Source organism: Cibotium barometz, chromosome 62 (assembly GCF_041138505.1).
Source record: "Cibotium barometz isolate CiBa-2024 chromosome 62, ASM4113850v1, whole genome shotgun sequence".
In the NCBI taxonomy this organism is placed as follows: domain Eukaryota; kingdom Viridiplantae; phylum Streptophyta; class Polypodiopsida; order Cyatheales; family Cibotiaceae; genus Cibotium; species Cibotium barometz.
Genome location: NC_141107.1, coordinates 36,817,624 through 36,889,712, shown reverse-complemented (window position 1 = coordinate 36,889,712; position 72,089 = coordinate 36,817,624). Strand labels below are relative to the sequence as shown.

Genomic DNA, 72,089 nt, shown 5'->3' with positions numbered 1-72,089 from the left:
CCAGGGCCGCCAACACCTCTGTGACTATAGATGGGATTCACATACCTCAAGATCGCTGGGTATATGACCGAGTGATGCACATCTTACCTGCTGACAGAGTAGCTGTGTTGGGACCTACCCCAATCCAGAGCCTACCACCCTTACCATCAGTTTTTCGAGTCTTAGAAACTACAACGGAACCCCCATACTTCACCTATGTGGACCGCTCTACCCTTATGTCATAGTCAAGCTTTGATGACAAATAAGACTAATTATATTAGTCTCAGATCTTTGTAATAAAACTCGTCCTTGTAAATATTTGGAAATAAAATGATTTCAATGTTTTACTCTCCAAAATAAGCGTTGTGCAAGTATGAATCTTGTAATCTTAAAATTGTTTTTATAATGATGGCCAGGACGATCAGCCTCCACTTTCCAATGCGCTTTACACTGATATCTAGGAGAAGAAGCTCCTACTCAAGCAAATGCAACCTCCCTCCTTTAAAGGAGAAAATTCAAAGATTGAGAAGGATGCTGAAGTCTGGATTGAAGCGATGGACGATTATTTCTCTGCTGTCGGTACTAGAGTAGCAAAACAATCTATGCTTGCACAGTTTCAGGGTTAGCAAGTTTTCTTAGTCAAGCTCAATAAAGCCATTGAGCCTAAAAAGGAGACAGAACCCTCTTGGCTCCAAGAATTCTCTGACATCTTCCCTGACGAGCTTACAAGGCTATCGCCTCCTTGAGAAGTCGATCATGAAATCGAGGTGATCCCTGGAGCTCAACCCGTCTCAAAAACGCCCTATAAAATGTCCTTTTGTGAAGCCATTGAACTTAAAGAGCAACTTTCCCAACTCATTGAGCAAGGATTCGTGCACCCTAGTAGCTCTCCTTTGGGAGGCACCTGTTCTTTTCCAAAAAAAGAAGGATGGAACTCTCCACCTCTGCATAGATTATCGAGGGCTAAATCTAGTCACTGTCAAGAATAAGTATCCTATCCCTCGCATATCAGCAAACTTCTTGATAGGCTTCATGGGGCCAAAGTTTTCTCAAAAATAGATTTGAGGATTGGTTACTATCAAATCAGAGTCAAGGAAGCAGATATACCCAAGACAGCCTTCAATATGGCCACTATGAGTTTACTATAATGTCATTCGGGTTAACCAATGCTCCTGCAACCTTAAACCACCTAACTAATGCAAGATATATTCCGTCCTTACTTGGATGAATTTGTGCTTGTTTTTTTTAATGACATCTTAATCTACTCTAAATCAATGGAAGAGCATGAGGAGCAGGTGCGTAGAGTTCTGCAATTGCTGCGTAGACACGAACTCTATGCCAAGAAGAGCAAACGTACTTTCTTTACTCATCAAATTGAGTATCTTGGGTTCATTGTCTCCAAAGATGGCATCTCAGTAGACCTCGCTAAGGTCAAAGATATTCTGGAGGAGTGGCCACCCCCTAAATCAGTTCGTGAAGTTCGTGGGTTTTCGAGAATCACGGGATGGTATAGGATTTTTATCAAAGATTATGCCTTGGTAGCTGCACCTTTGACGGATCTTCTTAAGAAGGATTACAAAATAGTGTGGCTGCCAATCCATCAAAATAGTTTTGATCAGCTCAAGGTCATTATTACTTCTGCCCTAGTCCTGAAACTTCTTGATTTCACCAAGGAATTTGAAGTGGTTACTGATGCTAGTAGTCTAGCACTTGGTGGTGTCTTAGGCTAAGAAGAAAGACCAGTCGCTTATACCTCCTGCAAGCTAAAGTAATATGAAGCAAATTATGCCACCTATGATTTGGAGCTCTTAGCAATTGTACATTGCCTCAAATTATGGAGACATTATCTCTTGGGGGCCAAATTCCAGCTTGTAACTAACCACAAAAGTCTGAAGTGGATCTTCACCCAGCCTAACCTCAACATGCGGCAAAGGAGATGGATTGAAATTCTACAAGAATATGACTTCAACATCAAATTTTGCCCTGGGAAAGATAATGTGGTAGCAGATGCACTTAGCCCCACAAATCTTTCTTAAGTATAATTTCAATGCCAAATAATCCCATACTGGTCAAGGTGGACGAAATCTCATCTCATGATCCAGATTATCAAAGGATGATGAAGTCAGTAGAAGAAGGGAAAAATTTAGAGAAAGAGAAGAATCTAATCAAGGGATACTCCACTCATGAAAAGAAGCCTCTACTTCAATCACAGGCTATGTATGGATACTCCACTCATGAAAAGAAGCCTCTACTTCAATCATCACAGGCTATGTATCCCTAAGGATCCTGCTTTAAAGAAACTAATCCTCCATGAAGCTCACGATAGTCCTGCTCTGCAGGACACCCAAGCTATGCAAAAATATTAAATGCAGTAAGAAGGAGCTTTCATTGAGTAGGCTTGAAAAATGATGTCCTTCGGTACTTGAAGAAATGTCTCTCATGCCAAAGGATCAAAGCTGAAAGGGTCAAGATGCCTAGGAAACTTCAACCCTTGGATATTCCCCAAATGAAGTGGGAGTGCATTAGTATGGATTTTGTCACAAGTCTCCCCACTGTACAAGGAGGATATGACCTCCTTCTGGTGGTAGTGGACTTACTTACCAAAGTAGCTCACCTTATACCAGTAAAGAAGACCTTCAAGCTTCTCATGTTGCTCGAATATTCATCAAGGAAGTCTTCAAACTTCATGGTCTCCCAAAAAGGATAGTAAGTGACCGGGATTCTGACTTCACTTCAAAGTTATGGCAGTCCTTATTTTAAGCCCTGGGCACTCAACTTTGCTTTAGCACAGCTTATCATCCAGAGACCGATGGCTAGACTGCGAGAGTCAATCAGGTAATTGAAGACATTCTCAGAGCATATTGCCAAGAAGATGGATTCAATACCTTCCTCTGGTAGAATTTGCCTACAATACATCTTATCACATCAGAATATAGGAATGTCACCATTCAAAGCACTCTATGGGCAGCAAGAATGTTTATCTCCTCTAAATTTCTCTGATTTGACCATAAGAGTTAAGGCATCCAAGAAAATGCTCGAAGAGATGGAGGAACAAACAAAGGCAATCCAAAAGGATATTAAAGCTGCTCGAAGAGATGGAGGAACAAACAAAGGCAATCCAAAAGGATATTAAAGCTGCTCAAGATCGGCAAAAGCATTATGCTGACACCAAGAGGTCTGAAAGGATCTTCAAGGAAGGAGACAAAGTCCTTCTATGAGTGCAACCCAAACGAAGTTCTCTATCACTTAGGAAATATAAGAAGCTCAGCCCTAGGTATTGTGGTCCCTTTATAGTTATCAAGTGTCTAGGTAAAAGTGCCTATAAACTCCAGCTTCGCAGCCCATATCAAAGTCCACAATGTATTTCATGTAAGTTTGTTAAAACCTTATGTACCCAGTCTCGATCATATTCTTGATGATGAACAAGTTGTAATCCCTACTCAAGGAGTCCTTGAATTACAGCCCAGTAGGATCTTAGATTCTAGGGAAAGGCAACTCCGAAATAGAACTCTTGTAGAACATCTAGTACAGTGGAAAGATTACCCTGAAGAGGATGCAACTTGGGAAGATGAAGCTACATTCTTAAACTGGATTCATGATGAGATGAGGACATCTCGATTTCTTTAAGGGGGGAACGACGTAACATATCCATCTTCACTAATAAAGAAATGTCCATGTAATAGATGAATTTATGAGTTTTTATGGTATAAAAATCAATGATTTTATTAAATGAGCCATTTCTACTTAGAATCTTCAAATTTTGAGCCCAAATTTAGAATCTGCGTGTGATTTTACCCTAATATGGGATTTTACAGTATCTAAAACGGACACCGGATCAAGCTTATATGCAAATTTTGGTTATTTTTAGTTAATAAGCGACAACCTTTAAACCTTAATAAATGCACGACTGGGCGTCCGATTGATGAACGGTCTGCACCACAATAACCAGGGAAACATCCCGGACAAAAAAAAAAATTGCTCCCCTAGGCAGTCCGCCGGCATGCAAATCGAGGCCGATGTTCCAAATTTGGAGACCCCGCTCCAAAAAAGGGACCGTACACACTTACGAGGGTGCTTGTACGATGGCCTCACAAGAACCAAAGGTCGACCGCCCACTGTGTGGTCCACACGCATCGCTACGTGGACACCCTTTGACCAGATAAGGTACATGCGTACCACTCCTTTCCATGTTAACCCCCACCGTACCTTTCCTCCAGAGCCATGCAGGCCATTGATCCACAGCCTTTGCCGGCACACCGTCCTTTCGACTGTGCCTTGCGCAGCGCCCACACCCATACCAGACAACTATATAAACCCCTGGGGTGCTCCATGGGGGCAGCACGTAATTTTGGGTAGTAGCCTATACTCTGTCGTGTCACCGTCTATACCGCCATCTGTCCCTGTGCAGTGTACTTGCTGTAGTGCAGTGTACTTGCTGTAGTGCAGTGTACTTGCTGTAGTGCAGCAAGCCGCCCCTCTCAACACCCCCTCATTTACCACTTTTCAGATAAGGCAACTTTCCTCTACTCCCCCCCTTGTGTTAGAGGCAATGTCCTTAACTCTTCTCTCTCTCTCTCCCCCCCTCCCCCCCTCCCCATGTGAAGAGACTTACAGCAGCACCCTCCTCCCCTTCAGCAAAATGTTTTTGTTAAGGACATCTTTAGTAAGAGGTTTTGGCCTTAGAGAGGGTTCATGTGCTATGGTCTTTTGCTCATACGGTGAGCAAATGATCTCGGAATCGAGATCTAAGTGGAGCGTTTCGACCGCAACAGCGAGCCCTACAAGCCGATGTCCAAGATGGCCCCATCTCGAAAACGCCAGAATATTACCTCGGGAGGAGCGTGCAACAATGAGATTAGAGAACATGCTCCTAATGCGGCCCTAACCCTCATGCTACAAGCTCCTCAAGGAAATTATCTTTTAAAGAAGAGTTTTTTTTAAAATATTAGTGTTAATAAATGTGTATCTTTTTCTTTTAAAATAATGAAATAAAATTGTATAAAGCTATAATTTGAAGTGATGCTGTATTCAACGAATTGTATTGAAATTGTTATCTTTAAGAGAAAGAGTGCAAGTTTTTCTTGGCTTCGATGCTAACTCCGTTCTGTGCTTGTGTAGCCCGAGCAGCGTCGTTAGCAAAGCCCGAGGATGGCCCAAGGTATCCCTCATACCATTGGGAGAATAAGGTTCGCCGATTGAGGCAAGAGATTATGATGCTGTCTAGTTCTGAGGGCCCAGGCTAGTGCGGTGAATAAGCCCACCCTAGTGCGCAAACATCCCTCTAAGGGGCAGGAGGATCGAGCGACAGAGCTTGAGAGGGTGACAGGCCGACTTGAGTCCTCGCCAGCGACGGTCGCGACGATGAGGTGTATGGTCCCGTAGGGTTTTGCCCAGCATGTAGAGGCTGGAAGGCCGAATTCTAGATCCGACAGTATAAAGGAAAAGAATAAGAGAGCCGGTTTGGCTTGTATGGAATTGATTCATGTATAAACTTTTTTTATAAATCTTGTCTTTGGCATTATTGTACTGTGGAAAAAGGCTATTTTAACAAACCTTGTGAAAAGGGCCTCAATTAAGGAACATGTTTATTTATGTCAAACAGTGTGGTAGGATTAATTAGAAAACAAATTGATGCATGAGTAGGGTGGAAAGTGGGAGGATGGAATGCCTCGACGGCACCATCCTACGGACGGGTGGACCTGATTAGTCGATTAGCTTTCCAACAGATTAAGTGAAAGCCTTACGCTAGATAAATAGGTTCTCGAGCAATTCTATTATAGAAGACTAGGCCAGCGGCTGTGCCTTGCATGGATGAGGGAAAAAGCGTTGTCTCTAGGAATCAAGACTAGTAGTTGCCCAAATTATGATTAACTACCCTATGGGTGATTTGATGTTTAGAACATCACGCTCCCCCTGTGGGATAGGACTAGGTCTAACCTATGAATCGTATCCTTGAATCTCTGCATGGTCAAGGTGTCGATGAGTATGAAATTTTCTCCAAGTTAAGACTTAGTGGACTATCTTAAGTGTTTTCTTCATTTTTGGAAGGGGGAACCTTACAATTCTCTTGTGAAGGAACAGACATACGGTGGTCAAGGGACAGACGTACGGTGGTGAAGGGATGGGCGTTCTCTTATGAAGTAACATCGTACACTGGTGAAGGATGGGCATACACTTGTGAAGGAATGGCGTACGCTTGCTGGCTCAGCTAGAGAGATCTTAGGGTTTTAACACAAGGATTGTCCTAACAGAGTGATAATGATCCTAATGTGGGTAGGTAGGAGCATCAGCCTCTTTAATGAGCCCTAACTTGTTAAGTGTATAAGGAGGACTTATTTATACAGTCCCCCTAACTTGTTAAGTGTATAAGGAGGACACCTCAAAAAGCTCAGGAAAATACAACACACGACAACGATGTCATGACCATTAAAAGTTGTTTGGATGATAGCTTTAAGGTACCTCCTTCACATAAATAATGACTAATCTCCTATTCAAACTAGCTCTTTCCAAAGAGAAGAAACCCATTAACTATGAAAACCTCCCAAAGGAACTCAAGGAGTACCCCAACAGCGTGTTGGAGAGGAAGAGCGAATGAAGTAAGTCCAAGAGCTTTTGAGAGAAAACTTGAGCAAGTGGTTAAGTACAAACTGATGGCCCTACCTGAGCCAACTCAGAGCTTATGAGGTGGTGCAGGCTGGTACTTAAGCAAGTGGTTGAGTATGTGACTCTATTTGATCTAATCCCTAACCCCAACCCAGATCTAGTCATAGAACAAATAAGGAACCCCAGAGTACACCAAAGGCTTTGACTGAGATTGTAATCCGATCCCTTACCCCAACCCAGATCTAGTTATAAAATAAATAAAGGAACCCAAGAGCATACCAAAGGCCTTGACCCAGAGCATACCATTCTAAAGAGGTTGTGAAAAGAGCCAATTCTAGAGTTTTTGCGTTTGGAACCAATCCAACCAATTCCACCTTGCTAGATGCAATGAAGGAGGACTCATTGGGAGGTGAAAGTTAGCCTTCCATGGGTCATGATAGTCACCACAATATTTTCTCCGATGTGATAGGTGACGATTTTATGTCAATGACCCCATCAGAGGCACCCTCTCATTGTTGGGAAGGATCACTCCACATCCCTTACACATTAGCAGGTCCAATCCCACCTCCGAATGAGTACGAGCTAAGTGAGCCCGGATATTGTGTATGAGGGACATAGCATGCCTCATAACCTTCTTATCCTCGGACGTCTGAGTCCCGATGGAGATACTTATCCGACTAGATGATGGGAATTTAAGAGTCCACAAAGCTCCTAAACCTAAACCTAAAGAAGAGGAGGATGAGCCATGCCACAATGTTCACTTTCCTTCCATACCCAAGATAAAAGGATGGTTAAAAGTGCCCATGAACAAGCTGGGACACTACTTCAAAAGCGATGAAATGAACGTTGTGTGTTACCTGTTGTTTATAAAAGAACAATGGTCTCTACAATCTTGGATGGTGGTGCTGATGTCAGCATAATCACCAAGGATTTCTAGGAGGCTTAGGGAAGCTCACCACTCGTAGGCATAAGCCTCGTGTGGTTAAGATTGATGATGGGAATGTAGCTTAACCTTTGCGTGTCCTTCCAGGATGCAACAATGTCCTAGCTAGCAATCACTTGAGAAACATGGGACCACATCTCCAGCTTTTAAAGGAGCATCACACTTCCTTCCAAACAACTAATGCTTACTCTACTACCCATTGGTACTCGTCTTATAGCCCATTTGGTGTCATGGATGTCTGTCTCAAGGGAAATGATAGCTGCAGTATCCCCCTTATCTTTCTCAATTGCCCTACTCTGTACATCAACACGATCAACAATGACAGATACATAATCAGGTCTATGGCTACAATTTGCAGCATTCTTTGTGTTCCCCTGGTTCAGAGGCCTCTTTGCTCTCATTGTCTTCTTCTCTCCTTTGAACTTCATTCGATCAACAAACATGGGCATTCCCATAATAGCATCACCCACCACTCTAGAGGTTACTAGGGGAAGGTGTTGTTTTTTGGTGTGACATGGTCCTATCCATGAGCACTTGCAAATTGGGGCCACTTCCAATGTACTTGTCCTCCATGAATGCAAGTTGTCGAGCACTTTGCAGGATTGCATTTATCAGGTAAGTGACGCATGCATCATATAAGGATATCTTGTGTTTATATTCCTCTCCAGCAAGCCAGCTCCCGTGTTTTGATTTAGCCAGGTTTATCCGTGGCACCATCGCATTTGCCATTGGGTCCTCAACCCCTGAACGATAAAGTGTCCCTAGTATCCTACCACCAACTTAACCAACTATCAAGCTTGGGAAGGCTGCAATCTGCTGCCTTACCAGTGGCCCACCGAGCATGGATTTTCTAAACTAAACCAATGCATCTTCAGTAGTAGCACATGTTTTCCATTCTTCACACATTTTGATGTGGCTTTCACGAGATGACGTGAGAAATTATACTTCTCTGTGTGACTATTGAGGCTATCTTGACCCAATGAAAAAGACACGACCTCTCCCTATCTAGCATTGCATCTCCATTGTTGACCGAATGGCATTCCAATTGGCAGATGCCTCGTCAGCCACCACCATAAAACCACAAAAATTAGCTTGGTTGCATGTGTACTCAACGATTACAGCATTTAGATTATCCCAAAACATTGCATGGGCAACCTCGTCCTCCTACTAAAACTCTGCCCATGCTATTGTCAATAGTTGCTACAAACTACTGCCCACAAAGAACACAGCAATTTCAATGGACAGACAAGTTAAAGAGCTAATCCATCTTTCTAGGGAAGGTGATGAATACTTACTTCGGGTCATACACATGTGCAGGCATCGTGTGCCACATCCACCTATTCGATGAACGTGATCAAAACACACCCATGCATCCTTGAGGTCTCCATTCTTATCAGCGTCCATGCGTTGAACAATATCAACTCTTGAACCAGGCCCTATGGTGGACATTTTAAAAATGTGGGTACGTTTCAACTCACACTATGCTTGGAGAGGAAATCGGCTCGCATGGAAGAACTCAAAATGGCACTTCCACTTTAAATCTAAGATAGCTTCAGGCCCACTCCCAGCAAGTTGGTTGCCCTTCCTAGCTTGCATTACCATTTGCTTCAACCTGAAACGTAGTTACATCAGATCAAAAGTGAATGCAATAATGTGGGATTTATAATAGCATGGTATGGTTCCTTACTTGTCCAGCCAGAGCAAGCCTCCCAATTCGTTTGCCACCTTTGCAAACTCTAGCTTAGACATATGCTCTCCTTGTAATCTGTCTTCATCAGTGAATGCCTTCAAAATGAGCTCACTTGCAACAATTATTTGTGCTTTTCAGGGGCCTGCATTATGGTCCATTTGTACAAATTTTTGTACAAGGATCTTGGTGTTACAGGGGCCGCTCTGCACATGCCTCGTTGAACCTGGTGGGAGTGGAATTCTCGATGTATAAACAAGCATGTATGTGTTGATTGTCTTGGCATGAAATAGTGTGCATTTTATCTCCCCATAACTACCCATTGCTAGATCCTTGAGGTGGTGTCTTTATCAATTGTCTTTTCCAGTAAAGCTTATTCAGCTTAGAGGAGCGTAGCAAGAACACACACGTCTCATTCATGCACTGAAAAGTGCCACCACAAACTAACTTTCTCAATACAAAGGACTTGTTTGACCTGGTCTGTGTTTGAGGCTTTGTCCAAAAAATTCCTTCATATTTTTGCTCCATCCCCATATACTTTATTCCATTCGTAAGCTCAAAAATACAATTTCCATTATATTCTTTGGGGAGGAACTCTAGCTTGCCTTTGTATTCACAGTCTCTCTCACACGAAATTCTGGAACCGATTCTGGAAATAACAGATCTATGTCAATGTGTCAATGACATCTTGGTCAAAGAACTTGCAAGGGGTTTGCATCTCTTCATCTTCTACTACATTGTTTCGTACCCAATGCATGGCACAGGACCACAGGTTAGCACTTGCACACACTTGCAATAATAGCATGGTTAGCAATAGCATAGAAGTGTAATAATAACATAATTTAGAAAACATACACGGGTGATGCTGCACTCCCCGAAGCCTTTGACATTGACCCTATAACAACCTCGTCACCACGTGCCAGGTAGAAGTTGGACAGACTTTGTTCAAGAACAAAGTACTTATCCCCCTTGATTCCGGGCAGTGTGGTTGTGGGACCCAATATCTCAAGACCATCTTGTGTTTTCAAAAGAGCTTCCACAGTGATGTTTGAGAAGACCCCTAAGATAGGTTGCAATGATTTCTGCGAAGCCCTTGCCCTCCCCCCTATGAAAGGAACCTCCAAGGAAGCACCTCCAATCTCACCCAAAAAAATGGTTGCATTAATGACGTCCCTATGTAGAAAAGTTGGTTTAGAATTGTTGAAGTTTGACAAGAAATAGGCTCCTCATATGTCATTAGGATAGCTACCTATCCAACGACTAGTTGTTGCAAGGTAACACTTTGCAAGTCCTAGTCTATTTAGCATTAATGACGTCCCTATGTAGAAAAGTTGGTTTAGAATTGTTGAAGTTTGACAAGAAATAGGCTCCTCATATGTCATTAGGATAGCTACCTATCCAACGACTAGTTGTTGCAAGGTAACACTTTGCAAGTCCTAGTCTATTTAGCATTGATTTTTCCCCTATAGGCATAACGTACAACTTCCCTTTCGAGGGGTTATTTCCAATGTAAAACATACCAGTGAATACCCGTAGCTTCTCATTGAGCCTCACATTTTAGTGCAACTTCTTTTATTTTCTCCTCTTTCTTCTAATGAACGGCCTTCAAGGCATTCAATCCTAGTTAAAGGGCCACAGTAGCATCTAAGTCTTGCTACCATGTATTTCCACACCATGAGTGGAACCCTGGTTGCCTCATCATGTACTGGGGCTCACATGGGACGAGTTTCCACTCCAAGTCCTACACCAACCTTATATTTGATAAAGTTTTCTTTCTAATCCATTCACCATGACTGTGTACTATGGTGGCAAAAGAATCAATATAGCAAATATTATATTTTGTTTGAGAAAAAATAATTTATTTTGTACCCACATTATTGTTGCACAAAGACATTGATGGTAAATCCTCTCATTTATATCTCATATAACACTTTTGATGCTTTATTGTCTTTAACTTCACTAGTATTGAAACCCCTCTTATCAACATAGGTGTGCAAATTGGTGATAGCTTGTGTAACTTACAAAAGGGGCTTATGTTTCTCAGTTTTTGAGTATTCTTACGTGATTTGGAAATAAGGTCCCGTGTCCACAAATTTGCAAAATAAGTTGTGTAAATATCTCTGCTAAGGTTTGGAAGTTTTCAAGCTTCAGTTATCGTTGTATATGGCTAATAATTTTCAAGGTTTAGTTATAAATCTTGGTAAGCCTCCCAATTCTTGTGTGAATCGTGGTGGTTATCACATTGCATCTCCACTGGAAATCAAGAGTCGACTTATATTTTAAAGTGCCGATTTATTATTCCATTTTTCTTGTCAAGGAATTTTTCACGTCTACTTTTTTACCTAATTGCTATATTAGGTGTATTGTCGTGGTTCCTGATTTTTTGAATGCAACTTGTGCTTTTTTGGGTGACCTCTATTGAGTTAGGGTTCCTAAACACGAGCTTATCCCATGAGGTCACCTATAGCAAAATTCTCCCCTCCACAAGAAACTCACTTCACAAAAATGAAAGGTACATCTCTCAAATTCCATGGATAGTTTGCTAACACAGATCTTTGGCGCTCCAATGAGTTCGGTGAATAGTTTGAATGGTCTTGCTATGTAGGAAGCATTAACCTTTGAAAACGTAAATATTAACAGAGTACCCTTTGAAAATTATTGGGAGGTGTTGATTCGAGAGGCAACTTTCTTTCACATTGAGCGTGAAAGAAAGTCGCCTACCCCAAATCAATGGTGAAAGCCTCTTCGTCCCCAAATCTTTGGCTCTCCAAAGAGTTCATTGAATAGTTTGCATTTTTAATCATATAGTAAGGTCTTGTTGTGTGTAGGAAGCATAAACCTCTGAAAACGCAAATATTAGCAAAACATAGGCCTCTGAAAATTATCAAGAGGTGATGATGCGTGAAAGAAAGTTGCCTACCACCGGTGGCACCCTCTTCGTCCCCAAATCGCTGCTGGCATCCTCTGACCTCTGGCATCTCCAAAGTCAGCCTCCTTGGAGAAATAAAGGTCAACATCTTGCCAACCTATACACACCAGTGAGGAGAAAAAAAGATGTTGACCTATAGTCACACCAATGCTGGTGGCAACCTCTGGCATCTCCAAAGTCGCGGCCTCCTTGGAGAAATAAAGGTTAACATCTTTCTTTCAACGCTTAGCGTGAAAGAAAGTTACCAACTTATAATCGGCCTATGAGTAGAAAAAAGGTTGACATCTTTCTTTCACGCTTAGAGTTAAAGAAAGATGCCGACCTATAGTTCGGTCTGTGGTGGTGAGGATCACTAGATTGGCCTGTGAGAGTAGAAAAAAATGTCGACATCTTTCTTTCACGCTGAGCATGAAAGAAAGATGCCAACCTTTAGTCAATTTGTGAGGTGATGTAAATTGGCTTGTGGGTTGGCAATATGGGCTTTCCCTTGGCCATTAAATCTAGTAGAAAAAACCCACCAGAAAATCAGGAGATCTAGATAGGTCAAAAACCCATCAAAAATGGGAATTAAAAAAAGAACTTCTAGCATGCACAGTAAAGAAGACAATTTTTGAGTTCGATATTGACATTTAGATGCACACAATATATCTAATTGACATTTAGATGCACACAATATATCTAATTGAAATCCCCTTGCACTCTGTGAGATCTGTTGTTTTTAAAAATGATGGAAGATATGTAGATGATCCGAATAGGTGGGTGCCACTTGATGGTGGGTGCCACTGGTCATCTGACTTCATTCATTTGGGGACATGGCTGATATTAAATTAGTGCATTAAGGAATGTTCTTTGTCCCAAAAAATTGGTAGTTGGCGGCGGATGCTGCTATCTCGAGTGTCAGCAAGGGAATATTCTATTATGTTTATTTTATCCATTTATGAATCAATGCACAACGTTAATATCATCATGTACGTCAATGCCTGATATGTCAGAAAGTCAAAGTCGAGAGAGTAAAAATGCCTGGGAAGTTACATCCATTAGGCATCCCCCCCAGATGAAGTGGGAATGTATCAGTATGGATTTTATTATTACTAGACTACCTTCAGTGCAATCAGGTTACAATTCCAGCTTGAACATGAAACCATTGAGGAAGGAAGTATACTGTTTGTAAAAAATGAGCCTTGTATCTGGAAGCAATATTGACAACAAATCCTCTCGATATCCACTTCGTCATCTCTGCTCCCAGTCTTCAAGTGTGTGTGAAATGGAGGAATAATCTCAGCTTCTTCCAGGACGTAAAAACGTAAATCTGTTGTGCAGGTCAAAAATCTATCCAGAAGTGAGGAGAGACCCGCAACCTCGGCTCCAGCTTGGAGGGGTCTTTTTGAAGAGCCACGGAATGTGATTTTAGAAGGAGATGAAGAAGGGACCAAACATGCCAAGACTACCTATGTTACATGTAGCCCATGGAATGGGACCTCTGGAGAAACTAGTGGAGAGAGGCAACGTCAACCTACATGAGGATGATAACAACCATGGGACCACTCATGAGGAGGAGAATGAAGGGCAAGATTTGGAGGATCTTGTGCAGAGGGAGGAGGGTCTTGAAAGGGAAGGCATAGATGAGACACAAAGTAGCCAAAGAGAGGGCACATGCACAAAGGACACCCCTAAACAGGTCAAAAAAACAGAGATTTTGCGAAGATGATGAGAACTAGAAGCCCACAAGGATTCCTTTCAAGGATCAAAGTTGATTTCACCACCACCGATACTCCATTGATACCGCTCTGTAGGATGGTTCCCACAAAGGCAGTAAGAAAGCTCAGCTAGAACACCGAGAGAATAATTTCTTGGTCATTCAAGAAGATGGGTGGGTACATGCCTAGTAAAGGATCCTTTATTGTGTTCAACAAAAGTGATATCGGGCAATTGTTATTTTTTCTGACAAGACTAAACAAGTAAGAATGTTTGCCCATGATATTAGTAATTTCTTTTTCAAGATTGATTTCTTTATACATGCTGACTATTCCCTATGAATATTCATTCAGGGTCAATGAGTTTAGCTTGTACCAAGTACATTTGGAGACAGGGTGTTTCAATTGAGATAGCTTGGTGAGTCAGACTTAAGCACTTTGCTGGCAGAGGTTGATGACGAGGACCGTGCATTTATTGAGGAGGAACTCACTTGCAACATCGATATGCATGGGAAAAAAGGGGTGGTACAAAATCCCAATTCAAATCTTGATGCAGCTTGTTTTCAGAGATGAGATGGAGTAACGCATTGAGAAGAAAGCAAAGGACTTGGATGATGCCGGTCATCGAAAGGTTATATAACATGTGGAGGTTTTGTACCAAAACAAGGCACACAAAATGACATGCCTGGCTGACCCACGCAATGGAGAGGCTTACTTGTGGGGCAAGCTTTGCTCTTCCTACCATGGCATGAACCGGCCAAGCACATAGCCATTGACAAGAAGCTATACCTTATTGGCATGGCATGTGTGAAGGATGCAAAAAAATCATATTTGGTTGGGATGCTAAACAATGAGTAGGCCAATGTTTGCGCCTTAGAGTATCTCCCAACTGACAAGAGGAAGATGAGAGATTGGTTCCATGTGCTTGTTTTCTGGCTACAAATTATAGAATTTGGTCAGGCTTTGCTAGTTGAAAACAAAATGGTTGACCAGGTCTGCCTCCCCTCTGAAAAGGAGTTTAAGGAATATGTAGTCACATGTAGGAGAAAGTTCTTCAAGAAGGCATTCAAGACACACCAGGGAGGGTTTCGCCACACAATCTGCCTATTGATGAGCAACCTACCCTGAAGTCTGCTTCACGTTGTGTGGTGTATCGATGGCTAAAAAAGCAGCTTGTCTCTGGTGGTCTTGAGTCAGTGCCTCCACTGGCAGCAGGAGTTTGGACATCAGCTGATCCTCCAGCTTACATGTACGAAGATCTGTGATTGGGTCGAGTAAGTTTTGACATTTCTCATTTGAAGTTGGGACATTTAAGTGTTTGTGTGTGTGTGCTTATTATTAGTGTCATGCTTTTAGGCACTGTCTCCCCCATAGAGAGGGAACATTGCCCATGGTGGCTAGACCTTGACTATAATGAGGCTCTTGAGGAAGAAATTGACTTGTACAGGAGACATATGACTTTAGTGGTGATTCGGTAAGACCATGAGACCACTGTTGAGGTATGTTGTGAACCAATCACACAAGAAAGTGTTTGTTTCTAAAGGTGTTGGTAGGCTTTTAATGATGTGGCTTTTATTCTGGCGACAGAACCAGCCTTCCACCTTGCATGCGTAGACCAACCACTCAAGTAGTACATTTGTCACACCACCTGTGAACCTAGGTAGAGATATAGTTCAGGAGGCAACAAAGCAAGCCCATTCTAGACAAAGGGGGGTTAGTAGCAACTCCACTGCTGCTGGTTACAGTGAAGATAGAGTAGATAGAGCACTCAAGACCCACCTAGTACCTTCTAGTAAGATCCTAGGAACTGCATCGATGGTTGATTGACTTTGTTTCCTAAATAGACTGAATCATTGGTTGATTGTATGTTGTTGTCTCTGCAGGCACAATGTTAGCATACTGTATTAATGTTATTGACCTCGCTCGTGACATGCAAATCCTTGAGGTGCCATCGGATATGATGGTAAATTTTTTGGAAGGACTGAATATCATTTGTGCTAGGGGGAAGGTAAGGGGAAAGATGGTAGACTACTATTTGGACATGGTGTTTGTTGATTTTCCTTCAAATACCATGGTGGAGGGCTACTCTCAAATGAAGGTGCCCAAGTGGAATCGGGTTGATGTGGACTTGCATGTAGCAACATTCAATTTAGCAAACTTTTGCATGTTGATACTGGATTCTTTGTGTGCTTGTACGCAATGGAAGAGGCACATAAGGTTGAGTCTTGTGCTAGACAGAAGGGATTCATGCTCTTCCATCAGTAGTGCACACCTGCCACCATTGGACGGAAGAAAGGACAAATGGCAACAAAGGTAATTAATGTATGTGATGTCTCCCCCTTTCTCACTGTGAGCAAAGAGTAGACCTCACAAGTTTGGTGTGTTGATTGGGGCAGGTGTGACATGTCTCTTCTCAACTGCATTTGTACGTTCTCCTTCTCCCAAGAGAGACCTTGAGCTTCATTCTGATTAAGTGAGACAAATGGAACTCGGGGATGAGTTTGACGTTGAGCTTGATCTCATTCATGTGACAAGTGGGTATATTGGTAATCCCATAAAGAATATGAACATTAAACCCTCATCACTAGTAACAAGTGTGTTGATTGTTGTGTGTGTAGTGTGCCATCTGAGGATTGGGTTAAAAGAAAAGATCATCCATGGAGGGGGGGCTATCAAAGAGGTCAAAAGCTTTGCAAGTACATTGTGTCCCTCTTCACTTGTGTGCCGGTGAGACCATCATTGAAATGTTTGCTGGGATCGGCACACTAGGGCTAGCTACTACTGCATACATGGATCGGCACACTAGGGCTAGCTACTACTGCATACATGGATCGGCACACTAGGGCTGGCTACTATTGCATACATGGATCGACATGTGATCTTGATAGAGAATGATGAAGTAATCTATGAGCGCCTTCTACATCCATATGCGGTAGAAGTATATAATGTCCTTGATGTATCCTTGTTTTTAGCTGTTTGCTGGGATCGGCACACTAGGGCTAGCTACTACTGCATACATGGATTGACATGTGATCTTGATAGAGAATGATGAAGTAATCTATGAGCGCCTTCTACATCCATATGCGGTAGAAGTATATAATGTCCTTGATGTATCCTCGTTTTTAGCATTGTGTATGGAAAGAAAATTCACTTGTATGGATGTTATCCTTGTAGATTTGATACCCTTATGTGTTGTAGTGCACCGGGTTCCTTTTTTCCATCCATGATTTATTATGTCCGCATTATATTTATGACCATTGTATTTACATTTGTGGTCCGCATAGAGAGCCTTCTATGTTAGTACTTCACAGCTTGGTTGCTCTTTTTTTTTTTTGCCTACCTTCTTTAGGAGTTCAATTGCTTTGGGAAGAAGATTGTACTTCCCATTTGCTTGGTTTGTTTTGGACATGTCATATTTAGGATGCCTTGGTGATTGATTTGGCTTTTGTAATTTTTGAGAAAAAGAAAAATGAGAATTCATTTACTGTTAACCTGCCTGTAAAGAAGATTGTTTCTCTAAAGCTTCATTCAAGTTCACCTTTAAGTATATTATAATTCTCTTCTCATGTATTCCTGTGTCATGATTGCATTCTCTCCCCTCTCTCTCTCTCTCTCTCTCTCTCTCTCTCTCTCTCTCTCTCTCGCGATATTTTGCTCGTAATGTACCACAAAAAAACTAGCACGTGCTCCCTATTTATAGCTCTTGCAGAAAAAGAGGGATTATAGGACCCGGCTCCTTGTTCCTTTGTTTGTGCTCACTCTATAACCACTCTCGGACTCTCATGATGGGGAAGAATTTGAGGATTGATGGGGAAGAATTTGAGGATTGCAATGAAGATGCACACGACGAGTCACTTGTTGAGGATCACTACTTCATAAAAGATGGGGAATTTCTTTTTGATCTCAGTGGAGGAGACAAAAGGAATGTGTTGGATGAAGTTGCATCCACAAATGTAAAAATTTTAGTGGGTGTATGTTCTATTTCTCAAGAGCTAATGGTGGGTTGCAAGAGCCAAAACACCCTACATTTGTTTGGATTCATCAAGGGAGAGTTATGCATATATTAGTGGATTTCATAAGTATCCATATCTTCATCAATTCCAAATCTATTAACTCTCTCAAGTTTGCTCCGATGGAACTATCCATAACCTTTCAAGTGCAAGTAGCCAATGGAGAAAATGAGAAGACTAGCTTGGCATGTCCTTCTAATGAAATGATTTTATCTCTCCTTCATACACTTGGAAGGGTGATGGTAGTGTTGAAGATCGGTCCTATTGATGTGATTTGGGGGTGTGTTATCATTACTTGGGAATTTCCACATGAACCTTAGGGATTATGAGTTTCATGCATCATGGAACGCAAGTGTTATTGGCTGGAAATCATTCAAAGAAGATCTCTTTGATCACCCCAAAGCAACTTAAGAGCGAACTCAAGACTCTTGGTAGTATTTATGTGTTGCATCTTGTGCAAGAAGGGATGGAAAGCAGTGGATAACATATGGACAAAGATATGGCAACCCTTCTTAAGGAGTTTGAGATATTTTTTAATTGCCAAAGAGTTTGCCTCCTAAGAGAGAGATTGATCATGCCATCTTATTTGAACCAAATGCAAAGGTGGTCAACAAGCCTCCCTATTAGTTGTCCAAGGTGGAGAAATAGGTAGTGGCAAAGCACGTGCAAGATTTGCTTTCTATGGGTCTTATTCAACCCTCACAATCTCCATTTGCGTCTCCCGTTCTATTGGTGAAGAAGAAGGATGGGTCCTTTCGCATGTGTATTGATTATCGTGACTTGAACAAAGTCACCATCAAGAATAGGTACCCCATTCTATGCATTGCTGATCTCTTGGATGAGCTCATGGAAGTAAGATTTTTCACCAAGATTGATTTAATATTAGGATACCATCAAATAAGGATGAAGGAGGGTGATGAAGAGAAGACCACATTTAGGACCAAAAGAGGACCAAAACAGGGTTGTTTCACTTTATGGTCATGCCCTTTGGTATTACAAATGCACCGGCCACTTTAAAAGCATTGATGAATAGTGTATTGGCTACTTTTCTATTCAAGTTTGGGATATTATTCTTTGATGATATATTGTGAAGCAAGTGTTTGAAGTGATGAGGGAACACAAGCTATTTGAAAGAGAGAAAATGCTCATTCATGGTCAATGAAGTGGAATATCTTAGATATTTGGTGGGAGAGAATGGCATAAGAGTGGATCCAAAGAAGGTGGCATGTGTCAATCAAGGTTATGATTTCAAGATATCACACACATGAGGAAAGGACAATGTAGTAAGTGGATGCATTATCAAGAATGTGGGCTTACACTATGGCATCAATTAATGGTGGTTTATAGTGATTGGATTAAGGGAATTCAAGAGGAATACGTCCTAAATGAGGTTGCTGTCCACATTTACAAGAAATTACAGCAAGGTAATCATGAAGATATTCCTCATTAAAAGCTTCACAACAACCTCATATGGTATAAGGATTGAGTGTATCTTGTTTCTACCTCATCCTACATACCAAAGGTGCTTCATGAGATGCATTCTTCTCCAGTTGTCGAGTCATCCTGGTGTGTTGAAGATATATGACAAAGTGAGTAAAAGTTTCTTTTGGAAAGGCATGTGGAAGGATGTTAAGAAGTTTGTGATGGAATGTACTTCATTTCAAAGAACAAAGATAGCCATCAACTACCTGGTGGTTTACTTCATCCTTTACCCATTCCAGATGGGAAGTGGACTCACATATCAATTGATTTCATTATGTGTCTTCCGAAGACTAAGCATGGGTGGGATTAAATATTTGTAGTGGTTGATCGACTTACCAAGGCAACCCATTTTATTACTTCCAATGTCACATATGGAGCATCTCCAATTGCCAAACAATTTATGGAGCATGTATTCAAGTTACATGGGTTGCTACTCAACATAGTGTGTGATAGAGACGCCAAGTTCATGGGACTTTTGGAGATTTTTGTATGAAAACATGGGCACACAAATCACTCCATGTACAGCCTATCATCCTCAAATGGATGGGCAAACGGAGTGTACCAACAAGTGGCTTGAGGTGTACTTAAAGCATTATTATCATCATGATATACAAGCTTCATGGGATGAATGGCTCCATCTTGTTGCATTTTGCTGGCATTGGCATACATCCACATAACTAAAGATTTGTAGCCTGATCGATACATTTTCTCCAACAAACAATCTTCCATCGTGTGTTTTTTTTTAATAATTTTCTTCTAAAAGGTAAAAGCGCTTGATAGAACCCATTAGTTGCGGGCTCCATTTCACCTCAACGATCTTTATGTCTTGAACCAGGTGGGTTTCTGGTTGAGCCCTAGTCTACTTTGAGAACTTCCCTCTCTTTGAGGATCCCAACCCTCTTTTTGCCTACAGACTCAAGTAAGAAACTTCTCCCTACATTGCTAATTTATAGGTCCTTGACTTTGTCAATGCTAAGCATTTGGTGTTCTACAAGAGACAACTGGCTCACAAGATCTTCTCAAATGCTTGTGGAATGTCTTGTTATTGTTGAAGAAGAAGCTGAAAAAATCCACCAAAACCCATTGCTTGTTGGTAGCAAATAGTGTTATACAATAGGGCTTTTTGGTGGTCTCTATGTACTCATAGATCTCATGGAAACACATTAGTGTGCAACATCATTGTTTGTTGCACATCCCACAAAAGATTGGTGAAAGCTCATTCTCCTTGTCAGCAAGCCTCTATCCTCTAAAGGAAGCTAAAGTTATGGTCATCACCAACAAACGGCTACAAGGATACTATATGTAGGTAAGAATAAGCTAGGTGAAGAGGTCCAAAACTTAAAAAGACTTATAAAATGAAACTACTATAGTCATTTATATAGTTGACTTTTTTAAAAGTGACAACTCATAAAAACTTATATAATAAAAAAATGCTATCCCATATAAATATTGAGTTATAAGAAAAACTACCATGCACAAGGCTTAGATATTAAAAACTTATCGTGTATAAAAATGTAAGTTTAAACTTACTATATATACAAAAATAAGCCAATAAAGAAAGTTTACACGTGTAAAACTCACCTATTGAATCTTTACTAGGTACAAAAACAAGTTAACAAAAAAAGTTTACACACGCAAGTCTTAAATGTTGAAAAAATCACTTAACCCGCAAATCTTAGATGTTGAAAAAGTCACTTAAACTCCAAACCAAATTAATAAAAAAAGTAAACATGCAAACGTATTGTATAAAAAGAAAATTATAAATTCACCACGATTAATTCTTGATAGCCCTATGCATGCTTTTGATTGAGATAGTATGAGGGGTTTGCTAAGTCAAGGTCTCCCCTTCCTCGTCTCTCTACTATCCACCACAAAAGTGAAGATACCATCTAAAAACCAAATTATGAAAACTAAGTATTCTCTCAGGTTTGATAGGTTCCAATCGTTATTTACTATAATGTGGTGCTTGTCACCTTCATGTACCATTATTGGAAGCTCAATATCTTGCCTAGTGATGGTGTCATCAAAATCTAAGTGCTCCCACTCATTCATAGTATACTTTCATAGCCTATAAGGAAACACAATTGTGAGATTTTTCTTTGTTGAGAGAAGTAAAGCATAGCACTAGAAGATTTCCACAAAATGGACAGATTGGAGGTCCTCCATCACCTTACGACTTTGGGGTCTGGATGGCTAGACAAATTTGTGAAAACCTCTAGTTAAGTGCGCATCGGCATGAACATAATTGGGATGGGTGACCTTCCGAGACTTTCCCCCGCCCAATTTCCATCATGGTATCAGAGCCATGGGTCAAAGTGTAATCTATGAGCCACGAGAAAAGCCAAGTTGAGCCTCTGAGCCAAGGTAAGAAAAAGTGGACAAGTTGGCACCAAGTGGAGAAAAGTTGGCACCAAGTGGAGAAAAGTGGTGCCAAAGTGTAGCACTAGGAGATCTCCACAAAATGGATAGATTGGAGCTCCTCCATCACCTTAAGGTTGGCTAGCCCAATTTATGGAAACCTCTAGTTAAGATGGGTGACCTCCTGAGACTTGGTCCCCTACTCAATTTCCAACATTCTTACCTTTGTGAAACCTCACAATGGTCTTCTCCTTTAGCATCAAACAATTGAGCACTAAATTCTCCTTGCAAACATACATAGTGGGTGTCCTCTATACATTTCGGACCTAAGGAAAACAAACTAGAAGCACAAAATGGCATGAATCACACTAAATTAGCTTTGTGTAACGTATACATGCACTTCATGGATGTTAGATGTCGATATTAAGCCTACCTCAAAGCTTTCAATGGTGAGATTGTCACAAGAAGGGTCCATTAGGGCTACTCAAGGATTGGAAAAAGGATAGCTTTAAGTCTTTTGAAGCTATTTTTTTTACTGTTAGGATAATGTAAGAGGCATTAAATAAGATACCACTCTTCTACGACGTCCCTAACTGTCACGGTTTTGTTCGTCCATCCTTTTGTGGTTAATTGGGGATGCCTAATTACCACTATGTTCGTAGCATGGCACTTGGGTGATTCCGAATATTCCATGTGTAGGACATATGAAATTAGGGATAGCTAGAACTAAGTATTGGATTTATTACTTATGTGCTCTCGTGGACTTTTTAGCATGTATTGCTAACTTGTAGTGTGTTTGAATGGACAACCTTGTAGGTTGGTGAGATTGACGAGCTTTGTGCTCGTAAGCCAGAATGGCTGGGATGTGATGGCAGCGATATGGTGCGAGCTATTACCAAGATGGTTCTCATTTTGGTATTTTGCCATGGTATCTACTACGAGATTTTGTATTATTATTGGCAGCCCCATTTTAATGTATTCAGGCATGGACCTATTGAGCCGCCCACTTTTGTTATATTGGGCGTGGACTTATTTATTTGCACGTGAATTAGCCCTTGGGGTTCTTTTTGTAATTATCCTTAAGTGGTTAGATAGGAACACTTTACCTAAGCTTGTGTTAAAAGCAACCCCCATTTTTGTAAAGGGCAAGCCCATGCATAAGCGTGCATCTATTTTTGGCTTATGGGCTATTTTTATTAATAAAGCATAAATACTCAAGAAGTGGGAGGAAGCCGACACTTCTTGAGGGGGGATAGATTGCACCAAATGATTATCTCTCGTGTTTTCATGCTATGCTATGCTTTTATGATTATTCATTAATTTTTCGGTGCGTCTCCCCATGATCCTAGTGGTTTTAGTGGTATCACAGCAAAGGGGGGAGAGAAGGTGAAAAATATTGAGAAAAATCAAAGGGAGAAAGGCTTTGCAAAAGAAAGACAAAAGGTACGTGCAATTTTCTGGTTTCTGTGAAAAAAAATTTTGAAGGGTTGGAGGCTTGGTTGAAGGTCTCTTTTTCAAGGTCACATCCAGTTCATAACCAAGGGGTAAAGACTTTACCCAAAGCTTAAACAAAGGCATAATACTAAGCCTAAGACAAAGCTTAAAGCTTAGCTTAAAACAAAGCTTAAGCAAAGCTTATCTAATGGCTACGAATTTTTGCCCATCAGGCCAGAGCTTGAAATCGCGAACGACGCCTTCTTCTTTGCTTGGGAAATTGGCTCTCAGTTCTGCAAACCGATTCGACGATCTGCTCCATTGGATGCGTCCGGCATGTTCTCTTGCATAAATCTTATACCCTGTCTGAGGGGTTTTGTGGAAGATGATAGATCTAGGGATTTGAATTTGCAACATGGAGGAAGCTCTGCAGAAATCAACTGTGGAGAAAAATTTATATCTTTGCTTAACTCAAAAAGGTCTAAAAAGATAAGAGGAGATTCATACGCCAAGTTTCTTCAAGCCAAAACTTCATCAAAATCAGCCCGAATTTGGCTCGGCTTTGAACTGAAAATATTTTCAGTTTCTTATTCTGGTTCGGCTCAGAAAATTACAACAATTCAAAGTTGCGGGATTTTCAAATTTGGTTATTTTATGCCTTCTCGAAGCTTAAATTCACTCTCGATTCTCAATATTTTTTCTACCAGACGACCTTCCGACGCTTCGAGGCTACTTCAAGCACTTTGGTGATTGCATTGGATGGCCACACCACTCTTCTAATTGCCACGAGATTCATGATCTTCAAAATTATTACCACGAGCAAAAAATCATATAAGTATTTCTACCTTTTTCCTATCTTTTATTTTTCATGTGTATGATTTACCTGCACTTCCGTCTATTTAAGAGCAACTCATAGCTTTGCAAGCACAATTGGTCAATGAATGCACTCATAGACTTGCATTAGAAGACCAATTGAAATCACGGCATAAGCATGACATTGAAGGTGATAGTGATGAGGATTATATTCTTTGAACCGTGAAAGCAACTTTAGATGCTCAAACGGCTCGTAAAGAATCTTGCATTAGTCGCAAGGCTCTCTTTTCAAAATTTTGACAAAAAGAAGGACGCATGCACTCTTTTAGCTTGGCTTAACCAATTCAATGACTATTTTTTGGGAGAGAAATTTTCTAAGAAAGACAAGGTCAAGTGTGCGCTGCGAATCATTTGATTCTCAGAATGCTGCTTTATGGTGGAATGCTACCAAGAATGGGCGACATAAACCTCGTACTTGAAATTAAGAGACATTTTCTACCTCCTCAGTACAAGGCTAAAGCTCGACAGCATGGGGACACTCTTAGACAATTGAAAGGGGAGGATGTCCAAACTTATATTGAAAAATTTTAGAATTCTCTCATTCAAATGCAATCTATAGAAAAAGTACATGAAAAGCATCTTAAAAGGAAGTTTATCTCAGGGTTGGATCTAGTGTTTAGTCTATCATGGTGCCTCTGTGTGTGTTCATGGGGTGTTTACGCATACATGGAGTGTACATGGACGCTATAACAGATATTTCACGGATAGGTCCTTAGGATCCAAAGATTAGAGCGGAGGTTAATATGTTTCATCCTCATACTCTTGCCTCTGCTAAATCTCTTGCTTTAAACTATGAAAAGAGAAATGGTGTGCCAGGTTCGAACAGGAGAATCATACTTCTAAATTCTCCAAAGATTCGACATCTTCTAGTGGTTTTGACAGGCATTCTTCATTCAAACAATCTTTTAACAAGGGTCGAGATCAAAGAAGCCAGCAATTCAACAACAACAATAAAGCAAAGATTGGCAACAATAGTAATGGAGCGAGTGGAGAACCAAAGAAGACAAATGTTCCAGATTCATTGACTTGAGATAAAAAGCGAGCAATGTCCGATGTTACACTTGCCATCATCAGAGGAGACACTATGCTAATAAATGTCCAAATGACAACAACAACAACAACAACAAGAAGCCAATTGTTGCACGACTTAACATGGTGGATGGAGATGATGACACTGGCACTAGAGACGACAATGATACGCGACGATGACTACGAGCCAAAGTGTGATGGGGTAACGAGTTCAATGGTAAATCTATCGAGAAGGTACTTCTAACCTTGATCCTCAATCTTTTTCACCACATACTTTACTTAAAATGAAGGAAAAAATTCAAGATAAGGAAATCACAATCTTGCATGATGATGGTAGTACACACGATTTTATTTTTGAACGTCTTGCACATGTTGTTCATCTTGACATGATTCCTTCTCGTTTTAAAGTAAAGGCTGTTTTTCAAAACGAAAAGTATAATTGCACTAAGAAAGTGAAATGCCTTTTCGACATGAGTACACACCACATATTGATTATGCAAAGCACACAATGTCTTTTATACATCATGGTAAGAATGTTTGTTTACAAGGAATTTTTGAAGGTATAAGGATCAACCACTTTTGAGCCATACTTAGGCCAAAAGGGCTTCCAGGAAGAGGGAGAAAACTTTTTTAATTTTGGTTAACTAGCTTAATGCTCAAGAGCCACCTCCTGGGGATACATCCCATGACTCTTTCATTTCTAAATTCTATGTCTGTTTTCTCAATGAGTTACCTCCTGGACTCCCTAGATCACGTCTTGAAGATCATCACATAGACATTATTCCTGGTAGTGCACCGCCTTGTAGAGCACCTTATAGAGTTAACCCTCTTGGAGCAAGGAGAAATTCAGACTCAAATCGAGGAATTGCTTTCTCGAGGACTTATCAGACCAAGTAGTTCACCATATGGAGCACCAGTCCTTCTTGTAAAAAAGAAAAATGGTACTTATCGTATGTGTGTAGACTACAGAGCTCTCAACAAGAACACTATCAAGAATAGATTTCCAATTCCTAGAGTTGATGATCTACTTGATAAATTAAGGGGAGCCAGCGTCTAGCAAAATTGACCTAAAATCTGGATATCATCAAGTAAGAAAGGCCAAGCAAGATATCTATAAAACTGCTTTCAGAACTCAGACTGGTCATTTTGAGTTTTTAGTGATGCCATTCGGTCTTACTAATGCTCTTGTGACTTTTAGTCGTATGATGAATAGGATCTTTCTTGAACATCAAAACTTTGTGGTTGTTTTTTTCAATAATATCTTAGTTTTTAGTAAATCTTAAGAAGAGCACGAAAATATTTGGAAATTGTATTTAATTTGCTCAAGGAAAATGAACTTTACATTAATCCCGAAAAGAGTAGTTTCTTCTAGAGTGAGATTAAGTATTCGGGACATATAGTTTTTGCTAAAGGCATCCATGTTGATCCAAAGAAAATAAAAACTATTGCAACATGGCCGCATCCCAAGAATTGTCATGAATTACGATCTTTTCTAGGATTGTGTAGCTATTATCGCAAATTTGTATGTAATTTTGCATATAAGGCACACTATCTCATTGAACTTCTCAAGAAAACCAAACCCTATGAGTGGACCGAACTTCAAGAGAAATCTTTTCTTGCATTAAAATATGCTTTTACTCACGCACATGTGTTACAATTACTTGAATTTTCACGTCCTTTCTTTGTGGTTGTAACCGATGCTAGTGTAAGGGCATTGGTGCTGTATTAATGCAAAATGGTCATCCTATTACTTTCGAGAGTAGGAAATTCCGTCTTACTGAAAGTAAGTATAGCACCTATGACAAGGAGTTGTCTGCTGTAGTCCATGCATTGAAAATCTAGAAACATTATTTGATGGGCTCATAATTTCTTATAAAAACTGATCAACAGAGTATCAAACACTTGCTTTCTCAACCACTTATTTCGGATAGACATATTAAATGGGCAGCTTTTATTCAAAGTTTTCAGCCTATTATTCAATACCAACCTGGTAAGAAAATGTGGTTACTGATGCTTTGAGTAGAAGACCTTCCATTCAAAATATTTCTGTGATTGAGAATACATCTTTTGACTCTATGCGTGTGAGACTTATAACCAAGACCCTGACTTAAGTGATATTTGGTCTAGATTGAGAGAAAATCATTGGACATCTTTTGCTGAGTATTCCTACGATGATGGATATCTTTTCTTCCAAAAAAGATTATGCATTACTCGACCTTTTAGACATTCTATTTTAGAGGAATTACATCAGCCACCTTATGTGGGGCATCGAGGTGTTTCATCTACATTCCAGACTATCTCTAATGACTTTTTACTGGCCTAAATTGAAAAATGATGTAGCTAAATTTGTGTCTGAATGTGATGTTTGTCAAAAAGTAAAAAGTTATAAGGGTAAGAAACTTGGTTTACTCATGCCACTTCCTATTCCTAACGCTCCTTTTGGGAACATATTTCTATGGATTTTATCGCTGGTTTTCCATTGACTACACGAACCATAATGATATGGTTTGGACCATTGTTGATAGGTTTAGCAAACAAGCATATTTTCTTCCTTGTAAAAAGACTCTTACTACACATCAAGCTGCACATTTGTTTGTTAAACACATTTTTACACATCATGGTTTACCACAAGTGATTGTTTTTTATATAGAGATTCTAAGTTTTACAGTGATTTTTGGACTACATTGTTTGATAATCTAAGCACTAAATTTCATTCTGAATCTAATGGTTAAACAGAAGTGACAAATAGCACAATATTGGATTTACTTCATACATATGTTTCATTACATATGAAGTATATCCATATTTTGTAATTTGCATATAACAACACACCGCATTCATCCACTGGAAAAACACCTTTTGCAATTGTGTATAGAAAAGTTTTACCTACTCCTATCACTCGTTTGTCACACACTATTGAAACTACAGATCAATTCACTCACCATTGATTTCACTTTCATTCATGATTATGTTCGTAAAGCTATTTCTAATGCAAAGAAAAATACACTAAACAAGCTAATAAGAAAAGAAAGCACATGGTTTTTCGAGAAGGTTAATATGTTTTGCTTCGTATTGAAAAGAGATGTCTTAAAATTGTTGAGATTAATCCTCTCGTTAAGTTAGCTCCTCGTTTTTATGGTCCTTTTCAAATACTCATAAGATTAATGACCTAGCATATAAGCTTTCACTTCCTTCTCATTGGAGAATTCATAATTCTTTTCATATTAGTCTTTTGAGACCTTATAGGGGGCTAATTCCTACACATCCTATATATGAGGAAGCACCTAATCTTGTTGACTAAGTAGAAGAACTTCAGCCTGAGGCTATTATTGACCATGAGACCACTACTACTCACACATATATTGTATATAATAAATATCTTTTGACCTTAAAAAATCCTCCTCGCAAAAATGCTAAATGGATGTCTGAGCGATTTTTTCGCACTTATCCCGACATCATCCAATCTTACTTTCAAACACGGGTCAACTGATATGATGCAGCTGAGGACAGTTGCTATCCCGGGTAGGAGGGATGTCACGGTTTGTCCGTCCATCCTTCTGTGGTTAATTGGGGATGCCTAATTACCACTATCTTCGTAGCATGGCACATGGGTGATTCCAAATATTCCATGTGTAGAACATATGAAATTAGAGACAGCTGGAACTAAGTGTTGGATTTATTACTTATGTGCTCTCGTGGACTTCCTAGCAAGTATTGCTAACTTGTAGTGTGTTTGAATGGACAACCTTGAGATTGACGAGCTTTGTGCTCGTAAGCCGGAATGGCTAGGAGGTGATGGCGACGATATGGTGCAAGCTATTACCGAGATGGTTCTCATTTTGGTATTTTGCCGTAGTATCTAATACGAGATTTTGTATTATTATTGGCCACCCCATTTTGATGTATTTGGGCGTGGACCTATTGAGCTACCCACTTTTGTTATATTGGGTGTGGACTTATTTATTTGCACGTAAATTAACCCTTGGGGTTATTTTTGTAATTATCCTTTAGTGGTTAGATAGAACACTTTACCTAAGCTTGTGTTAAAAGCAAGCCCATGCATAAGTATGCATCTATTTTTGGCTTATGGGCTATTTTTATTAATAAAGCATAAATACTCAAGAAGTGGAAGAAAGTCGACACTTCTTGAGAGAGGATAGATTGCACCCAACGATTCTCTCTTGTGTTTTCATGCTATGCTATGCTTTTATGATTATTCATTAATTTTTCGGTTATGGTAATTTGATTGAAGTGATGAACCAGTTGATATTTCATCATACGTCTGCCCATGATCCTAGTGCTTTCTTTCTTACATATAAGATCTCCCCAAGATCAACACAAAGTGCTTTGAAAGTCCATTGCAAAGCATTCTAAGGCTACCACTCGATACAATTTGAGGAAAAAATATCTACAACATCTATAAAAAAGGGCAACAAAAAAATCAAGAAATTAAAAAACACAATAATAACCAATAACAAATTGAGGTAAGCCATGTGACTATCATGCAAAGCTCCAAATCGTGTACATAACAAACTGAGGTAAGCCATGTGATTATCTTGCAAAGCTCCAAATCGTGTACCCTACCTATGTTGGGTCCAGCTTGAGGAATGATTATGTGTAGAGATATTGAACTTTCACAAGACATTTACCATCCTTGCTTATTGGAAATCAAGGACCCTTCTTCCAAAGGTGGTAGGAAAATGAGATGAACCTTCTCAAAGTTTTTTGAGCCTGTCTCATGGAAGGTTACATGGTGACCCACATAAGTCGGGAGAGATCCATTGCGCATTACTGTCTTGGGTTATAAGAAGAACCACCACAACACTTAGATAATCATGTATAAAAATTAGTTAACAACATAAGTTTACATGCACAAAACTCGAGTATTAAAGAGTTTATTTTACACGTACAAAAATAAGTTAATAAAGAAAATTTGTGTGCAAAACTCACGTCTAAAAAACTTTACTATGTACAAAACCAAGTTAATAGAAAAAGTTTCTGCGTATAATCTTGAATATTGAAAAAAAGTCACCATAAACCCTAAACCACACTAACAAAAAAAGTTTACATGCACAAAAGTATTGTATATTACACATTCATCGTATCTCTCTATCATCCACCAATAAAGTGAAGATACCATCTAAAACAAATTACAAAACAAAGAATTCTCTTAGCTTTAAGATGTTCCAATCATCATTTACTACAATGTGGTGCTTGTCACCTTCATGTACCACTGGAATCTTAACCTCTTGCCTAGTGATGGTATCATCAGAATCTAACGGCTCCCACTCAATCCTAGTATACTTGCATAGCCTATAAGGAAACACGATGTGAGATATTTTTGCATGCACGTGTGAAACCTCACAATTGATCAAGTCCCTTGCAACAAGTGGTTTGATGACAATCTCCTTGCAAAGATACATAGTGGGTGTCCTGTATGCACTTCACACCTTAGGAAAAATCAACTCTATGTGAGCCATAGGTGCGCTTCATGGATGCATGGATCAATATAAAGCCCACCTCAATGGTGAGATTGGGCTACTCTCATGAATGGAGGATAGGTTCAAGTCTTTTGTAGCCATGATTTGATGTTGGGAAAACGTGAGAGGCATTGTAGAAGATACCACTCTTCTACCACTTCCCTAACAAGCATAAAAGCTTTCTCCCTTGCGGATAAGATCTCCTCAAGATCTGTGCATAAAGAAAGTGCTTTGAAAGTCCATGTTAGGCATTCTAGGGATTGCCACTCGACACAATTTGAGGAAAAAGTATCTACAACATAGATTTGAAAAATCCAACCAAAAAAATCAAAGATTTCGATGATACGACAACCAACAAGGTTCAACAAATAGACAATCTATTTTTCATTCGGACAAAAGATATTATGTCTGCATGATCAATCGTTGCCTGGATTTGCATGGCCCCACGTCAATCTCTTTTTTCCACCATTATTGCTCTTAATAATATCCATGTTCTGGTAACCTTGTACAAACAAGCATTTTTTGTGTGCACATATGTACATGCGTTATTTTTCTTACTTATAATTGCACTCGTGATATAAATGACCCCATCTCCCTAAACTCACTCACTCTCTTCTCTGCTTGTACTCGGCTCAACTGTCTGTCTGTCTCTCTTCCGTTTGCGCGAAGGAGCAGGGGCTGCATGCAATCCCACTCCCTTCCTTGCAGTTGTGAAATCTCAACTGCCGGCTGCATGCTGAGTGAGTGAGTGAGTGAGTCACCGCTGCCCATCTCTTTCTCATTTTAGGTTTTCTCGCTTCACACTCGAACGCCGGCCTGCCTAGCTCCCCCCCCCCACACCCAATTGTATGTCCGTATCGATGTCTCTAGCCAATAATTATCTCCTCATCTTCAGATGCCCATCATCATATCGCATAATCCCCCTTCCCCATGCCCTTCCTTCTCTTGTTTAGATATACTAGTATAACATGCTACATAAGAAGTCCAACAAGAGAATGAGAATCAGTTCTCTATTATGAGAGCCTAGCTTCCTTCATGAGTTCAAGAGAAAAGAGAGAAAGAAAGAAAGTGGGTGGTTGGTCCATCACCAGCAAAAGTTTTTTTTTGTTTGGAAGAAACCCAGAAAAAACTAAGTTCTCTCTCTCTCTCTCTTCAACAAAACCTTGTGGCACTCACTTGCCTACTTAGATTTGTTGTACATTTTGCTTTGGAACTATGCCTTTCTTTGGGTGTCTTTTAGGCCTACCCTTTGTAGATCGTAGGACTAAACAATCACTCTTGTTATTTGGTTGAGGAGTTTTGAAAACAATAGGTAGAAATTATTTTCCTCTTTCTTCCCCTTTTCTCTCTCTGTCTCTCTCTCTCTCTCTCTCTCTCACACACAAACACACTCACTCTCACTCGCTCACTATAGGTGAAGGTGGGGGTGGGTAGTAAGTAAGTAGTAGGGGAGGTAACCTATAGGTATAGAGCACCCTACAATGGCACAATTCATCTACGGTTGAGTAAGTTTGATTCCAATGAGCCCAGCGGCTGCCTGGTGTTGTTCTCGGGTCCCAAATAATCAGAAAGAGACTTGCTTTGGAGTTGTAGCTTAGAAAAACTAGTTTTTCCCTGCAAGAAACGGGATGAACTAATAAGGCACAGCATGAATAAAATGGTGTCATGCAAACAAAATCTTCGTCGGCACAAGAAGAAGTTACTTACCTTCTTGGACACTGGAGACGATGTTGAGCTCCTGTTTCTAAGAGCCAATCTTAAGTCTTTGTTGTCATCGTCCAATATCCGGACCTTCATCCAAAATATAAGAAGAAGAAGAAGAAGATACACACACGATTCAAAGTTCTTTTACACAATCTAATCATGCATATATATGCATTGACAAAAACATTGTGCAGTTCAATGCATTCAAACGTGTGTCATGCAGGTGGACCCACCTGAATTTCTGCTCTTGCAAGGTTGCATTTATAAAGAGCCACTTCCTTCCAAAGCCTTCGTACCTCATCCATCAATTGCTGAGTTCCCTCCCTACCATTAATGAATGCCATATTTTTTATTACAATAGAATTGCTTTTCAACTATTGCATTATGCATAGCTCCGGCTCCGTAGCTTGAATTGATTGCAATTACCTCTCTTTACAAACGCACTGCTCTATCTTCGTCTTGTTGAGTGAAACATCCTCGCCATTGTCAAAACAATGAGACGCAGCACAGGTCTGTAGGTAGAGTACTCAAGTTCCGATTTCTCTCTCTCTCTCTCTCTCTCTCTCTCTCTCTCTCTCTCTCTCTCAATTAAAAACATTCATCAACCCGAAGAGGAAATGCCAGCACTGAGACACAAAAAAACCAATATTTTTTTGGGCTAAAAATAAACAAGAATTATAGAGCATGTTGTACAGTACCAACTCCAAAAAGGTTCGGCTTTCTTGTCCTAAGAGGAAGTCTGTAAATTTGGCTGCTCAGTGCACCCAATGAGCCCCCTATTGACACCACAGATACACCTCGATCAACCAAGATTACCTCTTCACCACAGATAGTTTACCAAGGTTACTCATAACCTCAAAAATGGGAAGGCAAAGGTCATTGTTCACTCATGGCTGTGAATCTCATGTGCAGAAGTCTTCAAGGAAGCCACTCGCTAAGACTTCTGTAAGTCGTCAGAGAAAACCATTATACCCATTCATAATGCACCATTATTATTGGGCAAAGATTTTTGGATCAGCATTAGAGGCATACCTCAATGCTTGGGCCGGGAGACATGGGGTTTGAGCCATGGAGTTACATGTCCTCTATTGACAAGATTCACATTTACATTGCTTGCTTGAGAACAAGAGGAGGAAAAACTAGACCAAGCATAGAAGGAAAGGGAGAAGTGAAAGGAGGAAAGATAAGGATAATTTATAAATCTAAATCTTAAATCCCTCACCTTTAAACATCACATATGCCTTCAAAGTTCAAGCTTGTTCATAAGCAAGGACTTTTTGTTTGTACATTGCTTGCTTGAAAACAAAAGAAGGAAAAACTAGACTTAGCAGAGATGATAGAAGAAAAGGATGATGACACAAAAGGAGGAAAGAAAGAAGAAAGATAAGGAGGGAATTTAGAAGCACCATCCCATTTTCTGACGGTTTCCGATCTGTTGAGTGGCCGTTTCTTGTGAGAAAAGCCCAGGGCCTTTCCCACCAACATGAAGTGTTTCTTCATTTAGAGATCATGAAAAAGGCCCTTTGACGCACCCACAAACTCGAAGATTTCTGTACTGATCTTGAAAAAGCCTTGATCGCGAAGAAAATCTTCGCTGGAGGAAACCCTTGTAATGCTATACAGAAAACTCAGAGCTTGTCGATGACTACTGCCGATCTGCTCCGTCCTCTGTTCCTCAGCCTCCTTCCTGCCCGCTAGCCCCCCCTCCCTCCTCCATTTTTCCTTCTTGCCTTGTCCCCCCCCCCCCCCCCCCCCCCCCAACTTTTTCTTGTGTGCCTTTCCACCTCCGCCCAGCCATCTGCTCCCCTGCGTTCCAGCTCCACCCTTGCTCTTCGCCTGCTTGCTTTTTCTCTCTCCTACCTGTCTTGTTGCCCTGTTTAGCCTCTCGTCCTCTTCGCTGCCCTCTCCTCTCCTTCCTGCGCCTCCCTCCTCTTCACTGCCTTGCTCAAGTTGGATTACACTTAATCAGGGTTCAAGTCAGGCTTTTTTCCCAATTAGCATCATGGCTAATCAATCCCCTTCGGCTGGGTGAACCATCCAATTCTCTCAAGACGAGCTTGCAGCCCTCTTTCGCGAAATCAAGAAAGACTCCAAGACGACACTCACTGGACAAATCTTTGGCTCTCAGCTCTCAGGTATCCAGGCCCGTGACTGGGTGCTGGCGACATTGCATTCCGACTTCGCATTCCATTTTAAAGATGTAAGGCTATGGGAGAGGATTATAGTCACTACAAAACTAGTCAGCTCTCGGCTATGACAAACGTGGATTGTGATTGAAGTGATAACCCTAACAAAATTTCTTCGTGGATGATTGTCAGATTGGCAGCTCAGCCTGTGAGCTGCTCCGCTCTACATTTCTCAGCACAGCACCGGCCAGCGCCCCCACTATCCACTGAACCACATGTGAGACTCATGTCATCGATGCAGCTGCGCCATACTCGCCTTCAGCTGCCCCGCTCTGATGCCGCCCTCCGCCTGCCATAGCTGCTTCCGTCACTCACTGCCCTTATTGAGGCAAGATTGGCCAAATTGAAGCCTTTGCAATCATAAAAATTTGGGGTTTTTTCCAAATTCATCAAATTGGAGCCATGCTAGCTGCTTCCGTCACTCACTGCCCTTATTGAGGCAAGATTGGCCAAAATGACGCTTTTGCAATCATAAAAAGTTGGGGTTTTTTCCAAATTCATCAAATTAAAGATCATGAAGTCACAAAAATTTGGGGTTTTTTCAAAATTGATCTCTTACTTCAAATTGGAGCCATGCTAGCAGCCCAGGAATGGAAACGTCACCAAAAAAACTGTTCTTCATCAACATACGCTCGGGAAGTTTTTAAACTTCCAAAATAATTCTTATTTTTTGTTTGTGTGCATCAAATCAAGGCTTCATTGCCATGGTTGTCCCCCAAAAATGAGATGTAATAAATTGTGTCTGTCATATAAAAAAGGTTCCGTGGGGCTACAAAAGATCCTCTCCTGCTCACAAGAAAAACAGAGCAGTGATCAAAGCAAGGCAGCCCGGGAGACTCTCCCTAGGTGCTTCAAAATACAAGCATCAGTACAAAGAACTGAGGGGCTAAATCATACAATAGGAGGGGGGAAAAGCCAAACAGGTGGCCTGTAATGCCAACGGGGGGATCCCGCGTGTAGGGTATAGAAGGGGCCGCTGCGCCAGGTGGTGTGAAAGGCCTGGCGCCGCAAGATCGCCTCATCTCAGTCGCCCCGGATGCGGTCATACTGTCCTCGCAGGGTGTGGATCAACTCCTGCCAAATCCCCAAAGGTCCCCAGGCTAGAAGAGGCTGAGAACCCAGCATATGACCCTGCTCTGTGCGAACCGCTGGGCTCCAGATGAGCGGCTGTCTGGCCCGCTCCTCAACACAAGAAGGAGGTCGCTGAGAGAGCCCCGGTCTCAGCAGCTCCCAAGCTCTCAGGATGCTCAAAGCAAATATGTCCTCCCATCCTCTACTGAGGCATGTCCTCCTCATCTCTATGAAGATCCATCGAATCTCTGGTGCCCAAGTGCCCCCTGCTGGGGGAGCCCGCTCCTCAACACAAGAAGGAGGTCGCTGAGAGAGCCCCGATCTCAGCAGCTCCCAAGCTCTCAGGATGCTCAAAGCAAATATGTCCTCCCATCCTCTACTGAGGCATGTCCTCCTCATCTCTATGAAGATCCATCGAATCTCTAGTGCCCAAGTGCCCCCTGCTGGGGGAGCCCGAGCCTGCAGCCGCTGCAAGAGAAGCTCTTTCCAAGGCTCCGCGCCTGGAAGCAACCCCCGAACAATAAGCTTCCCCAATAAGGCTCTACTCTGATCGACTGGATCTATAATGCCCAAGCCTCCCTGAGCCAGCGGAAGTGTAATAACTGCCCATGCAACCTTTGCCCGGGCTGGCTGACCATCCCGCCCAGACCAAAGAAAGTTCCTGATCAGCCTCTGTACCTGGCTGATGCAAGAGCTCGAGAAGATCCAGCAAGACGTAATGTACCACATGGTCGCTAACAGCACCTGATTTGCCACCACCACCCTCCCAGCCAAGGATAGTCGAGCTGTACTCCAATACAAAAGCTTCTTCCGAATACTTAGAAGAAGCGGGGCAATCTGCTGCTCAGGTGACAAATCTAGTCCAATCTGGCATCCCAAATACCACACTGCTGTGCTAGGAGGAATCCATCTAAAACCGGGGTCCAGGCTCCATGCCGGAGTGGGAGCGCTGCTGATCCAAAAGGCCACTGTCTTGCGCCAATTGATCAATGCTCCCGAAGCTGCACTAAAAACCTGGAGCGACTGCTCTGCCTGAAGAAGATTGGCCTCTTGGCCATGCAAAAATAAGCCCGTGTCGTCAGCAAACTCAGCATCGAGCAGGTCCTCCCCCCGGACTGGGAGCTGGAGTCCTCTCAAACCAACCTCCTCTGCCGTCAAATACATGCTCATAGCCTCCACAAAGAAGAGAAAAAGAAAAGGGGCGAGGGGACACCCCTGACGGACTGATCTGGTCAGCTCAAAACTCGGCCCCCGTCCTCCTGCAATCAACACCTGGCTACGAGCTGTGGAATACAGAGCCGCCACCCCTCTAATCCAGCCTGTCTCAAAGCCCAGGCGAAGCATAGTGCCCTCTAAGAAACCCCAATCGACTCTATCGTATGCCTTCTCAAAATCGAGAAGCATCACGACCAAGTCCTCACCAAGAAATCTAGCTCGGGCCGTTGCCTCCCAGAAGGTAAAAATGTTGTCGAGGATACTGCGCTCCTTGACAAATCCTATCTGGGTAGCATGAATCAACTCCCCCAGGAAGGGCTGGATCCTCAAACTCAAGGCCTTTGCTAAGACCTTGTATACAGACAGTATTGAGGATCGTAATAGGTCTCCAATGCCGAATATCATCTGATACTCCCTCCCCCTTGGGGATAAGAAAGATCAAGCCCTCTGAAAAGCTCTGTGGCATCACCCCACTGTCCAAAACATACTGAAAGCCCCTGCGGAGGCCTGGCCCCAAAAGGTCCCAATAGCGCATAAAAAAGGTAGGCGTCAGTCCGTCCTCCCCTGGGCAACTATGTCGCGGCAGGACCCTCAAGGACTCAGCAAGCTCAACCTCTCAAAGAGGCGCACCAAGAACTGTATGCATACGATCTATGACCCTCCTCTGCACATGGGCCCACACAGTCTGTCTGCAAGCATCTCGATCCTCAGTGGCTGGCTCCGCTGAAAGCAGGTAGGTCTCTATAGAATCCAGTGGCAATGGCTCTGATCTCCCCAGGCTCAGTAGCTACCGATCCATCCGGCCTCCCACGCTGACGGACTCCTGCTCGAGCATGGTGGGGTCCAGTAATCTCAAAAAACTCCCCAGTCACTCTATCACCAAGCTGCGTCCACTGAGAGGCCTGGCGACGATAGTAAAACTCATGTCTCTGCTCCTCTGCCTCTCTAACCTCCTGGCGTGTCTGGCTCAGCTGGGACGCCACCCACTCACATGCAGGCTGCTGCTCCTAAAGGTGCTGAAGCGAAGCAAGGCTACGTCTCAGCCAATGCTCCCGCTCGCGAATCTCCCCCAGTCGTGTCAAAGCTGCAGCGTGCAGGCTGCTGCTCCTAAAGGTGCTGAAGCGAAGCAAGGCTACGTCTCAGCCAATGCTCCCGCTCGCGAATCTCCCCCAGTCGTGTCAAAGCTGCAGCGTGCAGAAAAGAGCTAAGCTCGATGAGTCCCTGGGCACACTGGCCTACTGCATCCTGGTCAGAGCACTGACTATCATGCCAGATCCTCTCAATGCCCTCAGCGAGACTAGGATCTGTAAGTACCCTCTCTGGGATCCTCAACTGCAAGTTGGGCTCCCGTGTCCTCTCCTCACTCCCCTAACCAGTCGCCCACATAAAAGCGATCAATCCATGATAGATTAGTCCCTCCCTGCCGGCGATCCGACCGAGAGAAACTAAGATTGTCCTGAGAGCGGGAGAAGGCCCCATGCTGCCATGCATCAGTGATCCTCAATGACATGCAAAATCACTCCCAAGCTGAAAGCTCCGTACCGTGCACTGTAACATGACTGCCTCCCACCCTATCGCCCGGGTCCTCAAGCATGTTGAAGTCTCCCCCGACACACCAATGTGCGGCCTCTGGCAATGCATCCGTAACCTGGGTCCAGAACTCCGCTCTAGCACTAGCATGGTTGGGCGCATAGACGTTGAGCACGCCCAATAGCTCATCATGCATCCTCAGAATGACATACTGTGCTCTACCAGGCACAATGATCCCTCGATCCACAATGGCCTGCCGCCATACATCTGCAGCAGTGACCATGCATACTCCTCCCTGTCCACCCAAAGGACCAAACCCTGCATACCAAAAGGTGTCCCATCTACCAGGCATCACCGAACCATATCTCCGGATCCTGCTCTCACCCAAGTGGTGCTCCTGCATCATCAAAATATCAATGCTGCCACCAACCAGGCATCTCTGAAGCTCCTGCCTCAAGCAACCACGATAGCGTATAAAATGTGCTCCGCCAAGGCCCTGTACATTCCATGAGATGATCCTCATGGATGACCTGATGAGGTGGATGCTGTCTCAGCCGTACGGCGGGCCTTCGCAAGCGGCTTGGATGGAGAGTAGTCCCCATCCGAGCGGCTGCGAATCTGCCCACTCGGTGTACTGCAAGAATCACGGATCAGGCGCCAGTGGCTGTGACCCATGGCAACTGCCTCCCGCTCGGATAGAGCAACCTCGTGTATACATACATATCCAGGGTCGCGTGCTAAGTCTGCCACTATGCGAACGACCAAATGACGAATCCCTGAGGCGTCCACACTCCCGAGATCCAAGAAAAAATGAGCCAACTCCCATAGTCGGCCTATCACATTTGTCACCTCCAGATCGCTCACATGGTGAGAAAACTCAACTGCCTGAGTCTTCAAGGTGCTAAGAGCGAGCTCCAGAGTCCACTCCCGGTCACATGGGCCACAGAGAGGGAACTTGAACACCGCTGAATCAAGTGCCTCCTCCCCGCGGGCCGGAGGTATCACTACATGAACTCGGATGGGTGCTGGCTCATGGGGGCCCTCGGCTCCAAAAAGCCGTGTGAAGGAGTAATCAAAAGCCTCCGAGCGCTGTCTAGTGCCGAGGCGACTCAGCCAACTGCGGATAGATGATATCCATGAAGCCCGAATCGGCATGGTAAGTCTCCTCTGCGGTGCTCGATCAAGATCAGTGCTTAGAGCCCTCCTGACTGCAGGTGAACACCAGGGGACTGCCAGGGCCTCCCGAGGAGCTGAGGCGGGCGGGGGGGGGAGGAGGGGGCGAGGGAGGTGAGAAGGAGCCGCTGCCGAAATCGGAGCGGGGACGGGAGGCGGCGAAGGTGGAAGCGAGGCGGTAGGGGGGGATGGGGGTGGGGGGGGTGAAGGAGGGGGTGCTGGCATCTCCTGGTCCTCAGTCGTCGCAGGGGTCTCCTCCTGGAGGGGAGCAAAGCTGTTCCTCACGGGAACCCAGTGATGCTGAGACTGTGGCTGCTGCTGCAACGGTCTCTGGGCATGCTGCTGTGGCTATCTCCCTCGACGGCGCCCTTGTCCAGGCTGCCACTCCGAGGTCTCTATGGCCTGAGCAGGTGTCCTGAAGGCTGCCTGCCGAGCCGCATCTGTGGGCGGGCCATCAGGGGCCTGCAGAGCTGCGGTGAAGGTCGAGGTCTCCTGCGAGGGCAGGCCTTGGCCAGATGACCGACCTGCCTGCAAATAAAGCACTGGTTCGGGAGCCCCGAGAACTCCACTCTCTGATCAATCCATCCCCCCCCTATCCTAGGTAGCTGAATGACCTTCGGAAGGGAGGAGATGTCAGACACCAAAACTCTGACCGAAGGTAGCCCAGCTGCTCTGGCCACCACTGAAGCTCCTGTGGGGCCAGTAACTAGCACCGAACCCACCAATGCTCCCAGCCTAGGAAGGAGCGGAAGGTACTCCCGACGGAGTCCAGGGAAGCAAACTGTAACATGGAAAAGGCGCTCTCCCTGCTCGGCCGCTGCTGGGTCAAAGCCATGCTGCCAAGGTCTGAAGAAAGCCCGAGCACCCCTAATGTCAAGGGGACTCATGGCTAGGACCTTGGCCACGCTCTGGGCAGTCTCGAACTCGATCTGGTAATGTCCACATCTGCAAGAAGGCGGGCCTGGAGAAGATCCCGGATCTCCCCTCTGCTGGGGCGAGTGCCGACTATACGGCAGATGGTGGAATGTGCCTGAAGGCGTTCCACCTCTGCGGCGAGGTCGCTTCCTCTTCCGGCGAAAGAGAAAGCCTGATGGGGGTGTCCTTAGGGGCGGGCAAGGGGGCTGCGGATGAGTCCCTCTAAGGTGGGGCGGGAGGAACCTCCATCAGAGTCTGAAGCTGTGTCGAAGGCGGAGCGGATATGGAGAACCTACAAGAACCGAGCTGCACACGAAGGAGGGGGAAGGCGAAAAGTAAAAAATAATAATAATCCCTGGGGGCGGAGAAAACCAGAAAGAAAGGGAGGGGGGGGGAAGAGGCGGCGAAGACAGAACCCTGGGGGGGGGGGGGGGGGGGGGGGGGGGGGGGCGGGCGGAAGCAGCACGAAAAAAAAAGGGGGGTGAGGGGGAAGCGAGAGCTGGCGGAAGGGGGGGGGGGGGGCGTGAAGACGAAGTGCAGGGGAGGGGGGCGCTTCAGCGCAGGAAAACCAGGCGGAGGGGGGGGCGGCGCAAACCCGAGGGCAGGCGGAGGGGGAAAGGCGCGAGGGCGGGCAGGGTGAGGGGTGTGCAGACAAAAGCGAGCAGGGGGGGAGAGCGGGAGCTTCAGCGAGCTGGAGTACTGGGTACTCTCTATGATTGCAATCGTGTGAAAAAGATTCTTCTATTAGTTACCAAGAAAAACAACCATAATGGCTTAGTACAAACTCGGCTCCACATGGGAAGTGAGAGTCAAAAAACATAAAGATGGTGGAGGATGCTCTTCTCCTCTGGCTGGCCGCTCTAGGAGAAGAAGGCTATCTCAATTCTCACACAATGGGGGAGGAGGAACAACCACACAAGTGGTCTATAATGCCAAGTGGCCACCATCGTCAGTGAGAAAGGGACCGTGACGCCAGATCCTCAAGAAGGGCTTCCACATGCAGTCTCAACCACCCTGAAGCTTCCCCCACTATCCATGGTCTATAATGCCAAGTGGGCTTGCCACCACCGTCAATGAGAAAGGGACCATGACACTAGATCCTCAAGAAGGCCTCTTGGCGCTTCCGCATGCAGTCCCGCATGTAGTCTCAACCACCCTGAAGCTTCCCCCACTATCCATGGAGGGTATGAATGATATCGAGCCAGATGCTCCGGATGGACTCCGCCGGCAGGATGAGGGTACTTCAATGGCTTCACTACATCGAGCTCTCCAGATATGCCATGTAGCAATACTGCTACAAATCCCCCATCTCTAGCTAGAACCTAGAGGGGCCAACCACTCCGAAGGGATGGAAGAGTCCTTGTCAAGGCTAAATCTGTCCCTACCCCAAATCTCAATGAGGCTCCTCTCCTGGGCCAGTTGTTTGAACGTAAGCCAATCTCCAAGGGACCTAGCGGGACCCATCTCCAAGTGACCTAAGCGGGACTCATGCTCAAAGCTCCCCACGATACGTGTGGGCGAGCCCCCAGCATGTTACCATTGGGCAAACGGACCAAGGGGTTCCAGTGAGAGGTTGTTGCCTGTTGGAGACACTACTCGGATGCAATAGGAGCGGACTACTAAAGGGCAAGCCTGAGATGATCCCAAGCACACAAGAGACTAGCTACAAATCTGTCCTCAAATGCAAGGCCAAAGCCACGGGCCCGCATCTCCGTAAAGATCTAGAGATGATCCCAAGCACACAAGAGACTAGCTGCAAATCTGTCCTCATATGCAAGGCTAAAGCCATGGGCCCGCATCTCCATAAAGATCCATCTCGCACTCTGGAGCCATGGGCCTCCCAAAATCCGGGTGCGGACAAAGATCCCAAGGCTCGCCACTCCAAATAAGGCCATGAACAATCAACTTGCCAAAAAGGGTGTGGCTTTGAATGGAGGGATGCCCAAGCCCCCCCTACATTGCGGCTGAATGACCAAGGCTCACCACTCCAAAGAAGGCCACGAACAATCAACTTGCGAAAAAGGGTGTGGCTTTGAATGGAGGGATGCCCAAGCCCCCCCTACATTGCGGCTGAATGACCACTCTCAAGGCCACTTTGGCCCGAGTAGGCCTCCTGTCGTTGCTAGCCCACAAAATTGCAGATCAACCGTCGACCCTAACCAATGCAAGCTCGAGAGAAGGCCCAGCAAGATGTGAAGTACCACATGGTGGCGAGAAGAACTTGGTTCACCACCACGACCCAGCCAACTAAGGAAAGCCTAGTTGAACTCTGCTATAACACCTTCTTTCGAATGCTCAAAAGAAGAGGTACTAGTTGCTTCTCCAAGGAGATGTCAATGCCCACGTGTGGCATCCAAGATAACAAATTGGAGTCACCCACTGAAAAGCCTCAATTGGACACCAAGTCGGGGAGGTGATGAGCCAACCCAAAATCCACATGACTTGTACGAGTTGATGTGCACTCCAGTTGCACGACAGAAGATCTCGATCGCCTCGGCGAATCTCTCGAGGTTCCTGACAAGTATGTTGCTACGTCATCGACAAACTCCGAATCAAGCAATTCCTCTTGCGTGCCGATGCGAATACGCAGTTCCTTGAGCTCTGTCTTGAGTGGAGAGAAAACTATTCATGGCCTCGACTACAAACAAAAATAGATAAGGTGCCCCTCCTAAACCAAGCGAGAAAGCGGAAATCTATCGCCTTTGGCTCCCTGAATGAGAACCTGGCTGTATGATGCCAAGTAAAGTCCAAAAATACCTCGGACCCAATCCTCCGGAAATCCCATCATGTGCATCGTCCCCTCCAAAAAAGCCCCAGTCCACTATGTGCATAGGCCAAGTAGGAGAACAATAAGATCTTGCTCTCGCGCAACCTAGCTGAAGCGGTCCCCTCCCATAAAGAAAAGATGTTGTCCAAAATGCTCCGATCCTAGACGAAATCCATATCTGTGCACAAGCCCACTCATCTACAGGCCCTAACCTATCCAGATTAGACAAGTTCTATGTAGATGAGTGGGCCCACTCATCTTCATGCCACCATGTCCACAAGCCCACGCATCTACATAGAACCGATCTAATCTAGACAGGTTAGGTCCTGTACTCCTCTCAGATCTCAAGAAGCACATACTCTCGAGGCTACGTCCAAACTCTAGTAAATGCCAAGGGTCATGTTCCCTTGAAGTCCTCTATCGACTCTAACATGTTGAAATCCCCAACCATACACCAGAAATCCACTTGTGGGAGGGACCGACGAACTATACTCCAAAAAGTGGCTCTGCCTATTGTGGCATTTGGGGCATATACGTTCAGAAAGCCCACTTTGTCCTCTCCAATTTTGATGGTCACCCGCTAAGCTCTCACAGTGGCAATGGTGCCTGAGTCGACGCCCCTCTAAAAGATAATGCTTGTGGCGGAAGAGAATGTCAATCAGCCCACCAACTACTACTCTTAGTGGGGGGGGGGGGTTGGCTTTCGGGAGAGATCCGTGGCACTATTGGGGTCAAACAAGGATGCCCACTCTCTCCCCAAGCCTCTAAAAGCATTGCGGTCCTCCCAAACCTTGAATATTCCATGAGACAATAGGCATAACTAAGATCTGTGGGAGGCGGAACTGTCAAAACTGCCCTCCACTCGAAGAGTCTTCGGCGTGGGTATCGACGGTAGTCATTGTTTGTCCTAGGGTGAAGCCAGCCTAATGCGCATGAATCTTGTCCTCCATGTGGAGACACTCTGTCCGAGCCCTAGAATATGCATACTCTGGGTTCCACTTGTCACACAGTGCAGGTATCTGTAGGAGGGAGAAAGGGGTGCTACCACTAAAACATGAAGAAACACAAAAAAGTGCACCTCTAGTCTGGAAGACATTGTCTCCCCTTCCGGATCTCTGGGGTCAGAGCCAATGGCTAGAAACGAGTGAGCACGTCGGTGATACGCAAATCATGCAAATAGTGTCAAAGTTCTATTGTTAGAACAACAGGGCGTGCAATGACAAACTCAACCACGTGTCCAAGAGATAAAGATATAGAGAGAGAGAGAGAGGAGAGAGAGAAGGGAATAGGGATCTTGCACAATACACCACACTAAGCGGGGAACAGGGCCCGCCCCCTTTCAGGAATTTCTTAAGGAACAATCCACGGGCACGCTGGCCAGGATAACAAATATGCCGATTAGGATATCTAGGTCGAGGTCCATGTCAAGGCACGAGATCTCTGATGCTGGAGTTAAAAAAGAGAAAAGCAAAGCTTGGCCCACTTTCGGCAAAAAAGCAAGGCCTTCCTCAAGTATAAAGGAAGTAAGAGCCTTCCTTGTTGATCATCTTTCTCATCACCTCCATATTCATCCTCATCTCTCTCTCTACTGTTTGGTTGCGCCGCCTAGAATTTCTATCACCGCCTATCGTCGCCGACTGAGCCACCAGCACAGCCACCTGTTTCCGCCGCCACCACCCTTGTGTGCCACTACCACCACCCTTGTATGCCGCCACCGCCGCCTAGTTCTGCTGCTGCCGCCTGTGTAGAGCCGCTGTGTCACCAATTGGCCGACCATTTGGTCCATCTCCAGATTTTGTGTCTCGTTCACTTGAGGCCAGGCCGATGTCTCATGTGAAGAGGCCAGTATTTTGCTGACATGGACGGGAGCCAGACTGGTGCCACCCGTGTGTTAGCAGGTTGGTGTCGTATGGACGGGAGCCAGACCAGTGCCACCCGTGTATGACCTAGACTGTGTTCGACCCATGGGATTGTCACACCATGGAAGAGCCAGTATTCGTGCCGTGTTTTGCCTATGGGACTGTCACACCATAGGGAGACTCGTGCCTGGAACTGTGTCTTACCTATGGGACTGTCACTCCATAGGAAGACCAGGTTTTTATGTTTTTATGTCGTGCCAATTTTGTGCCGACAGATATTTTGTACTTGTTCCATGAACGGGAGATATGTCCATGTTACTATTTGCACATGCACACATGATTTGCATGCTTGAAACTGTTTTCGCATGACATGTATTTGTGTGTTTGCCTGCTTGACATGTTACTTACTGAGTGGGGACGCCTGCCAGTGAGTCGTGAAGTCTGCTCTGTATTCTGACGAGTTTTGGTGCATGTGAATAGGTGGTAAGTATGTTGCACATGTTGTTTTTATTATTTTATCTCTAACCTCTTAGTGTTCACATTTATTTAAAAGTGGGCACCCCCTTAGCCCCACTTTAGGTGAGTGTGGGGGTGGGCATGGTCACCTACCCACAGTAGTTCCCCCCACATGCATGCGTGGAATTCACTAGAGAAGACTACACCTTAATTTTTATAAAAAAGACTCTCTCCATCAAGCGTAGATCATCATCGCTTTCACCCTTCGACGTGAGATCAACCGGGCGAACACTTTCTTGCGTGAAGAAACCGGCGACCACCTCTTCGCTGCTGCCTCCTCCATACAAGCTGTGCATGCTGCGGTACGGCTGCTTCTCCCTCCCCTACCTGGCGGCTGTGGTTCCATCAGCAGGCGACTGCACAACTGCAGGCTGCGCTGCCCTATCCTCTACGCCAGTTTTACCTGCAGGCTGCTCATCTTCTACAAGTTGTACAAGCTGCGCATACTATCCTCTCCATCATTGTTGGCAACTCCACAGGCTTCAGGCAGTTCGATTGATTGCTGCGGAGGCTACTGCGTATTCTTCTATCTTACAAGCTGCGTATCACCACCTATAGGCGTCTGTGCACAGCATCACCACCTGCAGGCGGCTGTACCCTTCATCTCCAGTAAAGGTGGGTGCTGTGCGATCTAAATCCAGCAAACTCCTCATTCTCTCCACGCTGCAGCCAAGCATCTTCTTCCTTGCAAGTGGATGTTTCTTCTCTCACAGCAGGCGGCTGTGGTTTTCTTGCGGTGGTACTTGCCTTGTTGGTTCACCACGAGGCGACTGAGTCTTCATCAAGGGGACTTCGCATCTCCTGGGTGGCTTCATCATACCACGAGTATTGGTTTTCTATCAACTATCTACAAGTAAGTGAATTTCAGATTTAAGTAAAGTATTTTATGTTTAAATCTGATAAGGGATTCATCCCGCTCGGCCAACACCCGTTCGGTGCCGAGTTGTCCAAGCTATATTGGCGAACCTCGGTCCAAAGGTGCTGAGATCGGGAGAGCCAGGCGTTAGTACGAGAGCGCCTGTTTGTGCGTGGTCTCGGAACACCAGTGAGGCGCTCTCCGCGGAGTCCAGTGAAAGCACAGGACCGTAGAGATTGGACCACACTAGTGGTCGTTCTACTTCGAGCTTCTACATCGAAATTCGACTTCGAGCCTATTTGTTTGGTACTGTTTTCATATGTACATGGACATTATCTGGTTCTTGGAACCCATGGAGCATTGTATTCATTAAATACTCCCAATAAATATATCATATATTGAGGGGGGGTCGGCCCGTTCCGGCCCCAGTGCTGGTGTCCATCCTTCCATTTCGTTTCTTTTAAATTTCAAGTTGTATTAAGTTGTCCATTTCAAATTTGTGGTTTTAAAGTTGTGCTATTAAGCGTGTGGGTGTCCAACGGAGTCTTTCCCACTTGATCGAGATCGGTTTCACGCTGGCCGCCCATAGCCACCAACGTGCCACCTTCGTGTTTGCTTTTTCGAGAAACTTCTTGAGGATTTTCCTGAAGATTGGGTATTGAATTCACTTGGACATCTTTGAGGTTTGGGAGTGTTGATTCAGACTTTAGATTTTGGAATTGGACTTGAATTTGGGACTTGGACTTGGACTTGGACTTGCACTTGCACTTGGATTTGGACTTGGACTTGGACTTGGACTTGGATTGGATCTAGACTTGGATTTGGGTATTGGACATGGTACTAGGCCGGTGAGAGATTCTTGTGGGTCATCCCCGTGGTGTTGTCTTTTTTGACTTTTAATAATAAAACATTACTCAACTTTAATCAAAGCTTTTTAGTTATGCTTTTCTAGCTTTAGGGCCTTGCTTTTTGGCCTTGGAGCTACTTTTTGGAAAAGTGGCTTTTAGCTTTTTCGTCCGGCTCAGTCTCCTCTTGCCAATGGTGCCCCTAGCTTGTGGTCAGCCCAGTTCGACTTTTTGCTTTTTCTTGCTTTTTGACCAAGACTAGTGCTTTTTCTTGAGCAAACTTCATGATCCCTCTCTTCCCATGCTTTCATCAACTTGTCCATGTGTTCGGGCATGTGTTCCATCATGTGAAATAGAGCTAGGAGGGCCAAATAGTTACATCTATGGCATGCTCGTGAATAGCAGACACCGGCTCCGTGCTCCAATCCATTCTCAACGCTGCACTCAGGGGGAAGAAGAAGATCATCGCACCTTGATAAGGACCTAAACTCGGAAGGGGGGGGGGGGGGGGGGATATTGGAGGCGCACTCTTGGACTGACGGCAAGGACACGCTCTAGCAAGGTGTCCCATCTGCCGGAAAATGACGCATTGGCCTAGGAGGCTAGAGTACTCAATAGAGATCTTTGTGGATACGAAGGGGTGGAATCCCGACTCTCCAAGCTAGAACTGAAGCGACGATGGGGGAGCATTCCATCACTCTCCCAATAACACCACCTATCATCCAGATAGATCCTAAGCTGTCCACATGCCGAGCGGCTATCCACAATCTTGCAGACCAAAGTGGAGGCCTCCAGAAATGCAATTGTCAAAGCGAGGAGCTAGAGGTCTGCTTCTAAGAAAGAAAGGCAAGGGACGGCAGCCTCGATTGAGGATGACAGAGCGGCTGCCATGGAGTCCTCCGAGAGGGTCAAAGACCAAAAGTTGCCGAAGCTTGCCTAAAAGAGAAAATTACCCGAAAGCTGAAAGCACATGTCCAAGGAGATGAAGAAGACAATAGGGAGGGGCAGATGAAAGAGGGGAGCGAAAGGCTAGAGGTGGAAGCATGGGATGCAAAGGGGGGGTTGGGCCGCACACAGGAGGCACTGGGGAAGACGAGGAGGCGAACAAGAGGCAGGGCGGTGTGAAGGCTGATGGCGGAGGGGGAAAGCACAGGCAGGAGGCGCCGCAAAGGGAGGCAGAGGGCAAGGCGGCGCTAAGGGAGAAGGCGCAGGGCTCGGGTAGGAAGCGCCACAAGGGGAGGTGGAGGGCAACGAGGCGAAGAAGGGTGGGTTGCGCATAGGAACGGGGAGGCGGGGACGCAGGAGCGATGGGCGAAGGTAGATGCAGTCGTACGCAGGGGGGAGCTCCAGCTTCACTACTTTCTTTGGGATTTGGTGCTTTACGTGTGTAAATCGGCTCTTTGCAAGTGTATGTGTGTGAACCTCCTCTTAGTGTGTGTTAAGTGTGCCTGTGTAGGAATAGCCTCTAAAGGCTAGATATTGTGTGTGTGTGTGTGTGTGTGTGTGTGTGTAGTAAGCCGTGATGTTAGCACATGCAACATGTGTCATTGTATTAGTGTGTGTGATTGAGTCAAAAGATGCTCTAAAGCCTATAAAAGCATTGTACTTGGTGAAGGATTTACAACATCATCAATCAAATTAATCATTGAGTCGTGCAAAAATATGAGTATTGCCCTCCTCTCTCTTGAGCTTCGTCATCTCCCTCTCTACCTCTGAACACACTCATGCCATGGATATCTTCCATCCACCTTAGGTACACCTGTAAACTCTAACCCTAAAACAACACAAGTTTCAAATGGAGCTTTGTCAACTTCCAGGATCCATACGTACTTCAATAACATGCAATGAAAATTAATGAAGAACAGGCCACATGTGGAGTCTTTAAATGCCCCCTCAAGAAGCTTAAAAAGTATCTCTATTCAGCTTGGAAAGCTCCTCTTGTATGTGAATTAAGTATGTATATATGTAGACCCCCAGACAGTACCAAAAATGATTGTACAGCTGCTAAATGGCTCCGGGCAGCAAGGAAGTTGGCTTGTATATATATGTCGACCCCAGACAGCACCAAAAACGATTGGACAGCTGCTAAATGGCACCGGACAGTACCAAAAATGATTGTGCACCTGCTAAATGGCGCCAGACAGTACCAAAAATGATTGTACAGCTGCTAAATGGCGGCTGTCTATGGACAGTGAAATTTGGTAACTGTGGGAGGATCTTGGGCCAAAGGCCAGTTGAAAAAAAAAAATTTGGCACCAGGCAGCAAGGAAGTTGGCTACACAGCAGATGGGCAGCTTTGAAATGACCATGCAGAAGTAAAGTGCAGAAAAGGCAGCCTATATAACAGTTGGCCCACCAAGAAATGCCTGTATAGCCATGTACATGTGCCACACAGCTGCGGTACAGCTTACAGATGTGAGAGAGAGAGACCGTACAGCTTGCACGGGCAAAAAGGAAATCCCTGCAGATGCAGGTAGGGGGGCATTTAGTACGGATAACGGAGAGAAAGAACTGCTGGCCGTACAGTCCTTGTAGAGCGTTGGAGAGATCAAACAAATGATGGAGATAGAGAGATGCCATGGTCAATCGAGTATCAATTCAATCCCAAATGCCTTCTTTTGGCTGGTCAACACCTTCAAGCTAACCCACCACCTTTTCATGGGGTGTTGCCGAGTGGTGGGTAGCCCCGCACACATTTGTGGGCTGGCCCCCACCCACTTGGAGGGTTGCCTCATTAACCATGTCCACACTATTAATAGAGAGTGCCTTGTTTATGATGCATCCACATTCTCTCAAAAGGAGACACCCCATATTTAATGTAGTGTGTGTAGTGTGTACCTGTCATGTCATAAGATTTCACATATTAGGTATCAAACAGGTTCAAGCACATGCTCACAAGGGTTCCCAGGTGTCCTTAGCCCTATGGACATTCACAGGCACTTAAAACAAAGCAACAAGTCATTTTCAGGTAAACATGCTTAATGCTAATTCACTGTTGATTGGACAATCTCCTACTCCATTAATATGAACTTGGGCACGGGTATAAAACCCTAGTGTGCCTCTCCACAATATCTTTTTTTTGCTTTGTTTTGGGAATAGTACATATATATATCAAGGTAAAAGGACACATTACAAGTAGTATCTCAGCTGAAGCTTACGATCATAACAGATTACACCTTTTCAAAACAAGATTGTGAACCACACGATCATAACAGATTACACCTTATCAAAACAAGATTGTGAACCGCAACTCGATGCTCTTGACTTTTACCTCGCTTGCATAATAGAGCTCACATCTTAGCAGCTTATTGCAAGCTAAGAAAACACCTCTCCACAGGTATCTAACCTAGCATGGGAATCAAGTCAATCATGGGTGTGAACCTGTTACGTACCTGACGCTAATCATGTGGTTTTAGTGGGGCCTAATTTGGGGTTAGGGGGCCTGAGGATTAGTGCAGCAGGCTGTGATTACTTGGGTTAAGGTTTATTAGTGTTATCCCATAAGTTATAGCTATTGTGAGTCAACAGCTATTTGTATGTTGACTGAGGCACACTCCGTACTTTCGCCTTACCTCGGAAAGGTGGAAGTCCAAGTGGATAATCTGTCAGTTCAGCCACGAATCCTCAAGGCTCAAACTCCTGAGTTGCTCCCTCTTGTCACCCACACATAAATCTCTAGCATGAAAGAAGGGCCTCTGACCGGACTAGGTATCACAAAAGAACATGGGTTCAAAATAACCCGCTGCTGCAACCCTGTGAGGAACCCTACTACAATCTATGCTTTCGCCTTACCTAGGAAAGGTGGAAGTCCAAACTGAAAGAGACACTCTCTTCAAATTCCAAAAAAGCTTGTGTATGCTTTTTCCAAAAAATGCAGTTCAGCTTTTTTTTTAAAAAGAGAAAATCCCAACATGTCTTTGTAAAAACAACCACATCGTATGTGTGCTCATAAAAAGCAACCCCCCCTTTTTTCCCCACGCGTTTTTTATAAGAGATCTGCACATGCATGCTTTTTCTTTTAAAAAACATACTAATGCCCCTCAAAAGAAACGTTTTCTACTAAAATAAGGGTTTTGCTTTTTTTTGAATTTTGTACCTCGCATGTGCTTTTTTCTTTAGCACCGCCCTCTAATATCCAGACTTTTGCCGGCATGATTGTCATGATTATCGTAATTGTCCGGACTGACACATGGATTCCTTCTTACATGTCACATGCATCCCGCACTAGGATACCACGTGGATATATCTGTATAGCAGGTGCAGGACCTAGAGTAGTGACTGGCCCTTTGTGAGCCCTAGTCGAGGATGAGTCAACCAAGGACCCACTCTAAGCATCCAAGGTCAGGTGTACAAGTCTCGTACATGGTCATGGTGAGGTGTGCACATCCCGCACATGGAGCAATGCTAGTCCATATTGTGAGTCACCCTCTAGAATGATGTAGAGGTGTATCGGGCTATGCCTGGGACACAAGTGTTAGGTTTAGGAATCTTGTTGCAAACATACATTAGTATGTGGGCAGGTAAGCAAAGGGGCAGCCCTATGGGCCACCCCATATGGCCTTAAGGGCCTTGCCTACAAGGTGGGCAGCCCTTGTGGGCCACCCTAGGGGCCAAGGAGGCCCCCAAGCCCAAGCAACCAGGAGGGCTGGGCAGCCAGGCAGCAACTTGTTGGGGGCATCTCCAGCCAATTGCCCAGGCCCCGCCCATAGAGGTTAAGATCCTGGTCGGCCAGCCCAAAGAAGAGTTTAGGCCTCATCGGGCAAGCCAAAGCAGTCGGCCAACAGTCCTATTAGGGCCACGTGTGAAAAGGCACCATATTCATGGTGATTAAATCAAGTCGTGGAGCCTTTTTCAGCAGGCCGACACGTATTTATGCAGACCGACCAGCATCCTTGAGTCCTATAAAAACATAGGCTAGCAAAGGGTCAAAGTATTTCATTATTCACAAAGTGTTGAGGTACTCCAATTGCCAAGACAGCCAAGGGGACTCTGAAGCAAGGGTGAACTTGAAGGTCAAGAAATTAGGTCATCTTCAGGCTGTAGATTTCCAGCCAAGTTCATCATTCAATAAAGCAAATACACTAGTCCTTGTTGGGGGCCCTTCAAAGGGTATTTGGGACCCAACCGGTTGTGCTTGTCTTTCTTCTTCTTCTTCTTCTTCTTCTCTCTCTCTCTCTCTCTCTCTCTCTCTCTCTCTCTCTCTCTCTGCTACATTGTCAAGAACCAAGGTGCTGAATATTCCTTATCAAAGTATAATCCTGTCTGTAAGCTTCCGCATATTACATTACACCTTTTGATTCTAGGGTAACTTCTGGATACATTGTCCGTGGCTATGTTACATACCACTCTGGAAACCATCGACAAAGGAATTTTGTCAAGATTGTTACTTCAATCGCAATCAAGATTTGTCATAGACAAGTGCTACTGACAGGTGGAAAGTGACTATTTGTAGTTGCTATTATTGTCCTCTGCGATCATGGATCTTGACTATGTTGACATTACCGATTAGAGCCTTGGTTCACCAATCCGGTTCTAATGATTTGACATTACCAATTACAGCCTTGGTTCACCAATCCGGTCCTAATGGTCTTATCTATTTTACAAAGGGATCATGAAGGAAATCGTGCACTTTTTTTTTGTATATTGCATGGTACTCTTGGAGACATTTTTTGAGCATCCTCAGATGGAGTTTACAGCTTTATAGTGGGATTTCTGTCACGACCCTGTGTTTTTCTCTGGACAATATGCAGGTGTGCACGGGGACATGGTGGACAGTGTGAATGGCATCAGGTTGGAGTCAAAAAGGAAGCCCATGTGTGGAAAACCCCAAGTGTGAAGGGGGCCAAGTGATTAAAGTCTCTCATAACTTATGGGGACAAAGGATTTTGGAGGGGACAAAGGTTTAAAACCTTTAAAATTATAAAAGAACCCCTTTTTGGGGATAATCGTGGCCCTTAGGCTATTTTGGGGCCACGTGTGCTTTTTGGGAGAAAGAGGGGCTTGCAGGCAGAAAGAGGCGCCTAACTCTTGTGGAGTGCTGTGCTTTTTCGCTGAGGAGGGCTGGTCGCCTGAAAATACATGGCTGGCTGGTTCTCTTCATGGATTCACAGCTTGGCTACAGCATATGTGAGGAGGTACAGCTGCAGGAGAAGGAGGCGGACTGGTCAGCAGGGATTCCCTTGCAGGCGGCTGCAGGACTGCAGGCGCACAGAGCTGGGTGTGCCCTCTCTCTTTCCCATGCCAACAGGTGGGCTGGTGGACTGCAGATTGGCTGGCGGCTGGTACAGGTGGTAGCTGCAGGCCTGTACGGACAGCAGGAAGGAACTGCTGGCGAGTAGCGCTATAGGGACTATAGGCGCAGCTGAGGGTCTTTTTTGTGCTTGTTTTTTGGGTGAAAGCAGTGGGACTGCACATGAGCCTTATCTTTCTCTTTCCCCCCCTTGCTTACTATGAAACGCCCAATAGCACTGGTGCTTTTTGGAGGGGGCGTGTTTTTGCAAAAGACAAGGGCTGGGACATAAAGGTGAACAAGGGCTGTTTTTTTTTCATGAACATAGACATCATGTCGATGGCGTTCAACTGATGGAACTTTCAGCTTCTCTTTGCTTTGGGTTCGGGACTGTTTTGGGACAGTTTATGGGCTGTTTTTGCTTGGATGCAAATTCAGCTATGTGCTTGGGTTTTTGGCTGCAAGTACAAGGTCATTTGGTTATGTTTCTTGGCATGGGAGTGATGCAAGCTCGCATGGCTGCGTGCTCATGGAGCAGATTGTTCTCTTCCTGCTAGAAAGGAACAGTGGGACCTACAGTTATGGGCATCTCTATGTTGCCAGATGTTCAGGTAACTAGATGTATGGAAACAGTGCTCATGGAGCAGATTGTTCTCTTCCTGCTAGAAAGGAACAGTGGGACCTACAGTTATGGGCATCTCTATGTTGCCAGATGTTCAGGTAACTAGATGTATGGAAACAGTGGGACAGTTTATGGGCTGTTTTTGCTTGGATGCAAATTCAGCTATGTGCTTGGGTTTTTGGCTGCAAGTACAAGGTCATTTGGTTATGTTTCTTGGCATGGGAGTGATGCAAGCTCGCATGGCTGCGTGCTCATGGAGCAGATTGTTCTCTTCCTGCTAGAAAGGAACAGTGGGACCTACAGTTATGGGCATCTCTATGTTGCCAGATGTTCAGGTAACTAGATGTATGGAAACAGGACATAAGTTTCAAAGGGAAACAGGCCTAAGGGTTTCATGTGGAAACAGGTCGTAGGTTTTCTCGAAGAGACATGTTTTTGGGTTTCTCCAGGAGATAGGTCACATGCACGCAGAAGGTACAGGAGTGGACACATGTTTGGTACAACCTTGCTACTGATTGGACAGGGGACAGGGGATCCATGACAGAGATGGATAGTACCCTTGGAAGGTAGAGAGGGTTTGTACAGGTGTGTCAACTGTATGGTATGCTGTGCTGTGATGCGAGTTCTCTTTTGAGAGACAGTTTGGGAGTCTGTGTTGTGATGCAGAAGCACTGGATGTGTCGGGGTGTGATGTTGTTCATAGTGTGAGAGGCTATGGATGGTTGTGGCAGCCTTGATCATGGGAGAAAGTTTCTGTATGCAGACTCAATGTGAGAGAGCCTTTTGATATGAACAATGGCTGGACTTGTTTGGGGATACCGTGTGGACAAGAAGCCAGATGCAGGTTCTTTGCAGGCTTCAGGGGTTCCATTTTGACGGCTGAGTTCCCAGCCTTATATTGTAATCAAAGCTCTTATTTTCAATTAAAGAAATACCGCAAGGGGCGCCACTGCGATTTGGGACCAATCGGTGTCCGTGTACTATTTGCAGGAGCACTCTACTCCCCCTGTTTGTTTTCTTTCCTTTTCTAGGTCCTCAATGGTGTTGAAGTGTTTTATGTGCGAGTGTTTGTTTCACCGCCCTTTGGTTTCTGAAGGCCGGTTTACAAGGTTCCGTTGCCGGGACACATCGTCGACTTTCTCAAGGAGGCGAGTCCGTGGTTGCTTTGGTCGGGACAATCGCTAACTTTCCTAAGGGGGCGAGCTCGTGGTTGTCTCATGAGAGTCACATCAAAAGCTTCAACATGAGGAAAGTGAAAAGGAAGTGCAAGACACAGTACAGGATTTTGAGTCTTTGCCTATATGAGGTGAAGAGCAAGAGCTGAAGATGAAGTTCAGGAGAAAAGACACCAAGGACAAGAAGTCGTCGGCCAGGAACAAGAAGCAGTTGAAGTGTTATGGTGCAGCAGTTGAAGGCTATGGCTTTTGACAGTTTGTCACCGGTGGTATCTTCATAGAGGCTTCATGGGTTCGGAAGACAGTTTCTTTCTATGTTAGTGGTGATCTACTATGCTTCATCGAGGACTTGTGCTTACCACTTGGGTGGAGTGCAAGCAAGTTTTGGGTGCCTGAGGATGTATCATATGAGGCTCAGACGGAAGTGGAGGAACTTGACGAGGTTCTTATTCCCGAGCATATACTGGCACATAAGGAAAGAAAGGTACAGGGTAAGGTTTCCCGCCGCTATCCTGTAAAGTTCAAGAGCTATTCACTGATGGATACGAAGTGGATGGAGGAGGTTCACTGATGGATGCGAAGTGGATGGAGGAGGGTGACTGAGCAGATTCACCTCAGGAGTTGCAGCTTTATCTTGATGCCTATGAGTTGGAGTCGACTCTTGTTACGGCTCATTCAGGTTCAGCAGACCATAGGTCTAGAGCATTGCTTGATGCTCAAGAGGGGGGTAGCACCTCCGCTCCCTTGTTACAGACAGGCTCAGTTGTCATCTAGGAGTCGCTTGGTGACATCTTTGTATTCACCCGAAGGTACTGAGGCTGACAGTACATCTGCTTATGGGACTTCTATGATCTTGTGTTCTAGACACATGAGATGGTAAAGTTGAGTATGATTCACAGTCCGCCGCACCTTGAACTATAACTGCAACTATGGATAACTCTATGGAGGACATAAGTCTTGCGAGCACTCCTAGAGTTAGTTTGGTTCATGGATATATGGATCGAACTCTGTTTGTGCATGTATGCATTCACTTTTTGAGGTAGAGGTATTTTTGTATTCTGGTGCCATTGGATCCTGGTATCATTGAGAATACATTGGGAAATACTCTGCATTGTGTCATGTGCTGCATGTATATTGGCATGATACATCAAGTGCTTTATTATGTTCATGGATGCACCATTGGGTGTAACTCCTGCGGGATGGCCATGAGACATATGTGGGAAAGTACTTGGTAGATGTAGTGTTTGGATGCATTGAGTGCTTTCATATGCTCATGTTTTACCTTCAGTCGTGGGTCCTGCGGGATGCCCATGGGCGTAAGGCTTGCGAGCAGCCCTTAGACTGTTACTTTGGGCGTAAGGCTTGCGAGCAGCCCTTAGACTGTTACTTTGGAGTAGGTAGAGCATTTTGAGGAGCATATCGTTTGCGAATGGATATATGTGTCATGCATATGTGTGCCATATGTAGAATGATGCATGGTTTTGTTTTTGGCTAACACCGTTAACGTGTTTCCATTTGGTTTTAGACTTTTGCTGTAGGTTCTGAAGGAACAAGCAAGAGGAGTTTGTCACTGTGGCGTGGCAGTGTGGCTTATTGTGCAGGATGATTGTTTTTATCACCCAGATGCATTGGAAGGCCATTGTTTTTGCCATATGGGGTATCTTTGCTCATGAGATGCTTTACTGTGCCATTGAGTGCAATCAAGGACGCTTGCCATTTTTCAAGAGGGGGGTATGTCACGACCCTGTGTTTTTCTCTGGACAATATGCAGGTGTGCACGGGGACATGGTGGACAGTGTGAATGGCATCAGGTTGGAGTCAAAAAGGAAGCCCATGTGTGGAAAACCCCAAGTGTGAAGGGGGCCAAGTGATTAAAGTCTCTCATAACTTATGGGGACAAAGGATTTTGGAGGGGACAAAGGTTTAAAACCTTTAAAATTATAAAAGAACCCCTTTTTGGGGATAATCGTGGCCCTTAGGCTATTTTGGGGCCACGTGTGCTTTTTGGGAGAAAGAGGGGCTTGCAGGCAGAAAGAGGCGCCTAACTTTTGTGGAGTGCTGTGCTTTTTCGCTGAGGAGGGCTGGTCGCCTGAAAATACATGGCTGGCTGGTTCTCTTCCTGGATTCACAGCTTGGCTACAGCATATGTGAGCAGGTACAACTGCAGGAGAAGGAGGCGGACTGGTCAGCAGGGATTCCCCTGCAGGCGGCTGCAGGACTGCAGGCGCACAGAGCTGGGTGTGCCCTCTCTCTTTCCCATGCCAACAGGTGGGCTGGCGGCTGGTACAGGTGGTAGCTGCAGGCCTGTACGAACAGCAGGAAGGAACTGCTGGCGGCTGGTACAGGTGGTAGCTGCAGGCCTGTACGGACAGCAGGAAGGAACTGCTGGCGGGTAGCGCTATAGGGACTATAGGCGCAGCTAAGGGTCTTTTTTGTGCTTGTTTTTTGGGTGAAAGCAATGGGACTGCACATGAGCCCTATCTTTCTCTTTCCCCCCCTTGCTTACTATGAAACGCCCAATAGCACTGGTGTTTTTTGGAGGGGGCGTGTTTTTGCAGAAGACAAGGGCTGGTTTTTCTTGACATAAAGGTGAACAAGGGCTGTTTTTTTTTCATGAACATAGACATCATGTCGATGGCGTTCAACTGATGGAACTTTCAGCTTCTCTTTGCTTTGGGTTCGGGACTGTTTTGGGACAGTTTATGGGCTGTTTTTGCTTGGATGCAAATTCAGCTATGTGCTTGGGTTTTTGGCTGCAAGTACAAGGTCATTTGGTTATGTTTCTTGGCATGGGAGTGATGCAAGCTCGCATGGCTGCGTGCTCATGGAGCAGATTGTTCTCTTCCTGCTAGAAAGGAACAGTGGGACCTACAGTTATGGGCATCTCTATGTTGCCAGATGTTCAAGTAACTAGATGTATGGAAACAGGACATAAGTTTCAAAGGGAAACAGGCCTAAGGGTTTCATGTGGAAACAGGTTGTAGGTTTTCTCGAAGAGACATGTTTTTGGGTTTCTCCAGGAGATAGGTCACATGCACGCAGAAGGTACAGGAGTGGACACATGTTTGGTACAACCTTGCTACTGATTGGACAGGGGACAGGGGATCCATGACAGAGATGGATAGTACCCTTGGAAGGTAGAGAGGGTTTGTACAGGTGTGTCAACTGTATGGTATGCTGTGCTGTGATGCGAGTTCTCTTTTGAGAGACAGTTTGGGAGTCTGTGTTGTGATGCAGAAGCACTGGATGTGTCGGGGTGTGATGTTGTTCATAGTGTGAGAGGCTATGGATGGTTGTGACAGCCTTGATCATGGGAGAAAGTTTCTGTATGCAGACTCAATGTGAGAGAGCCTTTTGATATGAACAATGGCTGGACTTGTTTGGGGATACCGTGTGGACAAGAAGCCAGATGCAGGTTCTTTGCAGGTTTCAGGGGTTCCATTTTGACGGCTGAGTTCCCAGCCTTATATTGTAATCAAAGCTCTTATTTTCAATTAAAGAAATACCGCAAGGGGCGCCACTGCGATTTGGGGCCAATCGGTGTCCGTGTACTATTTGCAGGAGCACTCTACTCCCCCTGTTTGTTTTCCTTTTCTAGGTGCTCAATGGTGTTGAAGTGTTTTATGTGCGAGTGTTTGTTTCACCGCCCTTTGGTTTCTGAAGACCGGTTTACAATTTCAATGGGGCTCCCGGTTGCAAGGAAGTTCTTGTGACTCGGGAGAGTCTCAGCCCCATGGGAAGTATACGTCTTGACTACTATCAAGATTTATTCTCGGATGTGATTCGATACACTGATGAGATTTCTCTATGTACACATGAGATAGCTTTACAATTATCAGCATGTGCACGATGGGATGTAGTGCTAGTTGTATTTCCTTGATTTGGCAAATTGATGTGGGTTCTAACCTAAAAGTAGCCGACATTCAAGTAGGAGTGTGATTGTGTCGAGATTGGGTCCAAGAAGGAATTGATCACTCTAACTTAGGTCTTATATGGAGTATATCCTAGTGGTATGGGACGCTATGAGAAAAAGATTATGGATTGCGGATGATTAGAGGGTTGTTATTTTTGCAACTATGATTGGATCTATGATTGATGAAACAGTCACTTTCGTCATTAGTATGGTGGAACTGTTATTGTCTTGCCACTTCTAAGTGGTACTGGATACTGATAGACACATGCACATTGTTTTGGTTAGCCAGTGGATCTGGATGGGTGTGCACATTTATTTTCCAAAGATCCATGCTCAAAACATGTATCACTAATATTAAGATCACTTGACTTCTCGGTTGATTTATTCTTCCAATGTGACATCACACACCGGATGTTGTTGGGGACTTGCTATAGCAACTTTATTTGTACCTCGAAGAAGCATTTGGGAATTCGCAAATTGGTGTGTGATGGATTTGTAGAGCATATATGGGGCATATCCCTGTGGTATGAGGCCTTGACGTGACAGATGTCTGACACCATTTCGTTGGTCGGAATCGCCTAGGTCATGTTTAGTGTAGGCTCTAGTAGCCTGCAAGGTTGCATCCAAACGCAGTTTGGATATGATCCAAACGTTTAGAACAAATGAAACGTTCACTAACGTTTGGAAACGTTAGTGAACGTGGGATTTTGATTAATGTAGGTTAAAAAATGAACGCACGTCAACATCACGTTTTTTTTCCTTCTGTTTCTTACGTGTGTGCGGCTCTCTCTGTTCGGCAGTGGGCGCTCATGGGCTAGTCGTGCTCGCTCATCGCAAGTCAGTCTCTCACTCTCTCTCTCTCTCTCTCTCTCTCTCTCTCTCTCCCCCCCCCCCCCCCCCGCGCCTCTCTCTCTGAAACCGACCTTCAGAAATCTGACGGCGGTGAAACAAACACTCACACACAAAACACTTCATCACCCATGGGAATCTCGAAAAGGGAACAAACAGGGGGAGCTAGAGTGCTCTTGCAAATAGTACAAGGACACCGATAGGCCCCAAAACGCAGTGGTGCCCCTTGCGGTATTTCTTTACTTGAACAAAATTTGAGTACATATTGCAACTCGTAGAATCCTCTACCAATAGGATCCCTTATAGCTTTCACCCAGGACTTCCAAATAAAAACTCTCATTATTACAACAAAGCATTCCATAGCGAAGGCACACCTATACAACACCTCCCTCCTTGAAAAGGTCTTCTCCATCTCTACCATGGATCCCACAAACCCTTTCCCAAACAGTAGTAGGGCTATACCAAACCACATGTCCTTCCCTATAGTCACAGCTTGCATGTAACCTCTAGATAGAACCTGTCCACATGAATTCCAAAGACATGTTTTCCACATGAAACCAAAGACCTGTATCTGATAAGCCATAGACCTGTACCTGATAAATCATAGACCTGTGTCTGATAAACCATAGACCTGTATCCATAAATCATAGGCTTCTTTCCTCGATACTAAACTATTGTTTCCTCTCGAAAACCAATGTCTTGTTTCCATGACAGATATACCATCCAAGCATGGTTGCCAAAACCTAGAGAAAGATAGAGGACATGTCAAGCAATCCCTAAATACACATAAGTCCCAGACAAAGAGCAACACACATCTCTTCCAAGAACATCATCCTGTGCATTTTAACTTGATCCTCTGTATCCCAATCTCGTAAACAAGGCCTGCAACCCATGAAGAGAGAGAGAGAGAGAACAATATCCATGCACCAGGGCCTGTAATCCACTGAGAGAGAGAGAGAGAGAGAGAGAGAGGGAAACTGATCTCTGCTTCCATCATTGGCCGTGCACTCCTCTACTTTCGAAGAGAAGATGAGAAAGAAGACTGTTCTCTGAATTTTGGTCCACGCTGCAAAACATTGCCCGCCTAGCTACTTCCACACGTGCAGCCACCTGGCGTAGAGAGCCTCCCACCTGACACCCGCCTGGCTGCTCGAGTGGCTGCAGAGAATCTCCTGCCTGACACCTGCCTGTTGCTGGTTGCCCGACTGGCTGCTGGTTGCCCGACTGGTCGCCTGTTGCTGGCTGTAGCCTACATGCGCACCCTGCCTAGAGCTCCCTTGCTGGCTGTAGCCAATGCGCAACAGCACATATGTACTACCCTTACACACAGCAGCCTGGTAGCTACTTGGTCACCCGCCTGGTAGCCATACGCACAGCCGCCAGCTCCAAGGTGATGCGCCCACGTATTCCACATGCTGCTACATGACGCCCCACGCAACAACCACACGGCGACTCTACGATTCCACACGCCCTTCGCCTATTTAAAGAGGCGATTAGCTTTTCAAAAACGCCAAAAGCAACATAGCAAAAACGCATGCTTATAAAAACATAATATTTTTAAGCCTTCAAATGTTATTAAATCTTATAAACTTTATAATCCTTTTTGTCCCCTTTTACACTTGGGCTGGCCTCCATATATGGGTTTCCTTTTCATATCCAACTGATGCCTCTTTACACTGTCCATCCCGTGCCCGTGCCCACCTACTTGTTGTCCAGAGAAAAACACAAGGCGTAACATACTCCCCTCTTGAAAAATAGCAAGCGTCCTTGCACAGTAAGCATCCAATGAAGAAAAATTCCCCATATGACCAAAGCAATGCCCCTCCAGTGCATCTGGGTGATGAAACAATCATCCTGGACAATATAGCCACACTGTCACATCAAAGTGACAAACAACTCTTGCTTGTTCCTTCAGAACCTGCAACAAAAGTCTAAAACCAAGTGGATACACATAACCTGTGTTAGCCAAAAACAAAACCATGCATCATTCTACATATGACAAACATATGCATGACACATATATGCATTCGCAAACAATATGCTCCTCAAGATGCTCTACCTACTCCAAAATAACAGTCTCAGGGTTGCTCGCAAGCCTTACACCCATGGATATCCCTGCAGGACCCACGACTGCAGGACCCACGACTGCAGGTACAACATGAGCATATGAAAGCACTCAATGCATCTAAACTATACATCCACTAAGTACTTCCCACATATGTCCCGCTTAATGCTTTACCCACTTTGCACATGGCCATCCCGTAGGAGCCACACTCAGTGTTGCAGCCATGAACATAATAAAGTACTTGATGTATCATACCAACATACATGCATCTCTTCCTGACACATCCAGAGTATTACCCATGTATTCCCAAGGGTACCAGGATCCAATGGCACCAGAATACAATAATACCTCAGAAAGTGTATAAATACATGCACAAATAGAGTTCAATCCATATATGAACCAAACCAACTCTAGGACTGCTCGCAAGACTTATGCCCTCCATAGAGTCTCGAAGTGTTAACTCAGGTTGCTGCAGACTTTGAGCTAAACCAAACCATGCCGTTCCAAAGAAGACCAACTCCAGAAATAGCATCATCTCATGGGACTAGTACACAATATCATAGAAGTCCCATAAGCAAATGTACTGTCAGCCTCCAGTACCTTCGGGTGAATACAAAAGATGTCACCAACAAGCGACTCCTAGATAAAAAACTGAGCCTGTCCATAACAAGGGAGCGGAGGTGCTACCCCCCTCTTGAGCATCAGGCAATGCTCCAGACCCATGCTCTGCTGAACCTAAATGAGCCGTCACAAGAGTCAGCTCCAACTCAAAGGCATCAAGATAAAGCTGCAATATACCTTAGGTGAATCTACTAAGTCACCCTCCTCCATCCACTTCGCATCCATCGGTGAATAGTTCTTTAAACTTCACAAGATGGCGACGGGAAACTTTACCTTGTTTCTTTCTTTCCTTTTTTTATGTGCCAGTATCTGCTCGGAAATAAGAACCTCATCAAGTTCCTCTGCTTCCATCAAACCCTCATTTGATACATCCTCAGGCACCCAAAACCTGATTGCACTCCACCCAAGTGGTAAGCACTAGCTCCCAATGAAGCATAGTAGATCACCATTGCTAAACATAGAAAGAAGCTGCCTTCCGAACCCCATGAAGCCTCCATGAAGATACCACTGGTGACAAAGTGTCGAAAGCCAGAGCCTTCAACCCAAGTTTTGCACCATAACACTTCAACTACTTCTTGATCCTAGCTGACTACTTCCTATCCTTGGTGTCTTTTCTCCTGAGCTTCATCTTCAGCTTTTGCTCTTCACCTCATATAGGCAAAGACTCACAATCCTGCACTGTCTCCTGTACTTCCTTTTCAGTTTCCACATGTCGAAAGAAGCTTTTGATGTGACAACCACGGCCTCGCCTCCTTGAGAAAGTCAACGATATCCCAGCGATGGAACCATGAAACTGGCCTTCAGAAATCTGACGAGTGGTGAAACAAACACTCGCACACAAAACACTTCATCACCCATGGGGACCTAGAAAAGGAAACAAACAGGGGAGCTAGAGTGCTCCTGCAAATAGTACAAGGACACCGATTGGCCCCAAAATGCAGTGGCGCCCCTTGCGATATTTCTTTACTTGAACAAAATTTGAGTACATATTGCAACTCGTAGAATCCTCTACCAATAGGATCCCTTATAGCTTTCACCCAGGACTTCCAAATAAAAACTTTCGTTATTACAGCAAAGCATTCCATAGAGAAGGCACACCTGTACAACACCTCCCTGCTTGAAAAGGTCTTCTCCATCTCTACCATGGATCCCACAAACCCTTTCCCAAACAGCAGTAGGGCTATACCAAACCACATGTCCTTCCCTATAGTCACAGCTTGCATGTAACCTCGAGAAAACTAGAACCTGTCCACATGAATTCCGCGCGGTGGAAGTGCAAATATTGTGGAGGAATATTTACTAGCACATCCACTCGTGGTATTTATCATGTTGGCCAAGGTACGGGAGGCGGCATTGGACCACGTGCAAATGCACCACAGGAGGCAGTTCATGAGATTCGACGGGAGAACCCACGGATCTTCATCGGATCACAGCTTGGTAGGGATAGTAGAGTCATCATTGAGGATGAGCAGCTAGATATGCCCGCGCATATGGGCCCATCAGCTGTTGGGGGGCCAGCATGTTCATATGTGAGTGGACAGATGTCACAGTCAGGCTCACTGGTTTGGCCATCCACAAGTTCAGGTGCAGGTCCTAGCAGAAAGAGGGCTAGAGTAGATGATGGACAGTCTCATGTGGAGAATATTGCAAGGGGTAGTGCAGGACAACACCATCAGACCACTCTACGTGATACATTGAACCAATCCTCATGGGCAAAGGAGAGGCAGCGGAAGGCAGAGATGGAGATAGAGCGCACTCTCATTGAGTGCAATATCTCGTTCAATGTCCTTCGCAAAGATCAGTGGAAGAGAATGATTAAAGCCGTCTCCGATGTAGGTCCATGTGAGAACTGGACTGGATTAGACTACCAAAAGATGCGGACAACCATGCTAGAGGATGAGAAACAGCGCATAGAGAATGCACTAGAGCCAATATGATCATCTTGGAAGAAACATGGTTGTAGTATCATTTCAGATGGATGGAGTGATGTGCGGAGAACATATCATCAACATCCTTGTTTCTAGTTGCATGGGCACATATTTCTTGCGTGCAGTGGATGCAGGCAAGGCAAGGGAGAGGATCAGTGCAGCATTCATCTTCCAGCACATCAGGCAGGCTATTATTGATATTGGCCCAGAGAATGTGGTGCAGGTCATTACGGACAATGCATCCAACTACAAGAGCATGGGAGAGATGATTGAGGCAGAGTTTCCATCCATTGTGTGGACTCCATGTGCTGCACACTACTTGGACCTCATGATGGAGGACATAGCGAAGCTTCAATGGGTGAAGCCGGTTGTGGATGAGGCCGTAGGCATCACTACCTTCTTCAGGAAGAAACACCAGGCATTATCTATCTTCCGATCCCACTCACACTTGGACATGGTACGGCCATCCAAGACCCGATTTGCCTATATGTATCTTATGCTTAGCAGGCTACATGAGGTACAGGATGCACTTCGAGCCTCAGTGGCATCACTGGCATGGAGGGAGATGCGTGATTTGACCAGCGAGCCCACTCATACATCCAACACAAAGTGTTGGATGAGTCCTTTTGGTTTGATATTGAGGGCTTAGCAAAGCTCCTCAAACCCATGTATATCTTCATCCGATTCAGTGACATGGAGGGCTCTACATTGGGGCTCCTCTATCATCATTTTCATCGGATGAGAGAGATGGTGTCATTAGTCACCTCGCCGACTATCACTCCTACCAGGTATATCTAATATCTATTATGTAATATGGTTTATGGTACGTGCTATAATTTTGGTTATATGATGTACTTACTATTGGATATCTATTTTGAAATTTGGTATGTCAGACGTGGCGAGGTGATGGCCATTGTTGACTCACGATGGGCTTTCATGCGTCGTCCCATTCATGGGATTACAGCATTACTCCATCCAATGTTCAACAAGGTCGAGCTCCAAACAGACACACAACTCAATTTGCTCAAGGATGCTTATGTGTCTCAAGTGCTTAGTTGGTGACCTTCGATGAGGAGTTGTGGTCGTCTACCGCAATCGGGTGGGAGTTGCCTTTGGCAAATTGAGTGCCTCAGCAGTTCAAGGGCAGGCGAAAACACTTACGTGGTGCCCAGAAAGTGGCCTTTTAGATTGCTATCTCAGGTTTGTAACTTTAAAGTTCTTAGTTTGTATAATGCAGCCAATGTGTAATCTGGTCTTTTGACATTTGCCAGTGCTATGTGGCATGTGCAGAGTTGCTCTGCTGGAGCATGCGAACGGAATTGGAGTGTATACTCTCTTGTGCACACCAAGATCCGTAATCGCTTGAGTACTCAGCAGTTAGAGAGGTTGGTGCTTTGTCGATCCAACCTCCATCTTTAGCGCACACTCAAGACAGCCACTGGTGTGAAGGAGGTAAATTACTTGCCAGCTCGAAATGTTTATTATTAAAACTTCATATGTGTAACCACATGAGTCATGAGTATTGACTCTTGATACGTGTTATGTGCCATGTCACGTGTGGCAGGTGGTTTATCTTCGATAGGCTCCTCGCTCATACTACTGATGCGAATGCTCAACTTCAGGAGGACCGGTTGCGAGACGAGCAAAAGGAGATATACCGAGGGCTCCACAGAGAGCTTGAGAGCATAAATCGAAGGGTTACATGTGCTCGATCACGAGCTATAAGTATTCTAGATGTTGATGGCTCATGGAGCTTCTACTGGCAATTCAAGTGGTCGGTAACGTCGTGGTGGGCGAGGTCGAGAGCGAGGTCGTGCTCAGATAGCTCAGCAACACGAGTCTCTTGCACATGATGATGATGATGATGATCCCTTAGATGAGGGGCCCATTGATATGAGTGACACCATTCCTACAGTGCCGGTGGTCAGAGAGCCTGACTATGACTCGGATGGCAACATGTTGACGGATGGAGATGTTTCTTCAGAGTCCTCATCTGGTTTAGATGAGTAGCTAGATGCTATTATAGTTCATAGTTACTAGTTTTTTTTTGGGTGACTAGTATAGACTTTGCTTTGTTTGTTAGGTCCAGCCTCTTAGTTTGAGGGGCTCAGGTGCCTACTCTCCAAGAATCAGAATTGAGATCATATTCTCTGTAGTATCATCATTCATGTATGATATATGTCTACAATCTTATGATTTCAGATTTATCATTTATCCATGATCCATCTCACTTTCATTTATGTTCATTGTTTAATTATTTTGTTGGATTATTGATATTTGCATTTGCCATTGTCACTTGTGACTTGTAAGTTGTAAGTTGTGCAAAATTGAAATTAAAGGTTGTATAGTATTAGTAAGTGCTTTAATGTTCATTGACGAATCTTCAAACTTCATATTTCAAAAGTTTATAAGTATATATATCGGGGGCAACGTTCACTACATTTGGAATCTTTTCAGCACGTTTTCCAAATGTAGTGAACTTATAAACTTTTCATTGATGAATCTTCAAACTTCATATTTCAAAAGTTTATAAGTATATATATCGGGGGCAACGTTCACTACATTTGGAATCTTTTCAGCACGTTTTCCAAATGTACTAAACGTATCGTTCACTACGTTTGGAACCACCTTGGTAGCCTGGGTTCCCTGAGACTTTAGAACTTGAAGGGTATGACTCTAGGAATAATCAACCTTGGTAAGAGGGCTGATGGCTTATTGTATAGTCGTTGCATGGATGTGCACTGGATATGGCAGGTGGTAATGCAATCGATGACCTCCCATCCTGGCGGACTCTAGACCCATGGGGTCCACTTGACTGACGAGTCCAAAATGGCTGAGAACTATAAAAGTGGGTGATCTCCACAACGAGGCCAGTGCCATCCTCCTCATGGAGTAAAGTCGTGACTCGTGCCCTCCTCCATAGATAGAGGAGGGTGCGACGAGGCCAGTGCCATCCTCCTCGAAGAGCAAAGCCGTGCTCTTCTCCATACACGAGGGTCCTCTCAGTGACCGAGACCGACAATGTCGGAATGGCTAAGATCCAAAAATGGGTGAGCTGCACAACAAGGCCAATGCCTCACTCTCTTTGTGGATACCTCATAATTATCATAAGTGAGATATATGCCTAGTAGTAGTCATACCTGATTGCCCACCAGATGATCAAGATAGATTGTGACTAGCAACTCTTCTCCCAACGATAGACTCCCTTCCAGAACCATCCCCAAGCCTGAGGTCAGATTGCCATGAGTCAGCCAAGCCCCAACAACATGCCCTTGCATCCCATACCACCAAACCTTCAAGTCCTGCATGCCTTGGAGACCTTACTCTCTGTGTGGATACCTCATAATTATCATAAGTGAGCCCAAGTTATATCGTAATAACCAAGCTATATTTGGCCAACTACTTTTATTATTAAGCCCAAACTCACTTAATTTGATCCTTGCTATATTTGAAACAAGTATTTCCAAATGGCACTGCAATGCACTAGGCATGTGAAGACCACATACCTCAAAACTCTAATAGGGTTAGAATAACCCACATCGAATCTGAATAGATGACCACGTTCGATGTGCCTAGTGACTTTCCCACCGACCACCACAGGTTCCCTTCTTGAACCACCCCCGAGCTTGTGGTTAGACTGTCGTGAGTCAGCCAACAAGCTCCAATAGCACGCCATGTCCCACACCACCAGCTTGCCTGCAACTACTCTGTCTTTGATGTCATGCACGCCTTGGAGACCTCACTCTTCAAATGGATACCTCATAAGCATTAGAAGTGAGCCCAAACTCACTTATACAATAATAACCAAGCTATATTTGGCCCACTTCTTTTCTTATTATAAGCCCTTAGCCATACTTGGCATTGAGTTAGCTTTTTATTGACTCTAGGTCAATCTAGACCTCATCCTTGCTACCCAGGTCATATCAGCCCCTACGCTTGGCTCAGCCTAACCCTACCCTTGGGTTAGCACATCCCCCTTAACCCCCAATTTACACTAGCCCAAGGTCCAGTTAGGGATATAACATTAACTCCCCCTTCTTTTAGATTTGTGTTCTCGTGAATCCAAGCCGGAGACAATCATTTTAAGCTTAACCTCTAATTCATATATCCTGACATAGCATCCAAAGAAGTTTCCCTACCCTTACCTAAGCTAGTGTGGAACCCTTATGGTGGATCCTTGCTATTGGAATGACAGAATCCCTATGAGGTTACTTGCATACCGATCCAATTCCACCCTATTAGGGTTAGGAATAACCCACATCGAATCTCGATCGATGGCCACGATTCATATATCCCGACATAGCATCCACAAAAGTTTCCTGACCCTTACCTAAGCTAGTGTGGAACCCTTGTGGTGGATCCTTGCTATTGGAATGACAAAATCCCTATGAGGTTACTTGCATACCGATCCAATTCCACCCTATTATGGTTAGCAATAACCCACATCGAATCTCGATCGATGGCCACAATAGATTGTGGCTAGCAACTCTCCCCCCAGCCATAGACTCCCTTCCAAAACTGCCCCCGAGCCTAAGGTCAAATTGCCTTGAGTCAGCCAAGTCCCCATAACACACCCTAGCGTCCCATACCACTAGTCCGGCTTTCCTGGAACTACTCTACCCTAGGGGCCTCCTTCTCCATGTGGAAACTGGATACCTCATAATAACCAGGGTATATTTGGTCCACTGTTTCATTATTAAACCCTTACCACAATTAGCCTCTAGTTAGCTTTTGATTGACTCTAGCCACAATTAGCCTCGTCCTTGCTAGCCATTAGCCCTTGGGCGGGTCCTATCAACCCCTACGTCCAGCTAAGCCCTAACCCGACCCTTGGGTTAGCATGTCCCCTTAACCCCGGGTTATCATAACCCCAAGTTAAATGCTAGCCCAAGGCATACTTAGGGATGTAATAGTGCACGTGACAAAACTTATAAGGCACCATCTCTCCAAGTTCTTGAATCTTCACAAAGTTTGCCCCTGTTATTGTGAGCACTTGCCAAAAGCTTCTTTTATTGTAGAATTGTTTTCCTCTCCCTAGCCAAATGCATCGGCGCCATAAACCATGCTTTGTGTACAATGTTCCCTGCATTGTTTTCAAAGCCGGGCATTCCTTAGAGAAGACCTTTTTGAGACCTCTTCAATTGTAAGGTGCACCCCCCATGAGAGGAGGTTCTTCGTTACAGAGACATAGGATGATAGAGCAGACTCAAGTTTGCATAAGCATCTCTGACAATCCTAACAATCCTGGTCCACCTCCTGCGTGCCTTCTGGCGTCAACTCCTGGCAGAGCAGCAAGAACAGTGCACTACCAAACTTCGAAAGGCTTGCAAACATATCACCATTGAGTCCATCCATCCCTAGGGGAGTGGCATAAGCGGATTTTCTCCCCCTCAGATGGCATGGGTGGACATCTTATATCCCTCTTTGGATCCTTTGTCTCTAAAATGAGCTTCCCCCTAACGTTTTCACTCATTGGCCAAAATAATCTTTTCATGAGACTACTTGGCACTGCTGCAGTTAGTACTGAGGTGCTCCATCAGTGGGTTGCCTTGGGCATACTTACCAATCTCCATGGGCCAGGACACTTTATTGTCGTGGCTCGTGTGCAGGGCTCGTGTGCAGTGGGATCCTGGATTACAAAGTTACATAGTACTATTGGTGCCTTTACAATCTGCTTGAATTATTGGTAAGTCATATACCTCTTCTTTCCTTCAAAGACTTGCCACGGGACAAAAACAGCCAAAATCTCCACCATCCATGAGAGCCTTACATACTCAACCAAGTCCTTTGTTGCACAATAAAATCAGGCAAAAAAAAGAAGAAGAAAGAAACTCACTAAGGTTGTCATGGATGTTTGTAAGCCAATGTCTTGTGAAATCCGTGCTTCCGCCACTTTTTTTTCAGCATTTGACAACTCAACCTGCAAGCTACGATATACCAGTGCAGAGTGAGATGCATGAGCGGAACCCAGTTGACCTTTTATGTGAAAACAAACTTACTTTGAATTTACTGTCTCTAATTGTATGACTTTGCACCCCAATCTGTCGATTTCCTCCTTCCAGTGAGCATGCTCCATCTAAGAAGAGACATTAGACACCTCAGACACAACAATGCAGAAAAGCACCTTACTAGTCCATGCTTGGTAGAAAGACAAGAGGAGAAATAGGGTCTTCGCTCGCAAGTGAGTTTGGTATACTTGGATTTTCTTAAGATTGTCTACTTCTATGAGGAGCTGTGCCACTTTCGTCTCTGCCTCAACGCACCGCTCCTCTGCCTTAAAGGCTCTGTCCTCAGCCTCCTCAGCCACTCCCATAAACACCTCTCTGTCGTTGAAGTAGAGGGAGCACTCCTCTTCCAGCCATGCGCAACGCTGCGACACCTGCTTCAGCTGCCCTTCTAGCTTCTGATTCTCTGACACGTGTCTTCTCAGTGCAAGTGCATTCATAGACGCCTCCTCCTGAAAAATTCAAGGCTCGGATCGGGAACTAGTTAAAAATCGGGCGACGATCCTATCTGAGTTTGAGCAGACAACACTTGAGAGGGTTGATTGCAATATATATTTGGGACCTTGGACTTGGCGAGGCGATGCTCGAGGTCGAGGAGACGATGTTGCAAGGTCAGCACGTGGGCCTCTAGGCTATGCTTAGACTCCTCGGCCTGGCTCAGTTTCTCCACAAGAAATCCTGGCGGCACAGCCAAGCCAAGCGAGTGCGAAATGGTTTGCTGGATGTACTGCTCTACGGCTGTAGAGAGCACCATGGCTGCTGAACACACAGCTGTCCTCAGACGCTGAAAGGATTTTGAAGCCCTTCAGAACGTTGGCAACAGAAGCTTGAGGCCGTTGGGCTTGATGTTCGAATGTATTATCTGCTCTGCGAGGGAGGGGCCTTTACACATTTGGGTGTCCGTGGCTTTCGCAATATGGCCAGCAGGTCCATTGCGTGGCTCCTGCCCGCCCGTGCATGGTCTCCAAAGCTTCGGGAATAATGTTGGGTAACCCCAGGGTTTTGGACACACATTGTTCTTGGACAAACAATAAAACTAGGTCCATTGCCTCCCTACGCGCAATTCCTATTTGTTTAAACACCATGGGATCTATTCACACGTAGATCTAACTCGTATTGGACCCGCGCGTTGCTGCGGGCAGGTAGAGTTCCAGAAAAAATAGGCTCAGTTTCTCCAATTTAGGTCATGTTTTAAGTAAACACAATACATTATTTCAAGTGACTTCATATATACATATTTCAAAATAACATCCATGTCTCGTAGATTTCTAGCGAAAACAAAAATATCATAGTAATGTAGCATACGAAGATGCAAAAAAGGACCAATATTACATATTCTCAAAATGCACCACAAAATACGTATTCTCAGTCAGTAATGTCAGAATTAACAAATTGAATTCTTCTCTTGTGAGAAGGATCATTCATTTGTCTCCTCACAATACGCTCTCTATTGTAAAGCGGTGATCCATCCCGCACATGCTCTACTATCGATGAATGCAAAGGACCTGCACAAACGAAACAACGATAAATCAAATCTCAAAAGG

At 44.6% G+C, this 72,089-nt stretch overlaps 1 protein-coding gene across 2 annotated transcripts; it reads right to left on the bottom strand.

Moving 5' to 3' along the window:
• Positions 1-30,909: 30,909 nt before the first annotated feature.
• On the bottom strand, positions 30,910-71,410 carry LOC147604426 (uncharacterized). Of its 2 annotated transcripts, none has more exons than XM_086795370.1 (8): positions 71,108-71,410; positions 70,737-70,997; positions 70,540-70,616; positions 70,377-70,467; positions 32,633-32,717; positions 32,439-32,533; positions 32,209-32,292; positions 30,910-32,115 (listed from the first exon to the last, which is right to left on the bottom strand). In XM_086795370.1, exons 1-8 carry the CDS (start codon positions 71,297-71,299, stop codon positions 31,993-31,995), a joined length of 1,008 nt encoding a protein of 335 aa, XP_086651496.1. In that variant the 5' UTR covers positions 71,300-71,410; the 3' UTR covers positions 30,910-31,992. The 2 variants fall into 2 exon arrangements, with proteins under 2 accessions (XP_086651496.1, XP_086651497.1); XM_086795371.1 differs by having other exon boundaries at positions 30,912-32,115; positions 32,439-32,529; positions 32,632-32,717.
• Between the last annotated feature and the right edge of the window lie 679 nt (positions 71,411-72,089).

What these genes read in the sequence shown, in the direction of transcription:
- LOC147604426 (XM_086795370.1), bottom strand. Translation starts at nt 71,299, where the DNA reads ATGGTGCTCTCTACAGCCGTAGAGCAGTACATCCAGCAAACCATTTCG. An exon ending in GCAGTGCGTTTGTAAAGAGA is followed by an intron (nt 32,534 to 32,632) that starts GGTAATTGCAAT and finishes CATTCATTAATG; the next exon opens with GTAGGGAGGGAACTCAGCAA. An exon ending in CGTCTCCAGTGTCCAAGAAG is followed by an intron (nt 32,116 to 32,208) that starts GTAAGTAACTTC and finishes CGTTTCTTGCAG; the next exon opens with GGAAAAACTAGTTTTTCTAA.